The sequence below is a fragment of the Mauremys reevesii genome, linkage group 11 (assembly GCF_016161935.1).
Source record: "Mauremys reevesii isolate NIE-2019 linkage group 11, ASM1616193v1, whole genome shotgun sequence".
Classification (NCBI taxonomy): domain Eukaryota; kingdom Metazoa; phylum Chordata; order Testudines; family Geoemydidae; genus Mauremys; species Mauremys reevesii.
The window spans coordinates 6784041-6853960 of NC_052633.1; the positions used below are offsets into that span (position 1 = coordinate 6784041).

At 55.2% G+C, this 69920-nt stretch overlaps 1 long non-coding RNA gene and 1 other non-coding gene across 2 annotated transcripts; one reads left to right on the forward strand and one right to left on the reverse strand.

Moving 5' to 3' along the window:
- Positions 1–29799: 29799 nt before the first annotated feature.
- On the reverse strand, positions 29800–34179 carry LOC120374455. The gene is made up of 4 exons (XR_005586111.1): positions 34072–34179; positions 33075–33277; positions 30587–30678; positions 29800–29895 (listed from the first exon to the last, which is right to left on the reverse strand). It is a non-coding gene; the product is annotated as an uncharacterized LOC120374455 (long non-coding RNA).
- Positions 34180–39974: 5795 nt separating this feature from the next.
- TRNAL-CAA lies at positions 39975–40056 on the forward strand. Its single transcript has one exon. It is a non-coding gene; the product is annotated as a tRNA-Leu (tRNA).
- Positions 40057–69920: the final 29864 nt, after the last annotated feature.

Consider the following 69920-nt stretch of genomic DNA (forward strand, 5'->3'; position numbering starts at 1 on the left):
CTGGCTGCCATGGGGCACTGAGTTTACACAAATGATGGTAAATGTAGCAATCTGCATAAAACTTGGAGGAAGCAGCCAAGGTTGCAGGAGGGAAGAGTTTGAAGAAGGTCTGTGAGCACATGGCTAGCATGCTAGCTGCAGTTGCAGCATTACGGTAAATCCTTCTCTTCTAATGAGCCAGTTTCATTTTACACACATGGGAGTCCTCTCATGTTAATACCCAGCACACAGTGCATGAAACAATAGGCTACCACCAAAACAGCCATTACCAAGGATGGTACTCCTTGGAGCCTTCCCAAGCCCTACTAATTCTCCTCTGTGCAGGGCTGTCCTCTCACAGGAATTCTTTTCCCAGCATGCCTTATGGAGCTGGCCCTTTAAATTTGGGAGAGCTAAGCACCTGCAGCCTTACTCTTCAGTCTTTCGACTGGGCACAGGTCTGCCCACCTAGAGCCCATTGTGGGATTGGGGCCTTGACATGTCAGTATCTCAGCTGGTCGCTGCCCCTCTCTGCTGGCAAATATAATTACATTTTTCTTCTCTCACTGCTGAGGCGTTGACATGTCCCTGCTAGTCACAGAATAAGTATGTCCTCATGCACGCATACACTGACATGTCTTGGCTTCAGATCCGTGGCAGGTACCTCAGGAGAATCTAAGGATTTCATGAAGGTGGCTATTGTGGGGGTTTTGTCATTTCTCTTTGTTTAGCTTAGCTTGCATTTCTCTGGGTGCTTCACAGTCGCGGTAAATTCACCAAAACAAAGTTAAAACACTGTCAAATAACCTGCCCTACAAATGCACATGTATAACTCAGGCAACGCCAGGCAATGTGGTCTAGTGGATAGGGCACTGGACTGAGCATCATGATGCCTACTTTATATTCACAGCTCTGCCATTAACCTGCTGGGCGACTGGACAAGTCATATCACTGCTCTGTGCCTCAGTTTCCCTCCCCCCCTTTTCTGTCATGTCCATTTAGGTTGTAAGCAGTGTGGGACACGATGTTTTTCATTGCACATATAGTGCCCAGAACACCGGGGCCCTGATCTCAGTAGACACTACCAATATCAGTAATAGTGAATTCAGTTCAGACAGGAGACCTAAGGATTTCCATTTGCTGCCTCCTGTAGAGATCAAAGCTACCCTCAAGTCCTAACCTTTCCCTTCTAAAGGGACATTCTGTGTTTAATCGTGCTAATTCTCCTGATGGTTGGAGCAGCAGAACACTTTCTCACTGTTTGGCCTGTGTTGTACAAATATATCTGGGAGAAAAGCCACTTGGGAGATGGATTTATCCATGTAAACCCTTCCGATTTATCACATTTTGAAGATCTGTTAACTAAGAGCTTAGTATTAACCATAGGGATGGATGAACTTGTTTGGATAAAGCAAGCTCAGGCCTGAAGCTCGACCCCAAGCGCCAAGCTTTCTGGAGATACATAAAGCTCTGTTCACCCATCACCTCACTTCTTGTTTGTTTCTGGAAGTGGAAGTGTCTCAATCCCATGAGTGAGGCTGGTCTGCTGCTATTTCTGGCTGGAACAAGGAAGCACTGAAAATGTCTGAGCCAGGCTGTAGTGGGATTCCAAACAGGAGCATTTCTGATCCATTTGGAGAAGCTCTGATGGGCTCGAGGCTCATCCAACATTAATTACAATAACGCTTCATGAGACAGGGAGAGCTAGTATGTGCAGGTACCTGCCTAACACAGTTATGCCATGGTGCCAATTCTCCTTTCTCTTAGCTACATACTTACATGGGCCCTCCTTACCACAGGATCTGAGCACCTCCCAACACTGCTGTAAGCTAGGGAATGCAGTTATCCCCATTATACAGGTAGGGAACAGCGAGACTAAGTGACGTGCCCAAGATCACACAGTGAGCATATGGTAGAGCAGAGTATGGAGCCTGAGTCTGTCACATCCTAAGCTAGCATCCCAGCCTCTGACCCATCCTTCCTCTCTCCACTTAAACTGTTGAGTATTGGGAGTAACCCCACTGAAAGCAATGGTGTTAACACTAGTTTTACCCTGCTGCAAGGGAGAGGAGGATCAGGCCCTTGGTGCTGTGACTCCGCACAGAGGGGCCCTGGGACCAGGTGTGTGTAGCTGCAGAAGGAACATCAGCAACCTCCTGTGTTTACATTAAGTTGCTGAGCACTTCCCATGAGGAGAATTCTTCTGACCACTTTTCAAAGAAGTCTTGTGTCTCCTGGGCCTGCAGCAGCACCTTACAATCCAGCACGGTGCTAGAGCTGCAGTCAGGAAGGGGCCTTTTGCTGGTACCGTGACAATCCATGCAGGTTTGGTCCAGGCAGGCTGAACATTGCCCTCTCTGGGTTGTGTTAAGTACAGCCTGATCCTGGTGTGGTGGATCCCAAATCCTAAACCATGTGCCTGCGAGAGCCGTAGTGGCCTCCTGCTAGGCCCAGACTCCTTGGTTGTTCTTCGAGAGATGTCCCTGTGGGTGCTCCACTCCAGGTGTTGATGCGTCCCTGCGCCTTTGATTGGAGATTTCTGCAGCAGTACTCGTACCAGCCACGCATGCACAGAGCCTGCCCCCCAACTCTGAGTATATCTATTTAGTGAGCATGCGCGGCCGGTCTCCTCAGTTCCTTCTCTACCGTCCCAGCTTGAGACGGAGCTCAGCAGACTCGTTAAAGAACTTCTTTCCTCATCTTAAAATAACCCTTCTAGTTAGCTCGTTTCTTGTTAGTTAGTTGTTAGTCATTGTTACTTACCCTTTTTCTACTATTTAAAAAAAAAAATTCTGTCAGGCGCAGCCACTTCCGACATGCCTGGCTCCACAGGCTTTAAACGCTGCGCGTCCTGTAAGGAACCTATTCCTCTTTCGGATGGACACTCACAATGTATAAAATGCTTGGGGGAGACCCACATCCCCCAAAGATGTGCCCACTGCAGTAAACTTAGCTCCAGAGCAAGAAAAGACAGGGAGCTTAAATTGAAGCTGATCCTCCTTCAAAAATCCTTAGGGTCAGCCTCAGACCCTGGCGCGGATTCTGGCTCCGCCCCCCGCCACAGCCCCCCTGCCTCAAAAAGGCACAAGAAAACTGCAAAAAGAGGGCACCTTCTGTCAAGCTCAAAGGAAACCCTCAGACACAAGCCTTTTCCGGGCAGATCTACAATTTCTCTACCTGTGCTCCCCCACTTGAGCACTTTTGATGAGCCGGGCTCCTCTGGCACCAGGCCAAACCCTCTTGCGGCTGCGGCAGCGGCGCAAAGCTCCAGTGCCGAGGCTTCAGGCTTTCAGTTGCCTGCCTCTCTCATGGCACCCAGCGGCACCGCGACGAACGCGGTGCCAACATACCAGGACCTGCCTGATTCACGGCAGGGTGATATTAACAACACAGCACCGGCTCCGGCACTGGCATTGACAGCGCTGTCTGGCAGTGAGCCCAGGCTCAGAACACCGGTGCAGACCCAGGTTCCCTCACAGCAGTGCTATCATCTGCAGCCTTCACCTGCAGCTGCCTCAGCGCTGCTGTTTACCCAGTCAAGCGATCTCTTAGAGTCACCCCTGCTTCAGGACTGCTTCTCCCCTATGGATGATTGAGAATCCGAGCAGCCTTCCTCCAGTGATGAAGAACCCGGAACACAGGGTGATTTTTCAATGTATCCAGATTCCCATCCTCAGACCCCTGTCACCCGTGGGCACAGGAAAATTACCTCAGCCTATTCTCGAGATCCTGCCTCCTGGTGTGTGAACCCATGGATGGCACCACCTATGCCCTTCCCACCAGCATGGCAGTATTGGGCCCCATGGGCATCTTTTCCCCGGCAGCACACGCGCTACTCCACTTCTTCCCTTCGACGGTGACAAACCCTTTGCTTCCACCATGAATGACGTGCTTCACTCAATGAAAGATTCAAGGGCAACCCTCCGGTCTTTAGGAATCTAAACCCCTATGACCAGAAGGCGACAGTATAGATATCAACCTTACCACTGTCCACGCTACCCTGTATATATACACAGCACTTCCATAGATCTCAGGAACAACAACAATAACAGCAATGCCATAGATCTAGATATCAGCGTTGTCGCCCCAATTCTTCTGGAGCGCCTCAACTCCCTCCAGCTAATAAGCAGATCTGAACCTTTGGTCAAGGGTCTTGAAAACAGCGTTCCCACTTCAGCGTGAGCTTGTGTGGGTGAATCCCAGGCTCTGCTGCACATCACCATGTCAATCCTGGCACCTGTGCTGGGTCTGGGCTGCTCTCCCAGCCTGGCTGTGCCCCTAGCCTGCTCCCTGGGTTCCTGCTCCTCCCTCCAGAAGCAGCAGCAGGGGCTCGGGCATGAACGGTGCGTGCTCTCTCTACCCCACCCACAGCCGTGACTGGCCAGCACTCCTGCTCCGGGGGAGCATCCCTTCCTTAAACAGGAAAGGGGCTGGCAGTGTGATGTCTGGGGTGGGTCAGGTCCTCTGCCTCCCCACATCTGTCGGGACTCCTGGCAGTAGGGCAGGTCTGTCCACACTGCTGCTGGGCTGTGTGGTGGAGGGCCCACCTTGGCTTGCTGCCAAAACGCCAAAACATCCCACTCCCTCCCTGTCACTGCTCTAGATAAGACACAGACAAAATGGTGGTGGCTTGTGCTTTCCCCCATCCAACACACCCTTGGGGAAGTTGCACTGGGATGGGAGCCAGGAGATTGTGAGTTCTCACTTCTGCTATTGACTGGTGTTAATGATACTGGGCCCTTATTTTCTGTTAGGGTAGACCAGAATCACTGCCACTTACCCAAACTGCCCCTCAGAAAGAGGCTGCTAAATCTCAGTGCTTGGCCATACTGTCCATGAAACAGAGCCAAGGGAACCCACTTGTTCAGTGTATTACACACCCCGCGTCACACTGAATTTCTGATGGTCCACCTGGGTGACTCAGCTACATACCAGCCTTTAGCCCAGCTTCACAGAATCACAGCAATGTCCGGCTCGAAGGGACCGCAAGAAGCCAAGTCCAGCCTTCTGCGCTAAGGTAGGACCAAGTAAACCTAGACTATCCTGGGCAGGTGTTTGTCCCACCTGTTCTTAAAAACTTCCAATGATGGGGATTCCACAATCCCCCTTGGAAGACTAGTCCAGTGCTTAACTACCATTATCATTAGAAAGTTTTCCCCAGTATCCAACCTAGATCTCCCTTGCAGCCCCATTACTTCCTATCCTGCCTTCAGTGGACATGGAGAACAATTGATCACTATCTTCTTTATAACAGCCCTTGACAAGCCCTTAAATCTTGTTTGCTTTGCCCATCCTTTACTCATTGTATGTAGCAACATTTCAGAATTGAAATATTTCAGATTTTTTATTTTTTGCCAAATACTAAACATTTTCCATTAAAAAAATGTGATTAAAAAAACCCTCTAAATTTTCCACAGGAACAAACCCCGTTTTCCCACCAGTTCTAGCTGTATCCTACCCTCAAGTGTACTAAGATTCAACCCCCTTGGGCAAGAGTGTGGTACCTTGAGAAGTGTGGCTAACTTCAGATAGAGTGCACTTGCTCCCAGGTTCGTTTCCACATGAGTATTAAAGCTCTGTCTGTCCTCAGCAGGGCCCGCTCCAGGCACCAGCAAAACAAGCAGGTGCTTGGGGAGGCACATTTCTAGGGGCAGCATTCTGGCACCGGCCATCATAGGTGCCGACTCCGGGACATGGGGAAAAAGGTGCCCCCGCCGCCCCAGCTCACCGCCCCAGCTCACCTCCACTCTGCCTCCGCCTGCTCCCCTGAGTGCGCCACCGCCGCTCCGCTTCTCTCCGCTCCCTCCCAGGCTTGCTGTGTGCAAAACAGCTGTTTCGCACAGCAAGTCTGGGAGGGAGGAGAAGGCGAGTGGTGGGGTGCTTGGGGGAGGTGGCGGTGGTGGAGTGGAGGTGAGCTGGAGCAGGGAATGGTTCCTCTACTCCCCGTTACTTCCTGCGCCCCCCCACCCTAGCTCACCTCCGCTCCGCCTACTCCCCTGAACGTGCTGCTGCTCCGCTTCTCCCCCCTCCCTCACCTGAGAGGGAGGGGGGAGAAGCGGCGCAGCGGCGCACCCGGGGGAGCAGGCGGAGCGGAGGTGAGCTAGGGCAGGAGGTTGCGGGGGGCTCAGGAAGCAATGGGGGGGAAATGCGGCATGCCCGGGGGAGGAGGCGGGGATGGGGATTTGGGGAAGGGGTTCAGAAGGGGTGGAGTTGGGGTGGGGCGGGAGGGCACAAAAAAAAAGAGGGGCGGTCAAAAATTTTTTTGCTTGGAGTGACAAAAATCCTAGAGCCGGCCCTGGTCCTCAGTCAAGGGTTACATACAACAGCAGGGGAAAAGAACAATATGGTTGTATTGGAGAAGAAACACATCCAGTGGAATTTTCCTAAAATAGTTTTTGGAACAATGAGGCACAGAGGGAAGAGGAGATTGCCCTATGACTATTTGGTGATGTCTTTTCTTCTAGTCTTAATATAACACAAATGAAGATACACAAAAGGAGATTACAATGATGTGATAAAAAGTCACCACCTGCCATGTTATTGTTCAGTGACAGATTCCTGGCTGTTGGCTTTTGAATCCACCTCCCAGTGCACAACCTTTTAAGGTGCCAATCAATATATTACACCATTAGGACTAATATTTAAATGGAAGCAGTTCCCAGTTACACATGTCTGCAAAGTAAGGTCTTGGCACAAACTAATGGTGAAAATAAATAACATTATAAAATCTTGGTCATGTTTTCTTCTGGGTCAGCTCATCGTATACAAGGCAGCCTCCCCCCTTCTTCTTGAATTCTCATAGCAATGCCCAGTCATGGTCTTCAGAAACACTATCCAACCCTATTCCACTGAAATGTTCCATGTCACTCTTATAGACAAAAAATGACTGGCAAGATTCACACACACACACAAGCAGACCTTATAAGGGTGCAATTTCCAACCATGCAGGAGGGAAGCATTCACTATTGAATCCTAATGCAGGATTCAGGGGCAAATGGCTTGTAAAACCTACTGTAGAGCATTGGGTCTGTGATGAAGAGCAGGAAAAAATGCACAGTGGCACTAAGGTAAATGTGGGTCCTGTTTTAGCGAGGTGCTGTGCTCTGTTTGCCAGAGGTCTATGAAGATCTAAGCAGAGTAATCTTAATAGATGCTCACTTGCTTCTTAGCAGCCTCTATTTGCTGGCTAATGGCATATCTCAGTGTCAGAAGAGTCTGTGTCAAGGTCCTGTTTGCATAAAACCCTGCATGAACATCTATGAAAAGCCACCTTGCACTCCTCACATCCATGCTTTTGTGACCTAGCTCTGATGGCCGTATTTGCTTCGTCTTTACATTGAAGCTTTTAGAGACTTCTCCTTTGATACCAATCAGCTGGTACCAAGAAGAGAGAGTCCAAGTATTAAGTCAGGCTGTGTCTGAGCAATGTCACACTTTGCAAACGTCCAAGAAATCCTCTTTACAGGTCTCTAGTGCCGACACCTAGGAAGAGATCGTGACTCCAGCTCCTCCTGGGTCTCATCTCAACTGCTTCATGGTCTGACTTGGAGGTTGTGATTTCCCCTCAGACTGCAAGAACCACCAATAGCACAAGAGAAGTCTCAGCTCCAGCACCTGCAAGCCAGACCTTTCTCCACAGCACAGTTACCTGACCTTGGGGGAAGATAGGTTCTTCTTCGAGTGGTTGTTCATGTCCATTCCAAGCAGGTGTGTGCGCGCCGTGTGCACACCAGCTGGAAGATTTTCCCCTAGCAGCGTCCGTAGGGTTGGCCCTGGCACCCCCTGGAGTGGCGCCACTGCGGCGCCCTATAAAGGGGCCCGCAACCCTCCACCCCCTCAGTTCCTTCTTACCGCCGGTGACAGCTAGCTGGAACTTCGCTTGCGGATAGCAAGTTAGCAGTGTCCTATCCTCGTGTGTATAGTCTGTGTATATAGTTAGTCTATTTAGATCATTTGTACATAGTTCTTAGTTGTTGGGGGTACCATCAGTTGCTAGGAGACAGAGTGTCAGGCATTTGCTGCATGGACTTTAGTAAGACCAGTCCCACTTCGTCACAGGGGGTCCCTCCCACACGTTCTCATCGCCCCGCTGGGGCATGCCCGGGTCCCCCGGGTTTAAACTCTGCAAAGACTGCAGGAAGTTCATGCCAAAGAGTGACCCGCACTCCGCCTGTTTGAGGTGCCTCGGAGAAAGCCACCAAAGGGACCAGTGCACTATTTGCAGGGGCTTCCATCCCAGAACTCTTAAAGACAGAGCTCAAAGACTTAGAGTCCTCCTGATGGAGGCTGCCCTGCGGCCACCTTTGGACCTGGAGCCGGCTGATGCGGTGCCCAGCACGTCTTCTTCGGTGCGAAGCGCCCCGGCACCGGCATCAGGACTTAGGGCCCAGCCCAAACCCTCCAAAACCCGGCACTGAAGGGAGTCGGGTCATAGGAAGTCGGCCTCAGTACGGCACCGCTCACCCTCTCTGGTGCCCGCTAAGAAGAAGAGGCTGGTGAGGGAGCATTCACCCCGCCAGGACCTCCAGAGGCTGACGCCGTCCGCCGGTACAAGCGGACAGGCTGGGCTACAGCCCTCGGCTGCTCCGTCGACTCCCACACCGGAGAGAGGGCGGTCGAGTCCGGACCGGCCAAGATCCCCGGACCTCAGCGGAGACATGTATCTCCCCTCGACGCCGGAGGCATTCGAGGCAGCCTCAGACTTGCTGGGACTCCCGGTGCCGACCTCCCCACACCGTAGCAGGGAGTTGCCAACCACAGCCCGTCCCCCAGTACAATCAAGGGGCAAGCCGGCCATGTTGTCGCCTTGCTCCCCGCCCCGCGCCACCGGACCAGAGAGAAAGCTCCCCACTGCCTCAGCACTGCTCTCCCGTGACACTGGGTGCCACTCCCCCCAGGTCCTCTTACTCAGAGACCTCAAACTCAGAGGCGGACTCCTACTGCTCCAGCCAGTCACGGAGCAGGAGGTTGGCTTCGGGGGTGAGTCACCAGCGTTACCCGCAGTGGCAGCAGCAATGGCAACCGCCCTCCCAGTGGCCGTTTTGGACCCCCTGGGCCTACCACCAGTCGGTGGGCCAGGCGTTTGGTCCTCGCTCCAGGACGGCCTCAGTCTCCTTGACATCAGAGGCCCCAGCGCACTTGCCTCCTCCACCGGCACCGGCACCAGGCAGGGGTGTACCACATCGAAGTTCAGCACCCCTAGCCAGGCAGCGGCACTGGCGGCGACTACGGTTTGAGCTCAGCAGGCACCACCCGACACGCCAAGCCACTCACTGGCGACCCCGGTACCGGTCGCGGTGCCTCATTTAGAACCGGCACCGGCCCTGCAACCACAGTACCGTGTGCTGCAGGACCCCAAAGGGCTGGATGCGCCTGAGGAGGGGCCGCTTCAAGTGGTGACCCTTCCCCGTGTGGTGCTGAGCTCTCTACGGTGGTGGCTCGACCCACAGAAGGTGTGCATGGGCGTTCCCTTTGCTGCCCCTCAACCCTCCATCTCCCTGGTGACGGATGCCTCGGATCCGGGATGGGGAGCACAATTGGGGAATCTCAGGACACAAGGCTTGTGGTCGCCAGAGGACCTCAAGTTGCATATCAATGTCAGGGAGCTGAGAGCGGTTCGCCTGTCTTGTCTAATCTTCCAACCTCACCTGGCCGGCAGATGTGTCTCAGTCCTCTCGGACAACACATCGGCGGTCTTCTATATCAACAAACAGGGGGGTGCTCTCCTCTCCCCTGTGCAGGGAAGCCCTCACGTTGTGGGACCTCTGCGTTCAGAATGCCACCCACCTGACAGCGTTCTACCTTCCGGGGGAACAGAACAGCCTGGCAGACGCCCTCATCCGCTCATTCCGGGGTCACGAGTGGTCCCTCCGTTGGGACGTAGTACGCTCAATCTTCCGGCTCTGGGGCTTTCCCCAGTTAGACCTGTTCACCACACGGGAAAACAGGAAGTGCCGGCTGTTCTGCTCCCTCCTGGGCCGTAGCCCAGGGTCTCTGTCAGACGCCTTCCTCCAATCCTGGAGGGAAGGACTGCTCTACGCCTTTCCTCCGATTCCCTTGATACACAGGGTGAGTCTCAAGATCCGTAGGGACCACGCACGTGTAATCCTGAAAGCTCCGGCGTGGCCACGCCAACATTGGTACATGTCGCTCCTGCACATGTCTGCTCGAGTGCCCCTGACGCTGCCCCTGCTTCCGGACCTGATCACGCAGGACCAGGGCTGCCTCCGCCACCCGAACTTGTGATCACTCCACCTCACAGCCTGGATGCTCCAGGGTTGAACCCGGTGGAGATGCTGTGCTCCCAGCAGGTCAGACAAGTGCTGCTCAGTGGTAGGAAGCCATCAACCAGGGCCACCTACCTGGCCAAATGGAAGCGCTTCTCCATCTGGTCAGGTCAGCAAGGTCACGATCCGCTGGGGGCCCCGATCCCCATTATCCTAGACTATTTGCTCCACCTCAGACACCTGGGCCTTCCCCTCTCCTCGGTTCGAGTTCACTTGGCAGCCATCTCGGCATTCCACCCGGGAGAGAGAGGCACCTCAGTGTTCGCGAACCCGCTGGTTGGTCATTTCCTCAAGGTCATGGACAGGCTGTTCCCTCATGTTCGTCAACCAGCTCCTACCTGGGACCTCAACCTGGTCCCCTCCGCCCTCACGGGGCCTCCCTTCGAGCCTCTGGCTTCGTGCTCCCTGCTGTACCTATCATATAAGGTCGCTTTCCTGGTGGCGATTACCTCGGTCAGGAGGGTGTCGGAGCTCAGGGCGTTAACATCCGAGCCCCCATACACTGTCTTCTATAAGGATAAGGTCCAACTTAGACCTCACCCGGCTTTCCTCCCCAAGGTTGTCTCCCAGTTCCACATGGGGCAAGATATCTTCCTCCCGGTGTTTTATCCAAAACCACACTCTTCTGGTATGGAGCGGAGGCTACATTCCCTGGATGTCCGCAGGGCCCTAGCCTTTTATATTGAACGTACCAAGCCGTTCAGACGATCGACTCAGCTCTTCATCGCGATGGCGGATAGGATGAAGGGGCTCCCGGTCTCCTCTCAGCGAATCTCTTCGTGGATCGTGGCCTGCATCTGGGAATGCTACCGCATAGCTAAGACCCCTGTCCCTCCGGTCACGGCCCACTCCACTAGGGCGCAGGCCTCCTCTGAGGCGTTCCTGGCTCAGATCCCGACTCAGGAGATTTGTAGAGCTGCCACGTGGTCCTCCATCCACACGTTCACATCGCACTATGCCATTACACACCAGGCTAGAGAAGATGCAGCCTTCAGTCGTGCAGTACTCCAGTCAGCAGTGAACTTCGACCCCACCACCTAGGTTCAGGTTTGTGAGTCACCAGCTTGGAATGGACATGAACAACCACTCGAAGAAGAAAAGATGGTTACCCACCTTTTAGTAACTGTTGTTCTTCGAGATGTGTTGTTCATGTCCATTCCAATACCCACCCTCCTGCCCCTCTGTCGGAGTGCCAGCAAGAAGGAACTGAGGGGGTGGAGGGTCGGCAGGCCCCTTTATAGGGCGCCGCAGTGGCGCCACTCCAGGGGGCGCCAGGGCCGACCCTACAGACGCCGCTAGGGGAAAATCTTCCGGCTGGCATGCATGCGGCGCGCACACACCTGCTTGGAATGGACATGAACAACACATCTCGAAGAACAACAGTTACTAAAAGGTGGGTAACCGTCTTTCCCTGGCTTCCTTTGAGCAGATTCTGAAGGGACCAAGGCGGCACGCTGTGTCAGATCCTGGCCAGCCTCTCACAAAGTTCTTCCTGCCTCCATTCTAGTGCTACAGCCTTTGGTGGGAAGAACACTCTCCTGTACAGCGGGTTGGGAATTTTCTGTCAAATGATTTTTTGATGGTTGTCACAAAAGTGAAACTTCCTGCAGGAAAACGTTTTCAGCTCCAATTTCTGTACCAAGAAAATCAAGTTGAAACATTTTATTTCGAGTGGGCTCGACATTAAGCTAAGTCCACCCAACCTGCCGCAGCGCTGGGATTAGTAGTTCGGTGCCTCATACCCCCCATTCTGGCCTATAGACCGAGCTCCCTGACTGGACCACATCTCCCATGATGCACCAGAATCAGGGGTCACACTATGGGCCAGGTACCCGATTGATGTAAATCACCACTTCACTGGAGCTGTGTCCGTTTACACAAGCTGAGGATCTGGGCCTTTATATCCCCTGGAGCCTCTACAGGGGTGAGCTGGAGCCGGTTCGCACTGGTTCGCACGAACCGGTTGTTAAATTTAGAAGCGGTTTTAGAACCGCTCGATAACTGGCTTCCCTCGCAGGGAAGCTAGTTGGGCTCTGCCTGGGAAGCCTGTAATTCCTCCTCCCGGCCACGGGGGGCGCTGTGCTGCGCTGCGGGAGCCATGTGAGCTGCCTCCTGGCCCTGTTGCTGCTGCTGCTCCTCGGACCTCTGGCCCTGGGGCTCCTGCTGCTGCTGCCAGGTGAGTCCCCGGCTGCCTCCTGCTGCTCCCAGCCCCCCCCCCCCCGTGTGACTATCTGCGCCCCTCCCCCGCCTTCCCTGCCCCCAGCCACCCCCAGCCAGCTCCTGCCCCAGCCACCCCCTGCCCCCAGCCACCCACCGCCCGCCCCTGCCCCCAGCCAGCCCCTGCCCCCAGCCAGCCCCAGCCAGCCCCTGCCCCCAGCCAGCCCCTGCCAGCTGCAGCCCCCAGCCAGCCCCTGCCCCCAGCCAGCCCCAGCCAGCCCCTGCCCCCAGCCAGCCCCTGCCAGCCGCAGCCCCCAGCCACCCCCTGCCCCCCGCCAGCCCCTGCCAGCCCCCTGCCCCACCCCCTGCCCCCAGCCAGCCCCAGCCCCTGCCAGCCCCTGCCCCCAGCCCCCAGCCAGCACCTGCCCCCAGCCATCCCCTGCCCCCAGCCACCCCCAGCCCCCAGCCAGCCCCATTTGGCCACAAGCCCATTTGGGAAAGGCAGCATGGTTTAGTGGTTAATATGTGGTATTGAAAACTGGGAGACCTGGGTCTGTTCCTGACTCTGTTCCTGGACAAGTTACTTGGTTTCTCTGGGAGAGTTTTCACAAGCACCCAGGGGAGTTAGGAGCACAAGTTCTGGGTTTTTTTTTTCCACTTTGCTATTGAAAACGTGGGTGGAGGGGAGAGAAAAACTGAAAAACTAAAAAATTCTTTTTTCAAAGAAATCAGATAGGAGGGTGTGACAGATTTTCATTACCAATCTGCTTGGGGCGTCAGGCGATTAGGATGAGGCCACAGGATTTTTTGGACGGAAAGATGATGGAACACATTAAGCATCTAAATTTTAAAGCTTTATTAATAAAGTAATAAAATAACAGCAGAGAGTGCTGGGAATGCTCCCACGTTACTCGGAGGAAGAAAGAAAGTGTTAGTGCCCCAAGCCCTAACCCACTTTTATACTCACACACTACCCAAGACTGGCCAGGCCTGGGTGTAATGTCAGAAGAAGAGGAGGGGAGGGATGGACGAGAGTGCTGTCCTGGTCTGCTGTTGCCCTCTCAGGAGGGTTTTAAGTCCTAGGTTCCTTTGGGGGTGTACCTCTGCTCTTAGGGCTCTTTGTGCCAGTCCAAAGTGGCTTCTTGTAGTCTTTTCACCGTTCCTAAAACACTCTGGTTCCAGGGACGTGAGTCATTTCATCTGTGTTTTAAATTTCCACAACCCTGGACTTTGTTTTCTTCTTTGCTGGCCTTGCTGTCTCGCAGGTCCGTGCAGTTGGATTTTTCTTTCTCAAGGCTGCTCGGGAAAGCCTCAAGCCCCCATTTGTCTCGGCTGTGAGCAGTGTCCTTGAGCAGCTGGGGCCAGCATCTTATCTTCCGACTGAGCTAGCTGAAATGATGAGTTAACCTGTTCTTGGCTCTCTTCTTCTTCTCCCCTCCTCAGCCTCTCGTACTTGCAAAGGAAACTTCCATTCCCCACTCACACACCTTTGACCCTCCCCAAAATGTTTTGTGATGCTTGCAACAGCGTTAGCAATATACAGTACTGATCTGCCTTCTCACATGTTCATGGGGAGAGAGGATGTATTTTTGGTCAAACAACATTGCAAAGAAACCATTGGGTGGCTCTGTTTGCACTGAAATAGCCCCTTCTCTCTGAAGATCTGAAAAATATCCATGTCTGTAGGGAGGTGGGGAACTATCATTACCACCATGTGACTAAATGCACCCCTGTATTCACACCCGATTCACTCACTATTGTAGTAATCTTTGTGCAAAATATCATTGTGCGGTATCATTTGAAAACAAATAACTTGCTGGTCAGTAATATCATGGTGAACTGTCAAGTATCAGAGGGGTAGCCGTGTTAGTCTGGTTCTGTAGAAGCAGCAAAGAATCCTGTGGCACCTTATAGACTAACAGACGTTTTGCAGCATGAGCTTTCGTGGGTGAATACCCACTTCTTCGGATGCAAGGCTTCTTCTTGCATCCGAAGAAGTGGGTATTCACCCACGAAAGCTCATGCTGCAAAACGTCTGTTAGTCTATAAGGTGCCACAGGATTCTTTGCTGCTTCATGGTGAACTGTGTGTGGCAACATAACATGTAAAGTGATGAATTCCCCCGTGTGATGTTGGTAGCACGTGCTCAAACTCACACAGCCCTGATCAAGCAGGAGTGGTTAAGCAGGTCTGTCTTAAGCAAAAGATTGTGTGTGTACCTCAGTTTCTGTATAAGTAGTAAACAGGGTCCTTGAGACAGCAAGAGGGAAACAAGGCTCACTCTGTAGCCTGGTGGTTAGAATACTGGACTGGTAGGAGGGAGATGCAGGTTCAAGCCCTCACTTCGGGGAAGGAGGGATACCTCAGTGGTTTGAGCATTAGCCTGCTTAAACCCAGGATTGTGAGTTCAATCCTTGAAGTGGACCATTTAGGGATCTGGGGCAAAAAACTCCCTGGGGATTGGTCCTGCTTTAAGCAGGGGGTTGGACTAGATGACCTCCTAAGGTCCCTTCTAACCCTGATATTCTATAAGACAAATCTGCATTTCAGCATAGAAAGGGCAGAGGGCACTTCATCCCCAGCCTCCATGTCACCTCCTTTATGGTTCGAATAAACTTAGCTTTGAATGCTAATCCTAAAACAAATTCACTTCAAAGTGGGACTGGCCTATAAAAGTGAGGGGCAAAACCATCCCAGGGTAGGTATCTCTCTCAAGCTCTTTCACCTAAGATGACAAAGGAACCAGCCCTTTGGACTTTCGGGGCTGATCTTGACCTGAGAATTTGAGCATGTGCTACGGATTTGACCTTGAACCAAGTCTTGGCTACTAGGAAGTGTTTTATCTTGTAACCATTTCTGACTTTAATGCCTTGTACTTGGACTCACTTAAAATCTCTCTCTTTGTAGTAAAATAAACTTGTTTTATTATTTAATAAAAGCTAATAGAGTGTTGTGTGAACTGAGCAGTTTATGTAACTCCAATTAAAGTAGCAGACTGTTGTATATTGACCCCTTATAGGGCAATGGACCTCTTCTAATATCTGAACAGCACAGGAGAGGGCTGGACAGTGCAGAACACTGGACTGAAAATCCAGGACTGAGAATGTGCTGCAGGTGGTAACCCAGGCTGGGGGAAGCCAGAGTGTGACTGGAGTGTTGCTGGCAGGCTGCAGCTATACACAGACACTCAGGATGTAACCTGCATGCTGTTTGGCTGTTTGTGAGCAGCCCAGGTTGGGACTTATGGCAGCAAAGCATTGTGAGGCACCCCAGGTTAGAGGACAGGCAGTGACACAACCTCCCCTCCCCCCACACTGGTGTATTGCACCCTGGAGTGTCACTCCCTATTTTACAGACAGGGAAACTGAGGCACAAATGGGTTCTGGCCAAAATCTACAGCTCGGAGCTGAAAGTTAAACACTTCAATCCGAACGGAGTCACTGAGCGCCAGGTGCTCTGAAAGAAGGGCCATGCTTGTTTAGAACCCTACGTCTGGCCAGCCAAGCTTGAAAATGTTTAAATATTTTGCCCATGGTCACCCAGCTACTCAGAGGTAGAAATAGAAAGCAGAGCTGCTAATTCCCAGGACTTTGCTTTAACCACTACACCATGCTTCATTTAAATACTATTTCTTGCAATATTTTGCTCCATTCCAAGTGCTGTGTAGATCTTGGCATGTTAGATTTCTACCACTAGATCTCTCTTTTCATCTGCTGCTATGTCCTGTTTATGTCTGCAGCTTAACTGCAGAGGTTATTACTATCAGTGTAAAAGGGCTAAGAGGCCTCCAACAGCAATGCTACCAGAGACATAATTCAGCTCAGGGGAATGGTTCAAAGTAGCAGGTATGGGAAGTGGACAGCTGTTGTGAATGACAAAGAACTCTTGCGAAGCAAGAAACTGCAAGCTAGCGTTTCAGCCGAGGTTACAAAGTGATTTATATATACTCCAGTGAGAAACCAAACAGCTGCTTAGTCCCTCTGTGGTGTTTGCACTACGGGAGGAAAAGCACAGACTCCTGCAGCATCAGAACAATACACTTGTATCCAAAGGGTTTAAAAAATAAAAGGGGCTGTAAAGAATCCCCATCAGGCAGGTTTCACAGCACAGGCTAAGAGGGACTGGCATGGACAGGTTGTGGGAGAAGCCATGTCATTAAGATGCTGTGGGTATTAGGTGCCATATAAAATATCCAGAGACACAGTTAGAAGACTTGGTGGTGAAGACACCTGTGCCTTGTCTACATTATTGATTGTGTGTTGAGTATGTATTCCTTCCTACTCTGAGGCTGGTCTTAGAATAAGATGGCCACAGAGCTAATGTTTGTTTTATGTTTCACAGCATGCACAAAGAAATTAGGTTAAAACATAAATACCCTTGCTGGAAGGTTGCAGCATAACAAGACTTTATTTCTTAGAAATCAGAATGATCACACACAAGAACCCAAAAACAGAGAGAGACAAAGCAGGCTGCTCCCTAAGGCAGAGACACACAACTCACCCACTTGACTGTATCTATTGGGTTTCCGGGAAAACGGGGCAGGCGGAAGCCCCCACTTGACTGTAGACTGGTTCTTTCCTGCCTGAACTGCTACTGCCAGATGCTTCCCTACAGAGTCCCTTAGCCTGCAAGCTGAACCAGGAACCTCCATTCCACTTCACTCTCTTAAAGTGATAGCTTGCAATTCCAGTTTGTTCCCAACTCTGCTGAGTCCTGGGTCAATTGCTAATGGCTTTACGACTCTCATTTCTCTTAGCCGAGACATCTAACATTCACTTTGGGGGAGATTCTCAAACACCACAGGGCTCTTCACTCTTCCTCACAAAATGATTCTGCTGCTTTGATCCTCCAGGATGTGCAATTATAAAGTAATGTGCTCTTATAAAGTAAATGTAGTGAGATGAACTGGAATCCAGGGCCATGACTTCGCAGTGCTCTGGGTGCCTTTCAGATAGAAATGTGAATCCACGATTCCTAGAGCTTAGCCTCCGATTTAAAACCTCCCATTTGGTTTCAGTCACAGCACCAATGAAAAGAAATGAGGTCTCTCTTTTTTTTAAAAGGGGATTGCTGCCTTAAAAATGCATGACATCAGCCAGCAAGTCTGTGCAGCTGAAATGCAGAAGCAATAAAGACAGCGTGGGCGAAGTAGGAAGTAAGGACGTGTTTTCTCACTTCAGGAGAATGGATGCTCGATGCAAAGGCAATCTTGTGAGGTACTGATCTCATCCTCCTTCCAGTCCAGTCAGCGCCAAAGCACCTGTATCACTGGAAGCAGGAGCAAGCTCATTGGCTGAAATTAAAACAATGCAGGTAACTATGTGCCCTCATCACGTATCGCTTAAACAATTACTTGGTGGTATTTAGCTTGTCAAGAAACAAACCATGCAATGAACCATAATAATAAAAAAATAATAAAATAATAATTGGCGATATACCAATCTCCTAGAACTGGAAGGGACCTCGAAAGGTCATCGAGTCCAGCCCCCTGCCTTCACTAGCAGGACCATCACAGCCTGGTTTTAACTGAAGCTGCCCACGAAGAGCCAGACTTCCAGCTGGTGTCAATCAGTGCTGCTCTGTTGACATGGATGGAGCTCTGCCAATTTACATCAGCTCAGGATTTGGCCCAAGGTTTTGATGTGTCTGCTTGTCAATTTCCTAGCATGCAGCAGTACGCGCTTGCTGGGTATTCAGATGGGGAATTACAATCAGGGCCACCCGGGGGAGGGGGGGTCGCAAGTGGGGCAATTTGCCCCAGGCCCTGGGCCCTGCAGGGGCCCCCATGAGAGTTTTTCGGGGCCCTGGAGCGGGGTCCTTCTGCTCCCAGTTTTCGGCTGCAATTCGGCGGCTGGGGGTCCTTCCACCCGTGGACCTGCCACCGAAGTGCCAGATTGCAGTAGTCAGTTAGCCTCAAAGTGGTTTATAGGAATGATAGTAGAGCCACAAGAAAATGTCTGAGAATGAAGACAAAATTGAGGCAGTTCTTTTTCTGCTCAGGAGAAATGCTGGCAGTGAGCAGTTGTCATTCTTGCTCATGCTTTGTGGCCTGTGCTGCAAAGTTAGTGCAGCTCTGGTCAGCAGAAGGTTGTGTGTCTGCTGGAACATCTTGGGTTAGAATAGATGGTGCGGTTTTGTTCCATCAGACAGCCTCCCTGCCCAGCCGGGAGCTGGAATTGTCACTAGAGAAATTAGACTAGCAATTTACGCCAGATGTCCTAACTTGCAGTGGCCCCAGATGGATTTTGTCTCTGCTGCCGTGCTTTTGTCCCCATAAGTATTGTGCTTTTATTATGTATTTCTAGTACAGCAGCTCCAAAAGGCCCACTTGAGATGGGGGCCCTATTGTGGCAGGCACTGTAAGCACTTTGGGGGCAGAGACAATCTCTTATGATCTGAATAGATAAGACAAGGAGTGGGAAGGTAAATTGAGGCACAGAGCAGGGCAGTGACTTGCCCAAGGTCATGCGGCTGGTCAGTGGCAGAATTAGGAATAGATCCCATCTCCCTTGGTTTACCCACCAGTGCACTACCACTGGACTACACTGCCTGTCTAAACGGCATAGGTCAGTTTCCTAGGCACAGGGCTGGTAGATTTCATCTATCTAAGAAATCTCTTTGACCTTTGTACAATGGCTAATTTGCCACAGAACATTGGGTTTGTTCAGCATGGAGTTGCTTGGCACTTTATATATAAACAAGACATCCCTACTTGAGCATTTCAACTACACCTCCTCCATTGAAGGGCACACGGATTCAGAATATACTCCTACTAGGTGGCTAATCCTGCCATATGCTGAGCTCATGACTTGTTACTTCCCAGAAAGTGCTCAGCACCTTGTTGAATCAGGTCCTAAACAGACACAGTGCAACATCTGCCTTTTGTTGCACATTATATAGGTGAAGAACAACGGTTTAACCTTATCACATGGTTTGAGCCAAGCTGTAAGAAAGGAGTCTTGGTAAGAGACCAGCCTCCATAGCTGACCTCAGTCACATGACCAGAGTGATTGCAGCCCGTCACATGATGAGGGTCAGTACAGACTGATGCTGCTTGTTACTGTTACACAGTCCCACATGCAAGGTCAAACCATGTTATAACATGACTGGGCAATGACTGTATTTAAGCCAAGTGCTTAAAGCAGATTTTATAGAGTAGGTGGCAACTAACTCCTGGAGTGGGATTTTAACCACTACCTGAGCCAACAAGAGTGACACGGAGTCACACTGACTCAGTCCATATGACAAATTCACACCCGCGTTTTATTAGCATTTACGTCAATGGGACATAAACACAGGCAGTAGTGCTTTGCTGAATCGGGGCCATTGTTTCTCTCTGCCTGCACTTTTTGACTCACTGATGTTATGCAAACCATACAACTGGACAGAAAACTTTAAATTATTTAGTGGAAGCTAAGTGACAAACGGATGAAGCCCTGTGCATTGAGTGACACAATCTGTAATTGTAACCCCGGTTTACACAATGTGACTCTGTTTCCCTCCAGTGACTAGGCCACACAGGGGTTTGTGAATGCACTACTGTCTTTGAGCTCTCAGCAGCAGGCCTTTGAACAGGCACTAGAAAGTCCTTCTTTTGGCTCCATAGATCCTCCACTTCAGTGGAATCATGTTGCACAACAATGGCCATGAAATGCTCTTGAAGCAGGAAATTGGCCAGGCTGTTTTGACTTTCAGTGGAAAATTGCTCTAAGTCACAGGCACACTTGGTGCTAAGTGAAACGTGACGGTGCCTGGGGACATTTCCTAAGGAGGCCCTGAGCCTGCAATGAGACTCGAGCAAGAAGTCCAGGGGGCTCCCTGTGGGTGCAGGGGTCAGCGCATCTCACTGCAGGACTGGGGCTTGAGTGCAAACAGAGGCTAGGGACACCATTCCTTACCCATCCTGGCTAATAGCCATTTATGGACTTAACCACCATGAATTTATCCAGTTCTCTTTTAAACTCTGTTATAGTCCTAGCCTTCACAACCTCCACAGGCAAGGAGTTCCACAGGTTGACTGTGCGCTACATGAAGAACTTCCTTTTATTTGTTTTAAACCTGCTGCCCATTAATTTCATTTGGTGGCCCCTAGTTCTTATATTATGGGAACAAGTAAATAACTTTCCCTTATTCACTTTCTCCACACCACTCATGATTTTATATATCTCTATCATATCCCCCCCCTTAGCCTCCTCTTTTCTTGAAAAGTCCTAGCATCTTTAATCTCTCCTCATATGGGACCCATTCCAAATCCCTAATCATTTTAGTTGCCCTGTTCTGAACCTTTTTTAGTGCCAGTATATCTTTTTTGAGATGAGGAGACCACATCTGTACGCAGTATTCAAGATGTGGGCGTACCATGGATTTATATAAGGGCAATAAGATATTCTCCGTCTTATTCTCTATCCCTTTTTAATGATTCCTAACATCCTGTTTGCTTTTTTGACCGTCTCTGCACACTGTGTGGACGTCTTCAGAGAACTATCTACGATGACTCCAAGATCTCTTTCCTGATTAGTTGTGGCTAAATTAGCCCCAATCATGTTGTATGTATAGCTGGGGTTATTTTTTCCAATGTGGATTACTTTACATTTATTCACATTACATTTCTTTTGCCATTTTGTTGCCCAATCACTTAATTTTGTGAGATCTTTTTGAAGTTCTTCACAGTCTGCTTTGATCTAAACTATCTCGAGCAGTTTAGTATCAGCTGCAAACTTTGCCACCTCACTGTTTACCCCTTTCCCCAGATCATTTATGAATAAATTGAATAGGATTGGTCCTAGGACTGACCTTGGGGAACACCACTAGTTATCCCTCTCCATTCTGAAAAATTACCATTTATTCCTACCCTTTGCTCCCTGTCTTTTAACCAGTTCTCAATCCATGAAAGAATCTTCCCTCTTATCCTATGACAACTTCATTTATGTAAGAGCCTTTGATGAGGGACCTTGTCAAAGGCTTTCTGGAAATCTAAGTACACTATGTCCACTGCATCCCCCTTGTCCACATGTTTGTTGACCCCTTCAAAGAACTCTAATAGATTAGTAAGACACGATTTCCCTTTACAGAAACCATGTTGACTTTTGCCCAACAATTTATGTTCTTCTATGTGTCTGACAATTTTATTCTTTACTATTGTTTCAACTCATTTGCCCGATACTGACATTAGACTTAATCTGTAATTGCCGGGATCACCTCTAAAGCTCTTTTTAAATATTGGTGTTACATTACGTATCTTCCAGTCACTGGGTACAGAAGCTGATTTAAAGGACAGGTTACTAACCATAGTTAATAGTTCCGCATTTTCACATTTGAGTTCTTCCAGAATCTTGGGTGAATGCCATCTGGTCCCGGTGACTTGTTACTGTTAAGTTTATCAATTAATTCCAAAACCTCCTCTAGTGACACTTCAATCTGTGACAATTCCTCAGATTTGTCACCTACAAAGGATGGCTCAAGTTTGGGAATCTCCTTAACATGGGAGGTTTGGGAATCTCCCTACACCGCTGGGAACATGACCCTTGGGCGCAGGCTCAACAGATGAGATGAGAGTGAGCAGATCAAGCTGCTTCCTGGAATATTCAGGGACTGGAGAATCAGTGAAATGACATCACAGGTCCCAGGCACCAGCTGCCTAGCCATTGTCAAGTGTTCTGTAGCGGCTGAGAGCCCTGGAGAGCAAGGCTGCTGGCTACACCTTTCCAAAGGCACAGATCCCACCAGAAGGGAACGGCATAGCCTCTCCTCTCCCCTTTGGCAAGCCTAGCACCATTTCACCAGGATCCTGACCTTGAGCCTCCATACACCCCCTCTCAGGGCCAGGCCCGCTCCACTCTAGCTCAAACAGAAGCTGTGGGCTTGATGCAGGAATCACGGGGTGAGGTTCTATGGCCTGGCTTACCCAGGAGGTCATGAGTCAGACAAACTCTTGCTTACACAGATAGTTTGTCAAGAGCAACTTTTGTGTTGCAAAAGCGACTTCCACTGTCCTGCGTAAGGAAGATTTCAGTCCACACAAGGGAGCATGGTCCTTTTGGCAGACAGAAGAGATTCCTTGATAACTGCATTGGTGACATCAAGTCAGGTGACAAGCTACCCATTTGTCTGCACTTTCTGTCTATGCAAAGCTCATGTCACAAAATACACCCCACAGCCAAGCAGAATAGAAACCTGCCAAGAAATCCACAAGGAGCAGATATGGGAAGGCTCTGTACAAACAATCAATATATATTTTGTAACAACCTTTATTCAGAACCCTGATTTTACTGCTGTTACAAATGGACTCGACATGATTTGCATGCAGTGAGGAACTCTAGAAGCTTAAAGATCTGGAAAGGTTTCGATGCACTATTCTGTTGCTGTTGCATCCTCCTTTTGCTCTGGTTGGTTGGCAAGATATTTGCTATGCACCCTCCTTTTATACTTACTGTTTCAGTGATAACGCCAGAGAAAACTTTTTGGCTCACCTCAGCCTTTGAGAGTAGCCAGTAACCATGACCTTTAAAGTAAATATTTTATCTTTAATTGTTCTAGCTCTTTTCAGTGGGACAGAAATGCTCACTTTTTTCCCACCAGTAGAAGCTTTCTTGTTTCCCAATGCATCATTTCACCCCATTACGCAGACTACCGGGTTTTGTTGTGTTGTTTATTTATGGCTCAGGAATACTCAAAAGGCAGGTTTGGTCAGAGTGTGCGTGCCAAGTCAAAAGGTCTGCCCGGTGTGAAACTCAGTCTAAAACTTTAAATGGGAAGTGGTCCAGCAGGAGGACAGATCACAAATCCCATGTGGCCCAGATTTTTGATTCTCAGTTCAATTTTATGTTCATTAGTAAAAGGCAAAACTACCATTTTTAGCAATGGCCAGAGCGAACTGACAGTGGATTTCCATTTAATATTAACTTAATTAAAGGTGACCTGTAAAAGATTTTTATGACTTTTGGCCTTTTTTGATTTTCGACAATGTATTAAAAAGGGGAGGTTATTTTCTCTGCTTTTAATTTTAAATGTAAAAACATCAGCAATAACAATTCTGATCTTCCCTGGTTCTGCTGGAGGATTCATTAAAGGTACTAGGGGATATATGTAATCTCTCTCGTCTTAACTGCTGGGGTGCAATGTTGAAACTTTAACTGACTTCTTTTCTCCAAAATGTCTATTCATCATGGAAGTTAATCGGTGTTAACAAGAGTAAATAAAATCCAGGTGTTACACAGTCTGATTAAAAATCCCTTCCCCTCTGACTCGCTCAGCTTTCACTCTCCAGTGTGGCTAACTCTTGTGTGTCTGGGCATATCTGAGGGAGTTTCTTAAAGCCCCTGTTGCTGGAATCAAGAGACTGTCTGAGAATCCCAGCTTTCAGTTTCTAGCCTTCATGACCATAGAAAAAAGTTTGAAAAATTGAAAGTACATCCCGAACATTCTGAAGCCAGAAGGCAATCAAAAGAAGGAATTATTTAAGAATGCTCAGGATGTTAAAGCCAATCTCGATTTTTTGGGGCCCCATCTTGTGCTTCTTGAACACCAGAGGTTAGCAATGATGCTCTCTCGGCAGCTAATTGCACTGATCGTGATCCTCCCACTGGTACCTTGTGCTCCCGCATCTATAACCATCTATTGCATCTCATCACATTAGACTCTCAGCTTGCTGGGGTTGCACTTGTGTACACTGCTTAATACTATGGACCTCAATCCCTAGCTGGGGCCATTAACTGCAGCCCCAACCCAAATAATGAACACTAAATCAGACACTGCGGTCGCAGGGCAGTTCTCTTCCAAGCTGGCCTCGGTAGTAAAACGTGGCTGGAACAGGAGCAGAGTTGGGCCAAAGCAGAGCACAATTGCAAGTCTCACCCCAGGGTGAAAGCACAGCTCTCTGCTCTTCATAAACATGACAAAAATGGTGAATGGGAGAGAGGAGGCTACACTCAAACAGGGGTCCTATCTCGCTGTCTTTTCACACACAGAGCCCTGCTGCCCATCGCCATTGTATCTGAGCACCTTCCACGTAAAATCGATAGCAACAGTGACATCCCTAGTAGGCTCCATGGAATCTACAGCCCTTCTCCCTTTCTGGGGTCTAAACTCCCCCCCACCTCTTGTTGGCTGTAGGGGCTTAGGGCCGTGGTGGGGTGTTCAGTTTGTGAATGTCCCATACGATGGAAAGACTTCCTCAAAGAGGAAGATTTTGCAGTGTTTCCTGAAGCTGGCCTGATTTCTGATGGACGATTGCCCCCCAGACAGGTCCCCTCGACACAGAATGCTTTGTCCCCAGCTTTGTTATGTTTCGTCCTGAGCTTTGAGCTCCGTTTAGTTCCATAGGAGTGCAGCTGGCACGGGAGTTCATCCATCCAAAGAATGAGTGTAATGTAGCTTGAGCCATTCATTGCTTTGAAAATTAGGAAAATGAGGACTGAAGTCTGACTTCTGACAAGGAACGTGTCTGAGGCTGTGGCTACATGGCAGCTGGGGAGGTGAGACTGCACCATGAGCAGACTTACTCCAGTTAGCTTGCTAAAACTAGCAGTGAAGCCACAGCAGCATGGATGGCATATGTAACCAGGTCCTGCTGGACTTGTATTCAGGAGGCTGGGAATTAATTCCCAAGGAATTCAATCATTTCTCTGCTTGGGGCAAGTTGACGGAGTAGCTGGTACAATCAAGGTGTCTGGACCTCATGGGATCTTGTTCACCCTTTGTTAAATGACAGCTCGATCCTGCCTCCCTTAAGCACCCCGATCGGCTTGTCGTCACTGAGGATAGCTGATGCACTGTATTTAGCCACTTGCTGTGGTGGTGTAAATCTGGAGTACCTTGACTTGTGCAATGTAACACAGCAGCATCTGGCCCAGCCAATTGCAATGGCAGGTGGTTCTGAGGTTGCACTGCAGGCTCAGTGCTGCCGCTGGACAGGCATAGACGCTGCTTGAAAGGATTCATTGGCAAATGACTAGTAATTGCAGGGGAAGTACAAATGGACTTCTCGGTGCATCGCGAGAGACGCTCAGATTCAGCTCTCAAAAGATGTGTGCACTGCAGAGTGCTGAAGTGAAGAGTCCCCCAGCTGGTGTGGGGGAGAAGCACAAGGAGCACAATCACTTAAATACAATGTGAAAAACCCCTGGGCTTTCAGACTGGCCTAGTTTTTCAGAGACAAATGAGAACAAGAGGGAGGGAAGGGAGAGTCATGCTGGGCTATTTGATACATAAGGTTGTCATGGAAAGTGCTACATAATGAAAGGCTTCCTCTTGCCTCAGATCATAGAATCATAGAATCATAGAATTCAAGATCAGAAGGGACCATTATGATCATCTAGTCTGACCTCCTGCAAGATGCAGGCCACATAAGCCGATCCACCCACTCCTTAGCAAGCGACCCCTGCCCCATGCTTCGGAGGAAGGCGAAAAACCTCCAGGGCCATTGCCAATCTTCCCTGGAGGAAAATTCCTTCCCGACCCCAAATATGGCGGTCAGCTGAACCCCGAGCATGCGGGCAAGACTCTCCAGCCAAACCCTCTGGAAAAGGTTATATCATACCATTGACCCATTGTACTATTTATGCAGTCATGCTGTAGACAGAGTGTCATAACAAAGCAAGTGGCAGCCCTACATCGGCAGAGCTCCGGTGGCAGGGTTTTCTCCAACAGCACCACGCAAACTGTGCAATCTCCCCCTTCCCACCTCACGCATTGTTCTTATATGATGGCAGCATATGCACTCACCTCTAATCTGTCTCGACATAAACTGATGCAGCGGCCCACTCTCAATGTCAGTGGGGGGGCTAGGGGGAACAGCGCTTTACAGGAGTGCAGCCTTGCTTTGAAGACAAATGGGGAGGGATATTCTACATTGCTAGTTGTATTGCAGTAGCACAGAGAGCCGCCAGCCAAGATCAGGGCCCCATTGTGCTGGGCACTGTGCAAACACAGAGGGTAACACGGTTGCTGGTACGCAGAGCTAAACAGAAAAGGCAAAGGGCGGGAGAAAGGAAGGCTTATTACTCCCACGTTACACATGGGGGAATTAAGAGAGAGGATGATTAATGGCCAGACACCGACACCTCAGTCCTTCAGCAGATTCACTGACTTCAATGGGCTGACTCATGCAGCAAGACACCTCTCAATGCGAGTGGAAGCATCAGCTACTGGGACCAAGCCACGGTTCCACAGGGTACCTGTGCCCAGCTGGAATTGCACTGTGATCTCCTGGGCCCCAGGCTGGTACACGACTCTCAGCTCGCCCTCCCGTCCAGGGACGTGGCTCATTCTAGACCCAACAGTAACCATGTTCCAGACACATCCTGTACCTCATTCTTATCATTCACAATAATTTAGGGCATGTCTGTGCCCAGCCTGGGCTACCCAAGCTGCTGTGACTCCAGCTAGCAGGGGAACAGGAACAGGAACAGTGAAGACTCTGCAATGTGAGCGTCAGCGCAGGTAGGCCAAGCCCGGCCCTGACACTGGGGACATCCCTAGCTTGCTCCGAGGCCCATGCTGCCCTCTCTTCACTCCTTCTGTCCATGCCCAGTTAGATCCAAGTCAGCTTGGGCAGGCTACCTGTGCACCGCTCCTGCTATGTAAACAGCCTGTGAGCAGAAATGTGGAGTCATGAAACTCGGATTACAGAAAGGGCTATTTACACTAAAGGCTGGAAACCCAGGACATTGACGTCTGCTGGATAACTAATATTCATGCATCCCGCAGTGCGTGTCCCCCATTGGGGGCTTGACAGGGGGCCCAGTGTGCCTCAACCTCAAAAGCACTTTTCCTCTCTGTGTCGTACCTGAGCACTGCAGAACCCCACCCCGATCATGACAGTATTTAAGTGCCGTTTGATTTAGAATGAAATCCAAACAGAACGGCAATGAATATTTAAGGGTCTATTTGTCAAGAGCAGAACAGATCTTTCTACCTCTCGATAGCAGGTAATAAGGAGAAGTTCAGTAGGTGCATATGTTTAAGCAGCCAGCACAGCAATACTCTACTAATACATCATAGTCTTATTGGCCCATTGCAAACTGTTGGTGCATTAAACAGCTCTTGTCCCCACCTCGATGATTAAACCTTTCTCAAAGATTTCCCAAAGACCTGTGGAGATCACTGGGTGAGGTTCTCTGGCCTATGTTACCCTGGAGGTCAAAGAAGATAATCAGCATCCTCCCTTCTGGCCTTAAAAATTTGTGCAGCGATAAAGAGGGAAATGCATTACCACTGTTAAATGGTGAGGAGTGTAATGGGTGACTGTCCCTTAAGAGTAGTAAGGACTAATGGTCACTCAATACCTAGTTCAGGTGTGTCCTTCAAGTCCTGGGACTTTTTAGAGTGGCTGAAGACCTTGGGAAGGCAGAGTTAGGTGTTGGGAGATAGGGAGACAGTCTCAGGGGGACAGTTCAGGCTTGGGGAAAAGTCAGGCTACTGTTTCTTTAAGGGCCTGGGACCAAGAGACTTGTAGAATGGCTGGGGCAGGGCTCCCCTCTCTCTCAACCAATCAGGACAAGCTGCGGGAAGACGACTGTATATATTCAGTCTCTTCTGTCAGACCAGGGGCCAGACTGTTACTTGTGGCCCTGTTATAAACATACAGCTAAAGGTAGCATAAAATCCCTCCTTTACATGTAAAGGGTTAAGAAGCTCAGATAACCTGGTTGGCACCTGACCAGAAGGACCAATGGGGAAAGAAAATACTTTCAAATCGGGGGGGGAGTCTTTGTTTTGTGCTCTGTGGATGTTCTCTCAGGAGACAAAGGGAGAGACCAAGCAAGTAATCCAGCTCCTACTGAAATGATACATCTAATATTACAGAAATAGTAAGTAATAGCAAGGAAATGCATTAGAGTATCTTTTGTTTTAGCTTGTAAATTTTCCCTGTGCTAAGAGGGAGGTTTATTCCTGGCTTTTTGTGACTTTAAAGTTTAGCCTAGAGGAAAATCCTCTGTGTTTTAACTCTTATTACCCTGTAAACTTACCTTCCATCCTGATTTTACAGAGGTGTTTCTTTTACTTTTTTTCCTTATAATAACAGTTCTGTTTTTAAGAATCTGATTGGGTTTTTAGTGTCCCAAAAACCCAAGGGTCTGGTCTGGGCTCACCTTGGTTACTCTCAAGCCTCCCCAGGAAAGGGGGTGAAGGGGCTTGAGGGGATATTTGGGGGAAACAGGAACTCCAAGTGGTCCTTTTCCTGAATTTTTGTCTAACTCACTTGGTGGTGGAAGCATACTGTCCAAGGACAAGGAAGAATTTGTGCCTTGGGGAAGTTTTTAACCTAAGCTGGTAAAAATAAGCTTAGGGGGTCTTTCATGCGGGTTCCTACATCTGTACCCCAGAGTGGGGAGGGAACCCTGACAGGCCCTCTCTCAGCTAGGGAGGTAAGGGAGAGAACTCCAGAGAGCTGCTGGAAGGTGCCAGAAGGAAGCAGCTTGGGAAGCCACTGAGAGCCCAGAGGCACAGAGCCAAAGGAGGAGCTGTGCAACCCTGGACGTGAAGGAGAAACTACAAGCCAGGGAGACGTTAGCTGGGGTAGGAGACTTTATTTCAAATTTGTGTGGACTCAATAAAGTTGAACCCCAGACAGGGAATTTTGTCTTATGCCTTTGGACTGTGTTGAGTTTTGAAAGGGCCCTGACAGAAGGGGGAACTGAGGCAGAGTGTTTCAGAGCCGTGCTTGGCTAGATGGACAGGCAAGCTCCTTTACAGATAGGCAAATTGGTTAGTGGGCTGGCAATGGGCCATAGCTCTTTGCACGCATGCGCACATCTCCCCACCTTCTGTGGGCTGCCAGTCCAAGCCAGGTTCAGGTTGCTAGTGGCTGAAAGTTTATTCATTCAAATGTATGTTAGACTAGAACAAACAAGAGCATTCATGCCCAAACTCTTGGGCCCCTTCACCAAACCCTTAAAAACATAATCATACAGGCAGAGACTGTGCAATTATCTCCAGGTAACACTGCCCCGGCAGCAACAACATAACCTCCTCCCACACCTAACGCCCTATAGGCCAGGAGACAAGCTGGGCCTTGCGGATTGTTAACCAATATGAGTTGTTATGGACAAAGAGGGGAAGGTTGGTTCCAGAACCATGGGGGCCTAGTGGAAAACAACCTTCCACTCCCTGATCCCTTTACACTAATGGGATTTCAGATCAGGCACCTCCAGTGACGGCAGCTGAGAGAGATGTTCTCCTAGCCTAGGTGGTATCTGACTGATGAAGTTTCAGTGGCTTTTACAAAATAATTGTGAAACTCCTGCAGCAACACCTGGCAGCCCTGTTATGAATCTGTTCCTTTAAATGTGCTAATTGCATCTGTTCCAAAAGACCACATCACCTTCCACATAAATCACTGGTTCCATACTGACTCAGAATAAAGTACAACACTTACTGAATCACCAGAAGCTCTTCCTCCTGAAGTACCTTGCAGGTCTTCCATGCAAATATGGTCACCAGAACGCTCCTTAGAACAGGATATGTGGTAGGGCTGCAGAGAAGTTTATATGAATTCAGGCGGTTTTGTGCAATATGGTGCAATCTTTCTTTACCCAACCTCTGCATGTTTTGTATATGATCCTTTTTGTGCTTCCACAGGAATGGACATACCGGATCAGTTTATCTAGCCCAGTATCCTTTCTGAAAATTACCAGTACCAGGTGATTCAGAGGCTGATTTAAAGCCAATACAATAGATATCTGTGCAATGATATGCTCAGAGTTTCTTCCTAACCTCAAGCAATTCATGGTTTAGTTATTCCTTGAAACATGAGTTCAGATCCCATGAAACCTTGTTATCTAACATAACTGTAGATATTCTTGTTATACAGAGAAATGTGTAGAGCAAGATCCTAGTGATTTTGGGGGCCCAACCTGGGACACCTCAAAAAGGCTTGATTCTCAGCACTTCTTGAATACTGGGCCCCTCTAAGGCACCCAAACCCACTTGGAAAAGTATTGGCCTTAATCTTTTTTCTGAGTTCTATTAAACTCAATATTTTGTGGCAGTGAGTCCCACAAGTTAACTAGGCAACTGTATGTAAAATAAGCATTTCAGTTTTAAATATGTTGTCTTTTAGGCTGTCCCCTTGTTTTAGTATTATACCTCATTGACTTTCTCTCTAGCAGTCATTGTTTTAATTACCTCTTATTCATTTCCTCTCTAGACAAAGCATTCCTAACCTTTTAAGTCTCTGCTCAGATGGAAGTCTTTCCCAACTCTGACCATACTTGTAGCCTTCCTCCAGACATTTTTCATTTCTGCAATATTCTTTCTGTGATGAGGGGGTCAAGAATTAATTAGTATAGTTCCAGTATCAGTCTCTCTACTTGGCTTAATCCAACCTAACATCTTGTTTATTTTCGTGATTGCTACTGCATGTTAAATAAATGTTTTCAATGACCCATCCACAATGACTTATTTCCCTTTCACCTATTAATATTCCACTATTATAATTAGCCCATTTGTCCACCCAGAAGAAAGTCATTTCATATTACAGTCAGGTCACTTAGTTTTGATTTGACACCTTGCAGCACACTAATCAACATGTGAGCTGAATGTCCAACATTAGATCTCAGATTTATGGCCAGTGGAATGGAAAGAAGAGCTACAGAAAAATGAGCTGTTGGAAACTAATTGTGTATTAGCTGAGTTGATTGTACATCTTCATTGATAAAGTGATTTCTATTGACAAGGTGGCTCACTTTTTCTCCCCAGACAGGAACTGCAGGCTGAATTCAAACACACACCCAGGGCCGGCTCCAGACCCCAGCGCGCCAAGTGCGCGCTTGGGGCGACGTCCCACGGGAGGGCGGCAGGCGGCTCCGGTGGACCTCCCGCAGACGTGCCTGCAGAAGGTCCGCTGGTCCCGCGGCTCCGGTGGAGCATCCGCAGGCATACCTGCGGGAGGCCCACCGGAGCCACGGGACCAGTGGACCCTCTGCAGGCACGTCTGCAGGAGGTCCGCGGGACCGGCGACCGCCAGAGTGCCCCCCACGGCGTGCCGCCCTGCTTGGGGCGGCGCAAATCCTAGAGCCGCCCCTGAACACACAACAAATGATTTGTCACCAAGAAAGATTGTGAGATAGTGATTAAAACTGAGAGTATTGAATAGATATGCTGGTCCACATTCTCAGCCACCTAATGAAACTGTGTGACAGACGTTCTGAGTTTTGACAAGCTCTAGTCTGGGGTATTGTAGTACTTCCTGTGGAATCACAGAAATGTACTGGAACGCTGCGAGTAACAACTCCAACACACACACACAGGGCTTGACTTTGTACTAGGGTCCCAGATCAGATACAACAATATAGTAACATATGAGACAACAATTTAACAGTAAGATAAAGATACAAGACTATCTGTTGGTAAGGAGTTTGTCTACAGTGATCATCACATTACATAAATTCACTGCCTACAACCCCGTCCCACCCTGTGTAGTGGTTGTGTATAGGATGTGGCCTTTAACCCCATGTAGGGCTAGAATAAGTGATACTGGAAGATTTCAGAGGTGCCTTATCCATGGTTTGGAAGGGAATCGTTCCCCAAAGACTGATTAAAAAGTCTTGGCATGAGATGGTTTTGATGAAGGGGTTGGGCTTAATTTAATCTTGGGAGAAAAGCTCTTCCATAGCATCTTTATTTCTGATTTTTTAAATTATTATTACTATTATTAAGGTGGACTTCAAAGAGAACTTGGTAAGTGTTTCCCTCCTCCTCCTCTTTTCATAGAATCACAGGGTTGGAAGGGACCTCAGGAGGTATCTAATCCAACCCCCTGCTCAAAGCAGGACTAATTCCCAGGCAGATTTTTACCCCAGTTCCCTAAATGGCCCCCTCAAGGATTGAACTCACAACCCTGGGTTTAGCAGGCCAATGCTCAAACCACTGAGCTATCCCTCCCCCCAATGCATCTTTTTTTAATCCTGTAATGCATCCTTTTTTATTAATCAGATCTGTATTGCTGGGGAATCTTCCTTTGGGAACACAGAGAGAAGTGAATTAATATTTTTCTGGATAATACATGCTCAGGTAGTACTTGAATGGGATGCTGTCCTGATGTTATTCTGTGCACATTCATAGGGGAAGGACAGCCCAGTGGCTAGCGTGTTAGCCTAGAATTCTGAAAGCTTCAGTTCAGATCCCTTCTCTTGTGTGACATTGGGCAAATCACTTAGTTTCTTTTTTGCCAGAAGCTGGGAATGGGTGACAGAGAATGGGTCACTTGATGATTGCCCGTTCTGTTCATTCCCTCTGGGGCACCTGGTGTTGTCAGAAAACAGGATACTGGGTCAAACAATACATGCCATTCAACCTAAAACAACCCAAAACAAACACATTTTAAGATTATTATTATTTTTTTATTTATTTTTGGTGTAAACCTAAAAATCAGTTATTTGCACAGTTCTGGGAGAAGAAGCCAAAGATGCACAAAACTTCCCACACCGGTTTCACCTGCTGCTCTATGGGTCTGCTCTTATATACATCCAGTGCTTAATGTGTAATGAAAGAGGTTCCGGGGCTCAAGCGTTTTTCCTACATTCATAATTGATGAAGCAAGCCCAGAGGTACCAGGTCTACAAACTGCCAAGCCTAGAGATGCCGGGGTGCAATGCTGGCGTGCCCTGGCACAAATTTAAGCAGTGAACACATCCCCTTCCCCACACAGACCTCCTTATTCCTGATGTACGATTTGATAGGAATTTTTATTGTCAGCTATCCTAGTGATCAGGCTGTACTGGGAGTTTTGTCTTCAGGGGGAAAGACGACTTTGTCAGTTTTTGTTAAAGTTTGATTCTATAGCAGTTTCCTCTCCTCTGCTGAAAACAGAAGATGATCTTCTCCTTCCTCCTTAGATAATGTCGTGAGGAGACCTGGGTGAAAAATGGATATTTCAGTTCATTGGCAATTTCAAAAAAATGAAGACAAATTTGTTTTGGGTCAGGCCAGAAACGAAAATTTTTAGAAAGTTAAAAATATGATTTAAACAAAATGTTTTATTTTGAGCATTATAAACTTTTTTTTGCTTTTTTAAAAATAAAATTAATTGAAATTTTGAAATGAAAAATTGTTCCCAACCAAAAAAATCAAAATATTTCATTTTTAAAATGTCAAAACAAAATATTCTGGTTTTTTTTGAATATTTTTATTTGTCTTAAACAAATAATTTGGCAAAATTGACATGGATTTGGAAAATGTTTGTGTTGTTGAATCTGCATTTTTCACCACCAAAAGTTTTGGCCTAACAATGTCACCAACTCTAGTTGTGAGAGCGACCCATTGTGTTTTATTCCACTTTAACCACTGTTTGTGCTAAAATCTCTCTCTGCTTCTTCAGACTGTCCTAATGTCCTTTTCTGGTGGCTCGCCTCACTCTAGAGAGATGGCCTCTTGGCTGGTAGCCCTTTCTACCTGGCCTTCATTATTCCCCATGGAACTGAAATTAGGGGTATATCAAACCATGCTATGGTGTGACCTGACTTTAAATATTAGGAAGGAGGAGCACAGCAGGGGTTCTGTTCATGAAAAAGAAATGGGAATAAAATCTGCTGGGGCTCCTCAGCGTTCCTGGGTCTCTGATCCCCTCTCTGGGGAGAGGCATCTGCAGGAGAGGAAAGATTCTGCATCTCAGACCTGGCTCAGATGGCCTTTCGCTTGTGTTACTGACCTGTTCCTGCTCGGGTTTGTGACTCTGTCCTGCACTCTGCTGAGGGGAGATATGATTGCTCTTTATAAATAGATCTGGAAAATGAAAGGGAAATAAACAAGGAAACACTTTGATATGCTTTATTTACATAAAGATCCTCTGCCCCAGCCAGAGCCCTCATCCCCCCTGCACCCTAATCCTCTGCCCCAGCCCTGAGCCCCCCTACATCATGAACCCCTCATCCTAAGCCCCACAGCCCTCACCCCTGTACTCCCTTCTATCCCCAAACTCTCTCCCAGAGGGTGCACACCCTCCCCCTTCCCACAAACCCCTTCCCAACCCCAAACTCCCTCCCAAACCCTGCATCCTTCACCCCCTCCTGCACACCCACCCCCTACCCCAGCCCAGAGCCTGCACCCAGCACCCAAACTCCATCCCAAAGCCTGCACCCTGCACCCCTCCTGCACCCTAATCCCCAGCCCAGGATCTGCACCCGACCTCCCCCCCCGAACCCCCTCCCAGAGCCCTAGGCAGGTGGGGGCAGAGTTTGGGGGGGTGGAGTTGGGGTGCGGGTTCTGGGCACCACCAAAATTTCTACAAAGTTGCCACCCATGGCCCTAGGAGCACAAGCAGTGACAGTGGTGGGGGTGAGTGTGCTGCTGGGGGGAGCAGGAAAGGGGGGCTCCTCCCCCAGAGCTTGCTGCTGCCGGCAGGGAAAGGGCCGAGGGGAGTCGTCCTCTCTGGCCCCTGTCCCAGAGCAACACCCTGCACCCCAAACTGATCCCCAGCCCTGCCCCACCCCAGAGCCCACATCCCCAGCCAGAGCTTTCACCCCCCATTGCACCCTCTGCCCCCACCACAAACCCTTCCAACCACAGCCCTCATCCCCCTGCACGCTGACCCTCTCCCCCAGCCCTGAGCCCCTCCCATTCCCAGCCCCAGCCAGAGCCCTCACCCTGAGCCCCTCCCACACTCCAAACCCCTCAGCTTCAGCCACAGTCCTCGCCCCTGCACCCCGTCCCTCTGCACCCCTCCCTCCGTACCCCTTCCCACCCCCAAACTCTCTCCCAGAGCCTGCACCCCATTCCCCTGCTCCAGCCTAGGGCCTGCACCCCAGACCTCCTCCCTCACCCAAACTCCCTCCCAGAGCCATTGGCAGAGTTTGGGCGGAGCGGGTTCTGGGCACCACCAAAGTTTCTACAAACCTGCCCCCCCTGCCCCCCCTGAGGGTTATGACTGATCCAGTGTCAAATCGCTCAGGATTGTCGGGCAGATCCTGCCGGGCGTGTCCCCATCTCACGTCTCCGATCCTCAGACAGGGCGAGCTGGGGATGAGCCGTGTCTGGATCCAGAGTCACCGTCACTGGGGACAGAGAGAATCAGTGCGTTAGGGGCAGAGCTCAGCCCTGGGGAAGGCGGGGACCATTTCTCACACTCCCCAGAAGCCCTGGTCTGGCTGGGACAGGCCTGGATCCCAGGGAGCTGCCTCTGTCCTGGGCGCCTGACACTGAGCAGAGACGTCACTGCAGTTCTCAGCCTGGGCAATGGGACCCACTTCTGTACATTGCCATTTGGTTACAGAGGCTGCAGCTCCCTGTTCCCCAGCTGGCTGTAGCTCAGATGGCAGAGTCTGGAGCATAGGTGCCGACTCCGTGGGTGCTCCGAAAAATTGGGCAGCTCCCCACCCCCCCCAGCTCACCTCCACCTCCGCTCCGGCTCCTCCCCTGAGCGCACCGCGTGCCCGCTTCCCCCCCCAGCTCCCAGCACTTGCACCTGTTTCGCTCGGCCAGGAGGGAGGGGGCAGGAGGGGGAAGGCAGCACGCTCGGGGAAGAGGTGGGGCCGGGACGGGGATTTGCAGAAGGGGTCCAATAGGGGCAGGGAGGGGGCTGAGACTTTGGGGAAGGGGTTGGAATGGGGGTGGGGTGAGGGTGGGGAAAGGGTGGAGTCGGGGTGGGGCCCGGGGGCGCGAGCACCCACCGGCACTGGGGAAGTTGGCGCCTATGGGCTGGAGAGGAAAAGGGTCACAGAGATGAGAGCACCTGGTCTCTGATTTACAACGCCAGCCTGGGGAGCTGCTTCTCTGCCCTGAGTGCCTGGGACCCAGCAGAGATGCCCTGGCAGCTCCTCTCCCCCTGCTGGGACCTGCTGTGAGGGCTGCAGAAACTGCCTCTCTCCCCCCTTCCCTGCTGGGGCTGCTCCTCGGAGGGTGAGCGAGGAGGAACCTGACGTTGTGCAGAGGGGAGTGAGAGGAGGGAGGCACCAGATATAAACCCAGGGGGAAGCTGCACGCTGAGCCCATCAGTGCAGGTTCTCAGCATTTAGTGTTTGTGTTTCTATTTCTTGGGCGGGTGGGGGGTGTCACAGTCGGTGTTGGGTTGGTTTGTGTCTTTACCTACTTGTTTATAAAACTGTCTTCATGCATTTTTTTTCTCTGAAGTGAAAAGCTTAATCCTTTCTCAATAAGCTGGCCAAATGCTTCACTGATACAACTCAGAAGCAAACAGTGAAATACAAGTACAGAGCCAATATTCATAACTTCAAATACAAGAATGATACACACAGCATAAGCATAACCAGCAAATGACAACCTGTTCATAGACACCTCACTTCACCATCTTTGTACAAGATTTGTTGCAACTATATGACAGTGGTTGCAATAATGGTCTATATGGTCATAGTTCAATTAGATAAGGTCACACCCCTATCTGCTCTCAATGGACTTGCCTGGGAACGTTCCATCTGGAGTCTAGGTCGTGGCTTCTGCTGTGACTAAGCGAAATCAGGCATGGACGTGGGACGTGCCCATGTGACTCTAAACACCATCTCGTTACCTGTCATTTTCCACTCTCTCCGCTGAGGGCTTTGTTTGAAACAATGGGGGTTTCCATCCACAAGCTATAAAAGGCCCTGGACACATCTCCATTTGGCCTCTTTCCTGCTCAGACCTCTTGATGATGACCTTATACTAATGGGAGCGTTCTAACCAAAGGACTGAGGACCTTCCAATGATTCAGAAGCAACCAGAGACTTAAAAAGCCAACAGTTTATTCCATCACTGCTACAAGCGTGATCCAAGAACGTTGCAATTCTTGTATGTATTTGATTCCTTCAACCAATTTTAACTCTCACCTTCCTTCCTTTCCAGAAATAAACCTTTATATTTTAGATACTAAAGGGCTGGCAACAGCATGATTACTGGGCTCAGATCTGAGTTGTATATTATTGACCTGGGTATGTGGCTGGTCCTTTAAGATCAGAAGAACCCTTTCGGTTGATGAAATTGGGTTCCAATAACCACTCATCAGTAATTTCAGTGGTTTTGGTGGCGATATAAAGCCTGGAATGACTAAGGAGGCTGCTTTTCTGACTTCTCGTTAGCCAGTGTGGTGAAACAGAAGTTAACTTTTCTTGCTGGTTTGATTTATCTTATGGGAGCAAAATCACCATTTTGGGGGTATGTCTGCCCCATTTCTCAGCACTTTGGCCTGAATTTGGTATTCTCAGTTGTGACCCACTAAGGCACAGTGAGAGATGGCTTTTGCTCCTCTGCCTACTGCTAATGACAGTGAAGCTGCAAGACAAAGTCAACAGCAGAGCCAGAGCCAGAAGCTACATCTTCTATCTTTGCTGTTCTCTTCTTTCCCCGTTTGTGTGCGTTTGCCTTATCTTGCCACCTAGGAAATGGGATTGGACTTTAACAAGAGACACCACAACAGTGACAGCTCCAGCCCATCTCAGCTAATCTCTCTGATTTCCCCAGGACAGCTGTTACCTTCTTCAAAACCACCCAAGAGACTGTCACATAAGGAACTTTCCTTCTAAAAACTCTCCCAGCTGAAGAGAAAGGGCACAGAGGATGCTGTTAAAGACAAGCCTTACTGACTCCTTTACATTTCCATTGTTTTAACTCTGTCTCTGTTTCTCTCTGTGTTTCAGTAACACACTAGCAGGGATGTGAGAGGTGTGTTTGCCATGGGACTAAGCGGGCTGAAGTCTCTCTCTACCAAACCGCCAGCCTTGTTTCCCCCGTTCAGTGTTGGACGGTGACAGGGGCACGTTAACACCTTTCACTCTTTCGGGGACCTTGAGCCTGTTTAAATAACCACAGAAGTTCCCGCCCCCTGTGTGAGTGGCATGGGGGACTGAGCGTCTTTTCTCCTTTCTCCCCTCTAGGATGTCAGAAGCCCCATAGACGGGGCATGGCTCCTCCCCCTGCACACGCCATTAGTCTGGCCACAGGCTGAGACAACACAACTGTCCCAGGGCACAACTGCAACGTGGTGAAGGTGACACGTGGGTCGGAATCTCCTTTGGTTTATTACAAACCCGGGTTTCTGCATTTCCTACAAAACTAAATCTGTTTTCTAAATCGCTTCTCTGCTCAGGCTGCAGCTACGCCCCCTTGTGTCGGTAGAACGTATGTCGCTCAGGGGTGCGAATGAGCCACCCCCCGAGTGACACAGTTACACTGACCCAAGCGCCGGTGTGGGCAGGGCTATGTCGCTGGGAGAGCTTCTCCTGCCAACATGGCTACGGCGCTCGCTGGGGGTGGGGAGTCTCAGCGGCTACACTCAAGAGCTAACGGCGGGGCCGCTGCACCGGTGCCAGCGTGAGCTCCCCAGAGCAGCCACCACCTCAGGGCAGGGACGATGGCCCTGACTGGGGACACAGTACGGGCCTGTCACCTCCAGAGCACTGGGTTCTCTTCTGCCCCCGGCAGGAGTGAACAAACGTCTGTATGACGTGGTGACCATTCACAGACCGGTGAGGAATGAGCTGGTGTGAGGGGAGCTGATCTCGGTCCAGTGGCAGGTGGGCAGATGGCCACAGAACAATGACCAGCAGGAACACTGGAATCTATTGGCCATCAAAGCATGGAGGCCGAGGAGTGAATTGCCCACGGGACCGAACTCATCTTGTCCCCGGAGCTGGTCTCCAGAAATCGGAGTGAAGCACATTGACGGGACACCTCGGGGAAGCTTGCACAGCCATTGCTGGGGCTGCAGCTATTCTGTGGCTGGATACACAGAGACTCATTCTCCAGTCCCTCAATTCAGCATTTCTCACGGGCAAGAAATTCAGAGTAAAATACGACAATAAAATATGATAATGATTAATGGGGAAAAACCTGTTTCTTTCTAGGTGTGAAACAGGGAAGTTCCAGCAGCTGGAGGACACGTCTCCTGATCTGGAAATCAGTCTTGGTTATTGGTGCCAAGAAAGCCAGTGCTCTGAAGGAGACTGAGGAAAATCAAAGGTACCGAGAAGGGAGCTAGGGGGGAAACGTTTCGGACTTCCGGAAGTGACGGGCTCTGACCAATTAGTGGCAATAGCTGCTAACATAAAACTGAAACAAATCAGAGTGAACCAATAAATTATCATTCCTGACTCAGGGGAAAGGCTGGGTGGGGCCAAGTTCCAAGGCAACAGCAAACGGATCATAATCTGCAGTCATTTGAATGTGATTCATTTTTCCACTAACAAGTTTCTCTGAAGTGGTGAGAAATCCAGGGTCCGGGGAAGGGAGCCGTGGCCCATTCTCCTGTCGGACAGTCCAGTCGTGGCTTAGTCCTGTTTATAGATGGAGAAAAGAGTCCAGTACAAACAGTTTAATCCAGCGAGAAAGTCAGTCCATTGGCGGATAGAGCCGGGAGCTGGTGGGGGGCAGAGCTGGATTCTACCTCACTGTCTGACCTTGGTCAGGTCAGGTCACCTCTCCCTGTCTCGATCGTTACAGTGTGGAGAGGAACAATGACAGACCCCACAGGAGGGTGCTGGTTTGGTGCTTAACCACACGGCGAAGGAACGAGAGCCCCAAATTCCCCCTGGTGCTTTGGGAGCCAGGTTTGCTGTTTGAATTCTGCAGTTCAGATGACGTCAGGCCTGGGCATTTCTCTGGCCTTAGGGGCCTGCTTTGCTCACAGCTGTGATGGCCAAGTGGCTAAGGTGTTGGACTCAAAATCCAAGAGGGTTTCCCAGCGCAGGTTCAAATCCTGCTCACGGCAAGGCCAGTGTTTTAGCCACAGCCCGTCTAAGAGGCCAGGGGCAGCTGAGTCTCCCCAAAACGGCTGCCCATGCAGGGGGGAACACTGGGGATGTGGCGCGGGTCACCCCTCCGTGGGCCCATTGTCATCTTTCGAGTGCTGGAAGCGAAGCTCCAGAGAAGTGGGGGCCCAACCTGCACCCGGCTCCGCTCTGCCTCTTAACCCGATGCCCTGCTCTGCCTCCTCCCATCCCCCCTCCGCCTCTTCCCCCAAGGCCTGCGCCCCACCCCCGCTGGGCCTTGTCCGCCGAGCCCCCTCCCTCTCTCTGCCTCTTCCTGCCCCTGCTCCACCTCCTTCCCCAAGGACCCTCCCCACCCCCCGCTCACCTAAGGCAGGAAAAAGTAATGGGGGCCTGGCCCCATGGCAGCCCCCCTTAGGGGAAAGGGGCAGAGAGGAGAAAGCAGCAGGTGAGTGGCGTCTTAGATCATAGAATTGGAAGGGACCTCAGGAGCTCAGCTAATCCAACCCCCTGCTCAGAGCAGGACCAATCCCCAGACAGATTTTTACCCCAGTTCCCAAAACGACCTCCTCAAGGATTGAATTCCCAACCGTGGGTTTAGCAGGCCAATGCTCAAACCACTGAGCTGTCCTCTTGGGGGAAGTGAGGGGCAGGTAGGGGGTCTGGGGGAGGGGGCGGAGGGCAGTGAACAGCAAGTGGGCGGGGCCTCGGGGGAAGAGGATGAGCAGGGGCGGGGCCTCTGTGGCCGGGCCATGGTCTAGGCACCGGTGGCCCCCCAACTTCTAGGGGTCACTCAGTCTTGTTGGGGCTGAGGCTACATCACACCTTTACCTTCGGGGCTCTACCGGGGCATGAAGCCCCCAGACACGGCCAGAGACAGGGCAAGGGGCCTCAGCACGGGAGAGAGTCAGGCCCAGAGTTAGACGAGGGGGGCAGAGAATATTCTTCATTCTGGTTAGTTACACGGCGCCCTTGCTAGAAATCCTTCCTGTATTTTCTCCAGTTCACTCCCTGACACTGTAGTGCTGCCCCGTTCCCCCGTTTGTGCCATTGAATTGTCAGGTTCTGTCAAATAATAGCAGCAATCCAGCCATAAACACGACAGCCTGAAATCTCAGCTCCCCCTCCCCTCGCGCTAAAGAGAGAGAGGAGACCCAGGCAGCCAGTTTCTCTGGGACAGAAGACAAAGGACAGAGGCTTGTGGGAAGATGAGATCGGATGCTTGGCTGGAAAGAGGGGGTGTCTGGACTGGGGAGAGAAAACAGCCAGAGCCCACATGGATGCAGGAGAGACCTAGCTGGACTGTGCAGAGGGAGGTTAGGCCTGAGGCCCGGAGAGTTTCCTGTGCTATGTTCAGATGCTCAATAAACCCCTCTCTTACACTGGCTGAGCATCACTGCAGTCTAGACATCGGGGTTGCATTCTTCCTCTGGGAGTAGAGGCCCCAGGGTCCAGAGGGAGGGGACTCCCTGAGGGGCCCATGGCAGACAGGCATGCTCAGGTCTCAGAGAAGTGCCTTTCACGGAGGCAGAGGGGCCTTTACCCTCGAGAGAGAGTGAATCTCCAAGAAGGGCTGTCACACTGAAGGGGGTTCCTTCCAAGGACTGTACGGGGCTGAGAGACTGCACAAGTCCTGGGAGGCAGTGACACCATCCATGGCTAGATAAACAGAGGCTGGAAAGGGAGGTGATTCAGCTGTAGTGAGACTGATACTGGAACACTGCATCCCGTTCTGGTGTCCACGTTTCAAAAATAACGTTTTAAAAACTGGAGAGGGTGCAGAAAAGAGCCATATTTGAGGGATGGAGAAGATGTCTTATAAGGAGGCACTGAAAAGCTCAATCTGTTTAGAGGTGAGCTGATTGCAGTGTGCAAGTGCCTTCGCGAGAGAAAACACCAAGTATTTAAAGGGCTCTTTAGTCTTGCAAAGAAAGGCATAACAAGAACCGATGGCTGGAAGCAGAAATCAGAAAAATTCTCATTGGAGCAAGGCAAGATTTGTAAGAGGGAGCGTGATTCATCGCTGGAACAAGCTGCCAAGAGAAGTGATGGATTCTGCATCTCTTGATGTCTTCCAATGAAGACTAGAGGCCTTTCAGGAAGGTGCTTTAATCCAAAAGAAGCTATTGTGATACACAGATGGGCTGGGATATGCAGGGAGTCAGATTAGATGCTCTAATGGTGCCTTCTGGCCTTAAGGCTACTAATTTATGAAAAACTGATGTTTTATTGTGTAGCGGCTCCATCCACAGACTGAACAGTCATTGAGTGCGGTGATCCAGGGGAAAGAACTCAAACACCCAGCGAGGCTGGCCAGGGGCAGGACATCAGCTTTGAGGGGAGGGGTGGGTGTGGCAGTGACATCACAAAGGCCTTTTGCAGGAACTCGGCCTATTGGGCAAAGGTGGTGGGGAGGGGGTGACCTCACAGAGAGACCCCGACATCAGCCGAGCAGAACTGAGGTGCAGGGCCAGGCCAGTCTCTGAGACCCCCGGCTTTGCTGCTGCAAGTCTCCTTCGCAAGGTCTCTCCTCGAGGGCTGAGAGAGAATTAGGATTCACGGCTGTGAGTATGAGGAGGAACCTCTGTGGAGTTTTCTCCTTTCCTGCCACTGACTGTGCCGAAAACAAACTTCCCTTTGACAAGGTAAGAGGCTGAGAGAGGTTTGGAACCTGTTCAGTCTGATCCACCTGGCGCAGGCAGCATTCTAGGCCCAGGAAACACTGGCTTCAGGTGGCAGAATTTGATTTCCTACCTAGGATTTGATGGTTGGAATCCCTGGGGACATTGGGGTTTGTCCTTTTTGGTTTCCCTTTTCCTCTTTCCTCCCTCCTTTATCCTCTTCTCTTGCTTCTTTTCCCGCTTTCCCCTGCTTCCCTCCCTCTACCAAGGAGGGGTGTGTAGAGTGTGGGCGGGGGAGGGAGGTTGCTCTCATTGCAGAGGTCCTCACCAAGAGGTGGGGATGGATCTGAGAGTGATCTCCTCTGATGGTGACCTGGGCTGTCCTTTGGGACATCTGGTGAGACCCCTCAGCCTCCCGCCCCTCAGAGTCTCAGTGCTGATTGGCCGAGCAGGGGGCTATCGACAGCGAGGAGACTCAGGTCCTTTTGGTCTTTTTTCAGATCAGGCAAAGAAGTCACAACCAATCCAATGTACGGGATTAATCTTGCTGCTTCTCTCCATTAATTGTCTCTTGGCAGTTCATGATTTCCTCTAATGTTCTAAGTTTTCTAAAATACTTGCTCAATAATTACTATGAACCACTGTTGGTCTGTAGCTCACTTGAGAGCACTTTATTCTGATCAGTCAATGTATGAAATTCAAGATGTGACAGGTAGGTTGAAAGTCAGGAGCAGTGTTTCCTCTAATTTGTTATGTCCCCATGTGCAGAAGGAATTGTGTTGTGCGCACCAATATGGAGGTGAGGTGTGACACTCTCCTGTATATTGGTGCACGTTACAAAATTCATTCTGCACATGGACGGTGTGTGGCAACGCTGCTGCTGGCTCCAGGCCCCAGCACAGGACCATGGTGGCGCAGCCCAGGACAGCGGCAGCACTACCAGCCCTGCTCTGCGGACTCCTGACATCGCTCAGGGGTGGGGCACGGGCAGAAGGAAGCAGGACCTTGGGGGAAGGGGGGTGGGATAGGACCTGGGCCGCACCCCACTAGGGATGGCCCTGGTGGCAATATCAGGCCCACCCCCGTGGCAGGGCCAGGCTAGAACCAGCTAAGGCCGGAGATGGGGGGAAAAACTGCACTGGCAGGAGCCCCTCCCTGGCCACTGCCTGCGTGGTGCTAAAGATGGAGCTATGCAGCTTACAGAAATCTTTTTTTTTGGGAGGGAGTGGGGGTGGCAAAGGGGGATTTGAACCCTGGTCTCCCACATCCTGGTCAAATACTTTAAATGCTGTAAGAGAGCCAGCAGCACCGTGACCTCTTCCTGCTCTGGTGGATTGTTTTGTACCGAATGGCCTAAGCACCTAACCCCAGGTGAGGGGCTCCCAAGCAGACCAAGGTCCCTCTCTCCAAGCCAGACCTGGGTGCCTAAGCTCCAGAGAGGGGTGGGACTCAGGACACACCCCTCATCAGCATTTCCCATTGGGGTGGAGATGCCCAGCATGCTGGGTTTTGTGGGTCCTACTTTCAGGCACCTCCTTCTTCCCATTGATTGTACAGGAGCCTGGGTGCCTAACTCAGGCTTTGTGGATTCTAGTGACTTTTAGCTGCCTAAAAGTTTGGTGCTGTGAGGTTCCTTTGTGGATCCAGGCCTTAGTTCTTTTACTCCGTAGCTGGGGTGGGTGAGTTTCACCCCAGCTGCCAGGAGCTGCATCACTGCCTAGGACAGGGGTCGGCAACCTTTCAGCAGTGGTGTGCTGAGTCTTCGTGTATACACTCTAATGTAAGGCTTCGCGTGCCGGTAATACGTTTTAGAAGGTCTCTCTGTAAGTCTGTAATATAGAACCAAACTACTGTTATATGTAAAGTAAACAAAGTTTTCAAAATGTTTCAGAAGCTTTATTTAAAATTAAATTAAAATGCAGATCTTATTAGTTTAGTGTGACTCTTGCCCTTGCTTTTCCTTGCTGAGTTTTCCAATGTCTGGCACGGATTTGGATACTTTAAGCTGCGCACAGGCTTCTGAGTGATCACTTGTTAACCGGCTCTGAGGGGGACAGAGGACAGATTTCATGTGTGAAAATACCTGTTCACACAGGTACGTGGATCCAAATGCTGAAAGCATTGCAAACGCAATTTTCTTCAAACAGTTAAATTTCACAGGCAGTGACGTCCAGCAGGTCAGAATAGAGGCCCCATGATCTCTCTCGGTAGCTTCAAGTGCACTCCCCAGATCCACAAACTTTGATGTCCACAATTCTGAGCTTTTTAACTGAATGAGCTGCATTTTGAAATCTTCAGCACCCATCCACTGAAATACAGACAAATCCAAGTCGCTTTCGTTGAACTTTTCAGATTTAATTAGAAAAGAAAGCATTGGGCCAAATCGCTTGAAATCGGTCAGAAAATTCTGATTCCAATTCTTGCATGTACTTTCCAATCTCATTGACACTGACAGTGCAACGTGTCAATAGCTCTTTTATGAGTTGGAAGTAGCGGAAAGTAGAAGTTTGAATATCCTTGGAAAAAACTGCTAGTTTCACAACAAATGCTTTCCAAGCTTCATAAAGATCCAGAATTGTTTGCCCTCCACCCTGGAGACAGAGGTTGGCTTCGTTTAGGTGAGCGGTGATATCAGTTAGAAACATGAGCTTACGCAGCCATTTGTCATCCAGTTCGGGGTAGTTTTGTTCTTTTTCTGACAAAAAGGCCTTGATTGCATCAAAACAGTTTACACAGCCCACCAAAACCTTGCCAAGACTTAGCCACCGAATGTTGCTGTGAAGTGGGAATTCGTTATAAGCACTGTCCATCTCTTCTAGCAGTGCTTGAAATTGTGAGTCAAAGCAGATTGAGCAACAAGAAATTCACAATTTGCACCACTGTATCCGTCACATTATTAAGTTCTGAATTAGAAATTTTAGCACACAGATTTTCTTGATGGATGATACAGTGAAATTTGACTGTCCGACGGCCAATTTGATCTTCAAGTAACTTTACAAATCCCTTCTGTTTTCCGACCATGGCAGGAGCACCATCTGTTGTCACACAGAATATTTTTCTGATGTCAACTCCTCGTTCTTTCAAAACTTTCCAGTATATCTTCCCCCTTTGTTGTGCCACTCCACACAGGGGTTTTAGGCAACAAAGTTCCTCTTGGATTTCATCGGAAGCACAACTGCCAAACGTGGAACGTCGTTTATATCCACGCTCTCATCAACTGCCACACTAAACACTGCTGTGTCTTTCAATGCAGTCGTCTGCTTTTCCTTAATGTTTTCTGCGATTTCACTTCTGCATCTCTCAACCGTTAAGAACATAAGAACATAAGAAAGGCCGTACCGGGTCAAACCAAAGGTCCATCTAGCCCAGTATCTGTCTACCAACAGTGGCCAATGCCAGGTGCCCCTGAGGGAGTGAACCTAACAGGCTAGGGACACCATTCTTACCCATCCTGGCTAATAGCCATTTATGGACTTAGCCACCATGAATTTATCCAGTCCCCTTTTAAACATTGTTATAGTCCTAGCCTTCACAACCTCCTCAGGTAAGGAGTTCCACAAGTTGACTGTGCGCTGCGTGAAGAAGAACTTCCTTTTATTTGTTTTAAACCTGCTGCCTATTAATTTCATTTGGTGACCCCTAGTTCTTGTATTATGGGAATAAGTAAATAACTTTTCCTTATCCACTTTCTCAACATCACTCATGATTTTATATACCTCTATCATGTCCCCTCTTAGTCTCCTCTTTTCCAAACTGAAGAGTCCTAGCCTCTTTAATCTTTCCTCATATGGGACCCTCTCTAAACCCCTAATCATTTTAGTTGCTCTTTTCTGAACCTTTTCTAGTGCTAGAATATCTTTTTTGAGGTGAGGAGACCACATCTGTACACAGAGATGTACACATCTGTACTCTGCCGTTCTGGCAGAGATGGGCTCAGCTCGCCCCCGCTCTGGGGTTTCAGCCGCTGGCTCCTGCCAGCTGGAGTCTCAGCCCCTTGCCAGCCTGAGGTTCCTTCCCCCAGGCCAGCAGCGGGTGCTGAGTGGGGCTGCGGCAGGGGCCAGAAGCGGGAACCCCAGAGTGGCGGCAAGGGGCCATCAAAAATTGGCTCGCGTGCCGTAGGTTGCTGACCCCTGGCCTAGAGTCTCGCTCCAGTTCAACAAGTGCTGGGGCCAGGATGGAAAGTGACTCTGCAGCAATGGCTCCTGCTCTGCCCCTGAGTGTCTGCGCGGCGCAGAGCTGCTGCCCCAGCGCCCCCAGGCTCCCCCCGTTAGCAGTGGCTGTAGCTACTGGGGAGGAAACGCCCCCGGGAATGCAGGACAGTGAGCGGCTCCTCATGCAGGAGGGAGAGGGGGGAGCCTGGAAGGGGCAGCTGGAGCAATCAGTGGGGAGGGAGGGGTCGGGCACCCAGCCTTGCCCTGCAGCCCCCCGGGGCAGACTGACTTGCCTGGGAGAGGGGAGGGGCAGGGAGAGTGTAGTGAGTGGGGGTGGCTCCCCTCCTGCCCAGCAGAGGGAGCGCCCTCGCAGGCACCCAAGTGGGCGGAGCCACCACCACCAGTCCCCGCCCCCCGGAAGTCAAGGGGCGGGACAGGAAGTAGAAAAGCCGGCCGCCAGCGCTCAGTCAGGGCCCAGCCGCCGCCGGGAGCAGACGTGCCGGCGGGAGCTCCTGACTGGGAACCCTCCAGGGCCCGAGGCAGCTGCCCGGACTGGCCGGAGCTTCCCCGCGCCCGCTACGAGGAGGAGCCGCCGGAGCCTCCCCGCCCCTGCTGTTACCCGGAGGAGCCGCCCGAGCCCGCCTGGCCGGACTTCCCCGAGGAGCTGCCGGACCTGCCACCAAGCCCTGGTCCCGAGGAGCCCGTGCTGGTGGACTGGCCTGGGACCGATGCCACGGACGAGGTAGGCCCTGAGGGGGGAGGTGGGAGTAGCCCGGGGGTAGCCGACCCCTGTCAGGCTGCAGACGCGGACGAGCCCATGTCCGTGAGTTGCGGTCTGGACCCCACTGACCAGCGGCAGTGATAGCTGCTGCCTAGGGCCCCGGGCTGGGACACAGTGGAGTGGGTGGGCTCAGGTCCCCTGCCACCCCACGCACGGGTGGCAGTTTTCCCCCTCACCCAACGCTCCGGTCTAGGGACCTGGGCCTATAGAGCTACAGTTTGTTTGCCGCTCAGCCCCTGCCACAAAGGGCCTGGGCTCTCTGACCTGTTTATTTGCCGCTCAGCCCCTGCCACAAAGGGCCTGAGCTCCGCGTACTGTATTTCCGCTCAGCCCCTGCACCAGAGGGCCTGAGCTTCCTAAACACTGTTTACTGTTGTTCAGCTGAGTCACAAGGCGTGTCTGCCTTCTCTCCATGGGTCAGTTGTGTAGCTGATGGTCCTTAATGGGCCATCAAGCAGGCTAAGCAGATCTAACACCAGCTTGTCTGGGATATCACCCAGAAGCACATCACCAACTTGAAATACAGACAGTATAGAGCCAATATACATAACTTCAACTAAAAGTGATACATGCACACAGACAGCATAATCACAACCAGCAACCCATAACCTGGTCTTAGACGCCTTATATGACCCCCTTTACCTAAGATTTGGTGCCACTACAGGACCTTGGTTGCAACCCATGTTCTATATGGTCCCAATTTATATCAATAACGTCACAGAGGGACAAGGAGCTCTCCCCTTCTCTCTGTTCCCTGCAGTCTGCTGGCCGGGGTGGGATTCTGCTCCTCTGGCCCTCCCAGACCCATCCTACTGTGCTTCTTCCCCCATGAATGGTGGGGCTGTGGCTGGGGCAGCAGGCACTGAGTGGGGGGCACCTGTTATTTCAGGGGCCGGTGAGCTTCGAGGAGGTGGCTGTGTATTTCTCCACGGGGCAGGGGGCTCTGCTGGACCCCGCTCACAGAGCCCTCTACAGGGACGTCCTGCAGGAGAACTATGGGACTGTACTTGGCATTGTATGATGGAGGGGCTCGCCCTAAACTAAGTAGCACTCGATAGGCAAGGGACATGGGTTCCAACCCCGCTTCCCCCAGCCAATGAATTGAGAGAGGCTGAGGATAGATATTTGTGTCTGGTATCATGGGCCCCTTCTGAGAGCCCTAAACACGACTTTTACTCCTCTTCTCTCCAGCATGCCATAGTAGAGTGAATTGTGACTACTGAGCTAAAGTGACTGATACTTGCTTTCAGCCTTAGACCTACTTTGCGCTAGTGCTGCACTAGTGCTGAGGCTCCCTCGCTAACAGCTAAACTCACTGAGAGCTGAAGTCACTAAAGAGCTGAGATCACTGAGAACTGTGTTAAGTGGGGGGAGGCTGGAAGACAAGTTGGTGAGTGGCTTGCACAGAGGGTTGGAGAGCAGTGAGGCATGGCGAATAGAGTAGATAGTGGAGAGGCTTGGCGAGTGGCGCGGATAGCAGGGTGGCTGGCGGAGAGGAGCGGATAGCAGGGTGGCTGGCGGAGAGGAGCGGATAGCAGGGTGGCTGGCGGAGAGGAGCGGATAGCAGGGTGGCTGGCGGAGAGGAGAGGATAGCAGGGTGGCTGGCGGAGAGGAGAGGATAGCAGGGTGGCTGGCGGAGAGGAGAGGACAGCAGGGTGGCTGGCGGAGAGGAGCGGACAGCAGGGTGGCTGGCGGAGAGGAAAGGATATCAAGGTGGCTGGCGGAGAGGAACGGATATCAAGGTGGCTGGCTGAGAGGAGCGGATAGCAGGGTGGCTGGCTGAGAGGAGCGGATAGCAGGGTGGCTGGCGGAGAGGAGCGGATAGCAGGGTGGCTGGCGGAGAGGAGCGGATAGCAGGGTGGCTGGCGGAGAGGAGCGGATAGCAGGGTGGCAGGCAGAGAGGAGCGGATATACGGTGGAGAGGAGCGGATAGCAGGGTGGCTGGCGGAGAGGAGCGGATAGCAGGGTGGCTGGCGGAGAGGAGCGGATAGCAGGTGGCTGGCGGAGAGGAGCGGATAGCAGGTGGCTGGCGGAGAGGAGCGGATAGCAGGGTGGCTGGCGGAGAGGAGCGGATAGCAGGGTGGCTGGCGGAGAGGAGCGGATAGCAGGGTGGCTGGCGGAGAGGAGCGGATAGCAGGGTGGTTAACTGAGAGGAGCGGATAGCAGGGTGGCTGGCGGAGAGGAGCGGATAGCAGGGTGGCTGGCGGAGAGGAGCGGATAGCAGGGTGGCTGGCGGAGAGGAGCGGATAGCAGGGTGGCTGGCGGAGAGGAGCGGATAGCAGGGTGGCTGGCGGAGAGGAGCGGATAGCAGGGTGGCTGCGGAGAGGAGCGGATAGCAGGGTGGCTGGCGGAGAGGAGCGGATAGCAGGGTGGCTGGCGGAGAGGAGCGGATAGCAGGGTGGCTGGCGGAGAGGAGCGGATAGCAGGGTGGCTGGACGAGAGGAGCGGATAGCAGGGTGGCTGTGGAGAGGAGCCGATAGCAGGGTGGCTGGCGGAGAGGAGGATAGCAGGTGGCTGGCGGAGAGGAGCGGATAGCAGGGTGGCTGGCGGAGAGGAGCGGATAGCAGGGTGGCTGGCGGAGAGGAGCGGATAGCAGGGTGGCTGGCGGAGAGGAGCGGATAGCAGGGTGGCTGGCGGAGAGGAGCGGATAGCAGAGTGGCTGGCGGAGAGGAGAGGATAGCAGGGTGGCTGGCGGAGAGGAGAGGATAGCAGGGTGGCTGGCGGAGAGGAGCGGATAGCAGGGTGGCTGGCGGAGAGGAGCGGATAGCAGGGTGGCTGGCGGAGAGGAGCGGATAGCAGGGTGGCTGGCGGAGAGGAGCGGATAGCAGGGTGGCTGGCTGAGAGGAGCGGATAGCAGGGTGGCTGGCTGAGAGGAGCGGATAGCAGGGTGGCTGGCGGAGAGGAGCGGATAGCAGGGTGGCTGGAGGAGAGGAGCGGATAGCAGGGTGGCTGGCGGAGAGGAGCGGATAGCAGGGTGGCTGGCGGAGAGGAGCGGATATCAAGGTGGCTGGCGGAGAGGAGCAGATAGCAGGGTGGCTGGCGGAGAGGAGCGGATAGCAGGGTGGCTGGCGGAGAGGAGCGGATAGCAGGGTGGCTGGCTGAGAGGAGCGGATAGCAGGGTGGCTGGCGGAGAGGAGCGGATAGCAGGGTGGCTGGCGGAGAGGAGAAGATAGCAGGGTGGCTGGCGGAGAGGAGAAGATAGCAGGGTGGCTGGCGGAGAGGAGCGGATAGCAGGGTGGCTGGCGGAGAGGAGCGGAGAGTGGGCGGAGAGGAGCGATAGCAGGGTGGCTATGGGAGAGGAGCGGATAGCAGGTGGCTGGCGGAGAGGAGCGGATAGCAGGGTGGCTGGCGGAGAGGAGCGGATAGCAGGGTGGCTGGCGGAATTGAGCGGATAGCAGGGTGGCTATGGAGCGGATAGCAGGGGTGGCTGGAGAGGAGCGGATAGCAGGTTGGGTGGCGGATAGGAGCGGATAGAAGGGTGGGTGGCGGAGGAGCGGATAGCAGGTGGTGTGGCGGAGAGGAGCGGATAGCAGGGTGGCTATGGAGAGGAGCGGATAGCAGGGTGGCTGGCGGAGAGAGCGGATAGCAGGGTGGCTGGATGGAGCGGATAGCAGGGTGGCTGAGGAGCGGTTAGCAGGTGGCTGGCGGAGAGGAGCGGATAGCAGGGTGGCTGGCGGAGAGAGCGGATAGCAGGGTGGCTGGAGAGGAGCGGATAGCAGGCTGGAGAGGAGCGGATAGCAGGGTGGCTGGCGGAGAGGAGAGGATAGCAGGGTGGCTGGCGGAGAGGAGCGGATAGCAGGTGGCTGGCGGAGAGGAGCGGATAGCAGGTGGCTGGCGGAGAGGAGCGGATAGCAGGGTGGCTGGCGGAGAGGAGCGGATAGCAGGTGGCTGGCGGAGAGGAGCGGATAGCAGGTGGCTGGCGGAGAGGAGCGATAGCAGGGTGGCTGGAGCGGATAGCAGGGAGGAGAGGGATAGCAGGGGAGAGGAGCGGATAGCAGGGTGGTGGGCGGAGAGGAGCGGATAGCAGGGTGGCTGGCGGAGAGGAGCGGATAGCAGGGTGGCTGGCGGAGAGGAGCGGATAGCAGGTGGCTGGCGGAGAGGAGCGGATAGCAGGTGGCTGGCGGAGAGGAGCGGATAGCAGGGTGGCTGGCGGAGAGGAGCGGATAGCAGGGTGGCTGGCGGAGAGGAGCGGATAGCAGGGTGGCTGGAGAGGAGCGATAGCAGGGTGGCTGGCGGAGAGGAGCGGATAGCAGGGAGTGGCAGGAGGTGAGCGGAGAGCGGATAGCAGGTGGCTGGCGGAGAGGAGCGGATAGCAGGGTGGCTGGCGAGAGGAGCGGATAGCAGGGTGGCTGGCGAGAGAGCGGATAGATAGCAGGTGGCTGTGAGAGGAGCGGATAGCAGGGTGGCTGGTGGAGAGGAGCCGATAGCAGGGTGGCTGTCGGAGAGGAGCGGAGAGCAGGGTGGGTGACAGAGGAGCGGATAGCAGGGTGGCTGGCGGAAAGGAGCGGATAGCAGGGTGGCTGGCGGAGAGGAGCGGATAGCAGGGTGGCTAATGGAGAGGAGCGGATAGCAGGGTGGCTGGTGGAGAGGAGCGGATAGCAGGGTGGCTGGCGGAGAGGAGCGGATAGCAGGGTGGGTGACGGAGAGGAGCGGATAGCAGGGTGGCTGGCGGAGAGGAGCGATAGCAGGGTTGCTGGCTGAGAGGAGCGGATGATAGCAGGGTGGCTGGTGAGAGGAGCGGATAGCAGGGTGGCTGGCGGAGAGGAGCTGATAGCAGGGTGGCTGACGGAGAGGAGCTGATAGCAGGGTGGCTGGTGGAGAGCAAGGGGATAGCAGGGTGGCTGGCGGAGGAGAGCGGATAGCAGGGTGGCTGGCGGAGAGGAGCGGATAGCAGGGTGGCTGGCGGAGAGGAGCGGATAGCAGGGTGGCTGGCGGAGAGGAGCGGATAGCAGGGTGGCTGGCTGGAGAGAGGAGCGGATAGCAGGTGGCTGGCGGAGAGGAGCGGATAGCAGGGTGGCTGGCGGAGAGGAGCGATAGCAGGGTGGCTGAGAGGAGCGGATAGCATGGTGGCTGGCGGAGAGGAGCGGATAGCAGGGTGGCTGGCGGAGAGGAGCGGATAGCAGGGTGGGTGGCAGAGGAGAGGTGGCTGGCGGAGAGGTGATAGCAGGGTGGCTGGCGGAGAGGAGCGGATAGCAGGGTGGCTGAGCAGAGGAGCGATAGCAGGGTGGCTGGAGAGGATAGCAGGGTGGCTGGCGAGAGGAGCGGATAGCAGGGTGGCTGGCGGAGAGGATAGCAGGGTGGCTGAGAGAGGAGCGGATAGCAGGGTGGCTGGCGGAGAGCGGATAGCAGGGTGGCTGGCGAGAGGAGCAGATAGCAGGGTGCTTGTGGAGAGGAGCGGATAGCAGGGTGGCTGGCGGAGAGGAGCGGATAGCAGGGTGGCTGGCGGAGAGGAGCGGATAGCAGGGTGGCTGGAGAGGAGCGGATAGCACGGTGGCTGGCGGAGAGGAGCGGATAGCAGGTTGGCTGGCTGAGAGGACCGGATAGCAGGTGGCTGGCGGAGAGGAGCGGATAGCAGGTGGCTGATGGAGAGGAGCGGATAGCAGGGTGGCTGGCGGAGAGGGAGAGGAGCGGATAGCAGGGGCTGGATGAGAGAGCGGATAGCAGGGTGGCTGGCGGAGAGGAGCGGATAGCAGGGTGGCTGGCGGAGAGGAGCGGATAGCAGGGTGGCTGGCGGAGAGGAGCGATAGCAGGGTGGCTGGAGAGGAGCGGAGGAGCGGATAGCAGGGTGGCTGGCGGAGAGGAGCGGATAGCAGGGTGGCTGGCGGAGAGGAGCGGATAGCAGGGTGGCTGGCGGAGAGGAGCGGATAGCAGGGTGGCTGGCGGAGAGGAGCGGATAGCAGGGTGGCTGGCGAGAGGATGGATAGCAGGTGGGCGGAGAGGAGCGGATAGCAGGGGTGGCTGGCTGGAGAGGAGCGGATAGCAGGTGGCTGGCGGAGAGGAGCGGATAGCAGGTGGCTGGAGAGCGGATAGCAGGGTGGCTGGCGGAGAGGAGCGGATAGCAGGGTGGCTATGGAGAGGAGCGGATAGCAGGTGGCTGGGCGGAGAGGAGCGGATAGCAGGGTGGCTGAGAGGAGCGGATAGCAGGTGGCTGAGAGGAGCGGATAGCAGGGTGGCTGGCGGAGAGGAGCGGATAGCAGGGTGGCTGGCGGAGAGGAGCGGATAGCAGGGTGGCTGGAGGAATGGAGCGGATAGCAGGGTGGCTGATACAGAGGAGCGGATAGCAGGGTGGCTGGAGAGGAGCGGATAGCAGCGGATAGCAGGTGGCTGGCGGATGGAGAGGAGCGGATAGCAGGGTGGCTGGAGGAGGAGCGGATAGCAGGGTGGCTGGCGGAGAGGAGCGGATAGCAGGGTGGCTGCGGAGAGGAGGATAGCAGGGTGGCTGGCGAGAGAGCGGATAGGATAGCAGGGTGGCTGGCGGAGAGGAGCGGATAGCAGGTGGCTGGGGAGAGGAGCGGATAGCAGGTGGCTGGAGAGGAGCGGATAGCAGGGTGGCTGGCGGAGAGGAGCGGATAGCAGGGTGGCTGGCGGAGAGGAGCGGATAGCAGGGTGGCTGATGGAGAGGAGCGGATAGCAGGGTGGCTGGCGGAGAGGAGCGGATAGAAAAGTGGCTGGCGGAGAGGAGCGGATAGCAGGGTGGCTGGCGGAGAGATGGGCATAGCAGGGGGGCTGGCGGAGAGGAGCGGATAGCAGGGTGGCTGGCGGAGAGGAGTGGATAGCAGGGTGGCTGGCGGAGAGGAGCGGATAGCAGGGTGGCTGGCGGAGAGGAGCGGATAGCAGGGTGTAATGCGGAGAGGAGCGGATAGCAGAGTGGCTGGCGGAGAGGAGCGGATAGCAGGGTGGCTGGCGGAGAGGAGCGGATAGCAGGGTGGTTGGCGGAGAGGAGCGGATAGCAGGGTGGCTGGCGGAGAGGAGCGGATAGCTAGGTGGCTGGCGGAGAGGAGCGGATAGAACGGAGGCTGGGGGAGAGGGGCGGATAGCAGGGTGGGCGGAGAGGAGCGGATAGCAGGTGGCTGTCGGAGAGGAGCGGATAGCAGAGTGGCTGGCGGAGAGGAGCGGATAGCAGGTGGCTGGCGGAGAGGAGCGGATAGCAGGTGGCTGGCGGAGAGGAGCGGATAGCAGGTGGCTGGGCGGAGAGGAGCGATAGCAGTGGCTGGCGGAGAGGAGCGATAGCAGGGTGGCTGGCGGAGAGGAGCGGATAGCAGGGTGGCTGTGGAGAGGAGCGGATAGCAGGGTGGCTGGCGGAGAGGAGCGGATAGCAGGGTGGCTGGCGGAGAGGAGGGGATAGCAGGGTGGCTGGAGAGGAGGATAGCAGAGTGGCTGGCGGAGAGGAGCGGATAGCAGGGTGGCTGGCGGAGAGGAGCGGATAGCAGGGTGGCGGAGAGGAGCGGATAGCAGGGTGGCTGGCGGAGAGGAGCGGATAGCAGGGTGGCTGGCGGAGAGGAGCGGATAGCAGGGTGGCTGGCGGAGAGGAGCGGATAGCAGGGTGGCGGGCGGAGAGGAGCGGATAGCAGGGTGGCGGGCGGAGAGGAGCGGATAGCAGCGTGGCTGGCGGAGAGGAGCGGATAGCAGGGTGGCTGGCGGAGAGGAGCGGATAGCAGGGTGGCTGGCGGAGAGGAGCGGATAGCAGGGTGGCTGGCGGAGAGGAGCGGATAGCAGGGTGGCTGGCGGAGAGGAGCGGATAGCAAGGTGGCTGGCGGAGAGGAGCGGATAGCAGGGTGGCTGGCGGAGAGGAGCGGATAGCAGGGTGGCTGGCGGAGAGGAGCGGATAGCAGGGTGGCGGGCTGACAGGAGCCGATAGCAGGGTGGCAGGAGAGGAGCGGATAGCAGGGTGGCTGGCGGAGAGGAGCGGATAGCAGGTGGCTGGCGGAGAGGAGCGGATAGCAGGGTGGCGGAGAGGAGCGGATAGCAGGTTCGCTGGCGGAGAGGAGCGGATAGCAGGGTGGCTGGCGGAGAGGAGCGGATAGCAGGGTGGCTGGCGGAGAGGAGCGGATAGCAGCGTGGGTGGCGGAGAGGAGCGGATAGCAGTGTGGCCGGCGGAGAGGAGCGGATAGCAGGGTGGCCGGCGGAGAGGAGCGGATAGCAGGGTGGCCGGCGGAGAGGAGCGGATAGCAGGGTGGCCGGCGGAGAGGAGCGGATAGCAGGGTGGCGGAGAGGAGCGGATAGCAGGGTGGCTGGCGGAGAGGAGCGGATAGCAGGTGGATGGCGGAGAGGAGCGGATAGCAGGGTGGCTGGCGGAGAGGAGCGGATAGCAGGGTGGCTGGCGGAGAGGAGCGGATAGCAGGGTGGCTGGCGGAGAGGAGCGGATAGCAGGTCGGCTGGCAGACAGGAGCGGATCGCAGGGTGGCTGATGGAGAGGAGCGGATAGCAGGGTGGCTGGCGGAGAGGAGCGGATAGCAGGGTGGCTGGCGGAGAGGAGCGGATAGCAGGGTGGCTGGCGGAGAGGAGCGGATAGCAGGGTGGCTGAAGGAGAGGAGCGGATAGCAGGGTGGCTGGCGGAGAGGAGCGGATAGCAGGGTGGCTGGCGGAGAGGAGCGGATAGCAGGGTGGCTGGCGGAGAGGAGCGGATAGCAGGGTGGCTGGCGGAGAGGAGCGGATAGCAGGGTGGCTGGCGGAGAGGAGCGGATAGCAGGGTGGCTGGCGGAGAGGAGCGGATAGCAGGGTGGCTGGCGGAGAGGAGCGGATAGCAGGGTGGCTGGCGGAGAGGACAGCAGGGTGGCTGGCGGACAGGAGCGGATAGCAGGGTGGCTGGCGGAGAGGAGCGGATAGCAGGGTGGCTGGCGGAGAGGAGCGGATAGCAGGGTGGCTGGCGGTGAGGAGCGGCTAGCAGGGTGGCTGGCGGAGAGGAGCGGATAGCAGGGTGGCTGGCGGAGAGAAGCGGATAGCAGAGCGGCTGGAGGAGAGGAGCGGATAACAGGGAGGCTGGCGGAGAGGAGCGGATAGCAGATTGGCTGGCGGAGAGGAGCGGATAGCTTAGTGGCTGGCGGAGAGGAGCAGATAGCAGGTTGGCTGGCGGAGAGGAGCGGATAGCAGGGTGGCTGGCGGAGAGGAGCGGATAGCAGGGTGGCTGGCGGAGAGGAGCGGATAGCAGGGTGGCTGGCGGAGAGGAGCGGATAGCAGGGTGGCTGATGGAGAGGAGCGGATAGCAGGGTGGCTGGCGGAGAGGAGCGGATAGCAGGGTGGCTGGCGGAGAGGAGCGGATAGCAGGGTGGCTGGCGGAGAGGAGCGGATAGCAGGGTGGCTGGCGGAGAGGAGCGGATAGCAGGGTGGCTTGCCTAGAGGAGCGGATAGCAGGGTGGCTGGCGGAGAGGAGCGGATAGCAGGGTGGCTGGCGGAGAGGAGCGGATATCAGATTGGCTGAAGGAGAGGAGCGAATAGCAGGCAGGCTGGCGGAGTGGAGCGGATAGCAGGGTGGCTGGCGGAGAGGAGCGGATAGCTTCGTGGCTGGCGGAGAGGAGCGGATAGCAGGGTGGCTGGCGGAGAGGAGCGGATAGCAGGGTGGCTGGCGGAGAGGAGCGGATAGCAGGGTGGCTGGCGGAGAGGAGCGGATAGCAGGGTGGCTGGCGGAGAGGAGCGGATAGCAGGGTGGCTGTGCGAGAGGAGCGGATAGCAGGGTGGCTGGCGGAGAGGAGCGGATAGCAGGGTGGCTGGCGGAGAGGAGCGGATAGCAGGGTGGCTGGCGGAGAGGAGCGGATAGCAGGGTGGCTGGCGGAGAGGAGCGGATAGCAGGGTGGCTGGAGAGGAGCGATAGCAGGTGGCTGGCGGAGAGGAGCGGATAGCAGGTGGCTGGCGGAGACGAGGGGCTTGCTGGGTGGCTGGAGAGGAGCGGATAGCAGGGTGGCTGGCGGAGAGGAGCGGATAGCAGGGTGGCTGGCGGAGAGGAGCGGATAGCAGGTTGGCTGGCGGAGAGGAGCGGATAGCAGGGTGGCTGGCGGAGAGGAGCGGATAGCAGGGTGGCTGGCGGAGAGGAGCGGATAGCAGGGAGCCTGGCGGAGAGGAGCGGATAGCAGGGAGGCAGGCGGAGACGAGCGGATAGCAGGGTGGCTGGCGGAGAGGAGCGGATAGCAGGGTGGCTGGCGGAGAGGAGCGGATAGCAGGGTGGCTGGCGGAGAGGAGCGGATAGCAGGGTGGCTGGCGGAGAGGAGCGGATAGCAGGGTGGCTGGCGGAGAGGAGCGGATAGCAGGTGGCTGGCGGAGAGGAGCGGATAGCAGGGTGGCTGGCGGAGAGGAGCGGATAGCAGGGTGGCTGGCGGAGAGGAGCGGATAGCAGGGTGGCTATCGGAGAGGAGCGGATAGCAGGGTGGCTGGCGGAGAGGAGCGGATAGCAGGGTGGCTGGCGGAGAGGAGCGGATAGCAGGTGGCTGGCGGAGAGGAGAGGATAGCAGTGTGGCTGGCGGAGAGGAGCGTATAGCAGTGTGGCTGCCTCAGAGGAGCGGATAGTAGGGTGGCTGGCGGAGAGGAGCGGATAGCAGGGTGGCTGGCGGAGAGGAGCGGATAGCAGGGTGGCTGGCGGAGAGGAGCGGATAGCAGGGTGGCTGGCGGAGAGGAGCGGATAGCAGGGTGGCTGGCGGAGAGGAGCGGATAGCAGGGTGGCTGGCGGAGAGGAGCGGATAGCAGGTGGCTGGCGGAGAGGAGCGGATAGCAGGGTGGCTGGCGGAGAGGAGCGGATAGCAGGGTGGCTGGCGGAGAGGAGCGGATAGCAGGGTGGCTGGCGGAGAGGAGCGGATAGCAGGTGGCTGGCGGAGAGGAGCGGATAGCAGGTGGCTGGCGGAGAGGAGCGGATAGCAGGTGGCTGGCGGAGAGGAGCGGATAGCAGGGTGGCTGGCGGAGAGGAGCGGATAGCAGGGTGGCTGGCGGAGAGGAGCGGATAGCAGGGTGGCTGGCGGAGAGGAGCGGATAGCAGGGTGGCTGGCGGAGAGGAGCGGATAGCAGGGAGGCTGGAGAGGAGCGATAGCAGGGTGGCTGGAGGAGGAGCGGATAGCAGGGTGGCTGGCGGAGAGGAGCGGATAGCAGGGTGGCTGGCGGAGAGGAGCGGATAGCAGGGTGGCTGCTGGAGAGGAGCGGATAGCAGGGTGGCTGGCGGAGAGGAGCGGATAGCAGGTGGCTGGCGGAGAGGAGCGGATAGCAGGGTGGCTGGCGGAGAGGAGCGGATAGCAGGGTGGCTGGCGGAGAGGAGCGGATAGCAGGGGGGCTGGCGGAGAGGAGCGGATAGCAGGTGGCTGGCGGAGAGGAGCGGATAGCAGGGTGGCTGGCGGAGAGGAGCGGATAGCAGGTGGCTGGCGGAGAGGAGCGGATAGCAGGTGGCTGGCGGAGAGGAGCGGATTGCAGAGTGGCTGGCGCATAGGAGCGGATAGCAGGGGTCTGGCGGAGAGGAGCGGATAGCAGGGTGGCTGGCGGAGAGGAGCGGATAGCAGGGTGGCTGGCGGAGAGGAGCGGATAGCAGGGTGGCTGGCGGAGAGGAGCGGATAGCAGGTGGCTGGCGGAGAGAGCGATAGCAGGTGGCTGGCGGAGAGGAGCGGAGAGGAGCGGATAGCAGGTGGCTGGCGGAGAGGAGCGGATAGCAGGGTGGCTGGCGGAGAGGAGCGGATAGCAGGGTGGCTGGCGGAGAGGAGCGGATAGCAGGGTGGCTGGCGGAGAGGAGCGGATAGCAGGGTGGCTGGAGCAGAGGAGCGGATAGCAGGGTGGCTGGAGCAGAGGAGCGGATAGCAGGGTGGCTGGCGGAGAGGAGCGGATAGCAGGGTGGCTGGCTGAGAGGAGCGGATAGCAGGTGGCTGGCGGAGAGGAGCGGATAGCAGGGTGGCTGGCGGAGAGGAGCGGATAGCAGGTGGCTGGCGGAGAGGAGCGGATAGCAGGTGGCTGGTGAGAGGAGCGGATAGCAGGGTGGCTGGCGGAGGAGCGGATAGCAGGTGGCTGGCGGAGAGGAGCGGATAGCAGGGTGGCTGGCGGAGAGGAGCGGATAGCAGGGTGGCTGGCGGAGAGGAGCGGATAGCAGGGTGGCTGGAGAGGAGCGGATAGCAGGGTGGCTGGCGGAGAGGAGCGGATAGCAGGTGGCAGGCGGAGAGGAGCGGATAGCAGGGTGGCTGGAGAGGAGCGGATAGCAGGTGGCTGGCGGAGAGGAGCGGATAGCAGGGTGGCTGGCGGAGAGGAGCGGATAGCAGGGTGGCTGGCGGAGAGGAGCGGAAAGCAGGGAGGCTGGCGGGGAGGAGCGGATAGCAGGTCGGCTGGCGGAGAGGAGCGGATAGCAGGGAGGCTGGCGGAGAGTATCGGATAGCAGGGGGGCTGGAAGAGAGGAGCGGATAGCAGGGAGGGTGACACAGAGGAGCGGATAGCAGGGTGGCTGGCGGAGAGGAGCGGATAGCAGGGTGGCTGGCGGAGAGGAGCGGATAGCAGGTGGCTGGCGGAGAGGAGCGAATAGCAGGGTGGCTGGCGGAGAGGAGCGGATAGACGGTGGCTGGCGGAGAGGAGGGGATAGCAGGGTGGCTGGCGGAGAGGAGGGGATATCAGGGTGGCTGGCGAGAGGAGCGGATAGCAGAGTGCCTGGCGAGAGGAGCGGATAGCAGGGTGGCTGGCGGAGAGGAGCGGATAGCAGGGTGGCTGGCGGAGAGGAGCGGATAGCAGGGTGGCTGGCGGAGAGGAGCGGATAGCAGGGTGTCTGAGAGGAGCGGATAGCAGGGTGGCTGGCGGAGAGGAGCGGATAGCAGGTGGCTGGAGAGGAGCGGAGAGCAGGGTGGCTGGCGGAGAGGAGCGGATAGCAGGGTGGCTGGCGGAGAGGAGCGGATAGCAGGTGGCTGGCGGAGAGGAGCGGATTGCAGGGTGGCTGGAGAGGAGCGGATAGCAGGGTGGCTGGCGGAGAGGAGCGGATAGCAGGATAGCAGGGTGGCTGGCGGAGGAGCGGATAGCAGGGTGGCTATGGAGAGGAGCGGATAGCAGGGTGGCTGGCGGAGAGGAGCGGATAGCAGGGTGGCTGGCGGAGAGGAGCGGATAGCAGGGTGGCTGGAGGAGAGCAGGGTGGCTGGCGGAGAGGAGCGGATAGCAGCGTGGCTGGCGGAGAGGAGCGGATAGCAGGGTGGCTGGCGGACAGTAGCCGATAGCAGGCTGGCTGGGCGGAGAGGAGCGGATAGCAGGGTGGCTATGGAGAGGAGCGGATAGCAGGGTGGCTGGCGGAGAGGAGCGGATAGCAGGGTGGCTGGCGGAGAGGAGCGGATAGCAGGGTGGCTGGCGGAGAGGAGCGGATAGCAGGGTGGCTGGCGGAGAGGAGCGGATAGCAGGGTGGCTGGTGGAATGGAGCGGATAGCAGGGTGGCTGGAGGCATGGGGCGGATAGCAGGGTGGCTGGAGAGGAGCGGATAGCAGGGTGGCTGGCGGAGAGGAGCGGATAGCAGGTGGCTGGAGAGGAGCGGATAGCAGGGTGGCTGGCGGAGAGGAGCGGATAGGCACGTGGGTGGCGCAGGGGAGCAGATACCAGGGTGGGTGGCGGAGGAGCGGATAGCAGGGTGGCTGGCGGAGAGGAGCGGATAGCAGGGTGGCTGGCGGAGAGGAGCGGATAGCAGGGTGGCTGACGGAGAGGAGCGGATAGCAGGGTGGCTGACGGAGAGGAGCGGATAGCAGGGTGGCTGGCGGAGAGGAGCGGATAGCAGGGTGGCTGGAGGAGAGGAGCGGATAGCAGGGTGGCTGACGCAGAGGAGCGGATAGCAGGGTGGCTGGCGGAGAGGAGCGGATAGCAGGGTGGCTGGCGGAGAGGAGCGGATAGCAGGATGGCTGGCGGAGAGGAGCGGATAGCAGGGTGGCTGGCGGAGAGGAGCGGATAGCAGAGTGGCTGGCGGAGAGGAGCGGATAGCAGGGTGGCTGGCGGAGAGGAGCGGATAGCAGGGTGGCTGGCGGAGAGGAGCGGATAGTAGGGTGGCTGGCGGAGAGGAGCGGATAGCAGAGTGGTTGACACACAGGAGCGGATTGCTGGGTAGCTGGAGGAGAGGATCTGATAGCAGGGTGGCTGGCGGAGGGGAGCGGATATCAGGGTGGCTGGCGGAGAGGAGCGGATAGCAGGGTGGCTGGCGGAGGGGAGCGGATATCAGTGTGGCTGACGGAGAGGAGCGGATAGCAGGGTGGCTGGCGGAGAGGAGCGGATAGCAGGGTGGCTGGCGGAGAGGAGCGGATAGCAGGGTGGCTGGCGGAGAGGAGCGGATAGCAGGTGGCTGGCGGAGAGGAGCGATAGCAGGGTGGCTATGAGAGGAGCGGATAGCAGGGTGGCTGGCGGAGAGGAGCGGATAGCAGGGTGGCTGACGGAGAGGAGCGGATAGCTGGGTGGCTGGAGAGGAGTGGATAGCAGGTGGCTATGGAGGAGCGGATAGCAGGGTGGCTGGCGGAGGAGCGGATAGCAGGGTGGCTGGTGGAGAGGAGCGGATAGCAGGGTGGCTGGCGGAGAGGAGCGGATACCAGAGTGGCTGGCGGAGAGGAGCGGATAGCAGAGTGGGTGACACAGAGGAGCGGGTAGCAGGGTGGCTGGCGGAGAGGAGCGGATAGCAGGGTGGCTGGCGGAGAGGAGCGGATAGCAGGGTGGCTGGCGGAGAGGAGCGGATAGCAGGGTGGCTGGCGGAGAGGAGCGGATAGCAGGGTGGCTGGCGGAGAGGAGCGGATAGCAGGGTGGCTGGCGGAGAGGAGCGGATAGCAGGTGGCTGGCAGAGGAGCGGATAGCAGGGTGGCTGGCGGAGAGGAGCAGATAGCAGGGTGGCTGGCGGAGAGGAGCGGATAGCAGGGTGGCTGGCGGAGAGGAGCGGATAGCAGGGTGGCTGGCGGAGAGGAGCGGATAGCAGGGTGGCTGACTCAGAGGAGCGGATAGCAGGTGGCTGGGCGGAGAGGAGCGGATAGCAGGTGGCTGGCGGAAGGAGCGGATAGCAGGGTGGCTGGCGGAGAGGAGCGGACAGCAGGTGGCTGGCGGAGGAGCGGATAGCAGGGAGGCTGGCGGAGAGGAGCGGATAGCAGGGTGGCTGAAGGTGAGAGGCGGCTAGCAGAGAGGCTGGCCGCGAGGAGCGGATAGCAGGGAGGCTGGCGGAGAGGAGCGGATAGCAGGTGGCTAGCGGAGAGGAGCGGTTAGCAGGGTGGCTGGCGGAGCCGAGCTGTTAGCAGGGTGGGTTTCTCAGAGGAGCGGATAGCAGGGTGGCTGGCGGAGAGGAGCGGATAGCAGGGTGGCTGGCGGAGAGGAGCGGATAGCAGGGTGGCTGGCGGAGAGGAGCGGATAGCAAGGTGGGTGACACAGAGGAGCGGATAGCAGGGTGGCTGGCGGAGAGGAGCGGATAGCAGGGTGGCTGACAGAGAGGAGCGGATAGCAGGGTGGCTGGCGGAGAGGAGCGGATAGCAGGGTGGCTGGCGGAGGAGCGGATAGCAGGGTGGCATACAGAGGAGCGGATAGCAGGTGGGTGACACAGAGGAGCTGACAGCAGGGTGGCTGCCGGAGAGGAGCGGATAGAGAAGTGGCTGGCGGAGAGGAGCGGATAGCAGAGTGGCTGGCGGAGAGGAGGGGATAGCAGGGTGGCTGGAGAGGAGCGGATAGCAGGTGGCTGGCGGAGAGGAGCGGATAGCAGGGTGGCTGGCGGAGAGGAGCGGATAGCAGGGTGGCTGGCGGAGAGGAGCGGATAGCAGGTGGTCTGACGAGAGGAGCGGATAGCAGGGTGGCTGACGGAGAGGAGCGGATAGCAGGGTGGCTGGCGGAGAGGAGCGGATAGCAGAGTGGCTGGCGGAGAGGAGCGGATAGCAGGGTGGCTGGCGGAGAGGAGCGGATAGCAGGGTGGGTGGCAGAGAGGAGCGGATAGCAGGGTGGGTGGCGGAGAGGAGCGGATAGCAGGGTGGCTGGCGGAGAGGAGCGGATAGCAGAGTGGCTGGCGGAGAGGAGCGGATAGCAGGGTGGCTGGGGGAGAGGAGCGGATAGCAGGGTGGCTGGCGGAGAGGAGCGGATAGCAGGGTGGCTGGATGAGAGGAGCGGATAGCAGAGTGGTTGACACAGAGGAGCGGATAGCAGGGTGGCTGGCGGAGAGGAGCGGATAGCAGGGTGGCTGGCGGAGAGGAGCGGATAGCAGGGTGGCTGGCGGAGAGGAGCGGATAGCAGGGTGGCTGGCGGAGAGGAGAGGATAGCAGGGTGGCTGGCGGAGAGGAGAGGATAGCAGAGTGGCTGGCGGAGAGGAGCGGATAGCAGGGTGGCTGGCGGAGAGGAGCGGATAGCAGAGTGGGTGGCAGAGAGGAGCGGATAGCAGGGTGGCTGGCGGAGAGGAGCGGATAGCAGGGTGGCTGGCGGAGAGGAGCGGATAGCAGGGTGGCTGGCGGAGAGGAGCGGATAGCAGGGTGGCTGGCGGAGAGGAGCGGATAGCAGAGAGGCTGGCAGAAGCGGAGCGGATTGCAGGGTGGCTGGCGGAGAGGAGCGGATAGCAGGGTGGCTGGCGGAGAGGAGCGGATAGCAGAGTGGCTGGCGGAGAGGAGCGGATAGCAGGGTGGCTGACGGAGAGGAGCGGATAGCAGGGTGGATGGCGGAGAGGAGCGGATAGCAGGGTGGCTGGCGGAGAGGAGCGGATAGCAGGGTGGCTGGCGGAGAGGAGCGGATAGCAGGGTGGCTGACGCAGAGGAGCGGATAGCAGGGTGGCTGACGCAGAGGAGCGGATAGCAGGGTGGCTGACGGAGAGGAGCGGATAGCAGGGTGGCTGGAGTGGAGCGGATAGAAGTGTTGCTTGAGGAGAGGAGCGGATAGCAGAGTGGCTGGCGGAGAGGAGCGGATAGCAGGGTGGCTGGCGGAGAGGAGCGGATAGCAGGGTGGCTGGCGGAGAGGAGGGATAGCAGGGTGGCTGGCGGAGAGGAGCGGATAGCAGGGTGGCTGGCGGAGAGGAGCGGATAGCAGGGTGGCTGGCGGAGAGGAGCGGATAGCAGGGTGGCTGGCGGAGAGGAGCGGATAGCAGAGTGGGTGACGCAGAGGAGCGGATAGCAGGGTGGCTGGCGGAGAGGAGCGGATAGCAGGGTGGCTGGCGGATTGGAGCGGATAGCAGGGTGGCTGGCGGAGAGGAGCGGATAGCAGGGTGGCTGGCGGAGAGGAGCGGATAGCAGGGTGGCTGGCGGAGAGGAGCGGACAGCAGGGTGGGTGACACAGAGGAGCTGATAGCAGGGTGGGTGACACAGAGGAGCGGATAGCAGGGTGGCTGGCGGAGAGGAGCGGATAGCAGGGTGGCTGGCGGAGAGGAGCGGATAGCAGAGAGGCTGGCGGAGAGGAGCGGATAGCAGGGTGGCTGGCGGAGAGGAGCGGATAGCAGGGTGGCTGGCGGAGAGGAGCGGATAGCAGGGTGGCTGGCGGAGAGGAGCGGATAGCAGGGTGGCTGACGCAGAGGAGCAGATAGCAAGGTGGCAGACGCAGAGGAGCGGATAGCAGGGTGGCTGACGCAGAGGAGTGGATAGCAGGGTGGCTGGCGGAGAGGAGCGGATAGCAGAGTGGCTGGCGGAGAGGAGCGGATAGCAGGGTGGCTGACGCAGAGGAGCGGATAGCAGGGTGGCTGGCGGAGAGGAGCGGATAGCAGGGTGGCTGGCAGAGAGGAGCGGACAGCAGGGTGGCTGGCGGAGAGGAGCGGATAGCAGGGTGGCAGACGCAGAGGAGCGGATAGCAGGGTGGCTGACGCAGAGGAGCGGATAGCAGGGTGGCTGACGCAGAGGAGCGGATAGCAGGGTGGCTGGCGGAGAGGAGCGGATAGCAGGGTGGCTGGCGGAGAGGAGCGGATAGCAGGGTGGCTGGCGGAGAGGAGCGGATAGCAGGATGGCTGGCGGAGTGGAGCGGACAGCAGAGAGGCTGGCGGAAAGGAGGGGACAGCAGGGTGGCTGGCGGAGAGGAGCGGATAGCAGGGTGGCTGGCGGAGAGGAGCGGACAGCAGGGTGGCTGGCGGAGAGGAGCGGATAGCAGGGTGGCTGGCGGAGAGGAGCGGAGAGCAGGGTGGCTGGCGGAGAGGAGCGGATAGCAGGGTGGCTGGCGGAGAGGAGCGGATAGCAGAGTGGGTGACGGAGAGGAGCTGATAGCAGGGTGGCTGGCGGAGAGGAGCGGATAGCAGGGTGGCTGGCGGATTGGAGCGGATAGCAGGGTGGCTGGCGGAGAGGAGCGGATAGCAGGGTGCCTGGCGGAAAGCATCGGATAGCAGGGTGGCTGGCGGAGACGAGCGGACAGCAGGGTGGGTGACATAAAGGAGCTGATAGCAGGGTGGGTGACACAGAGGAGCGGATAGCAGGGTGGCTGGCGGAGAGGAGCGGATAGCAGGGTGGCTGGCGGAGAGGAGAGGATAGCAGAGAGGCTGGCGAAAACGACTGGATAGCAGGGTGCCTGGCGGAAAGGAGCGGACAGCAGGGTGACTGGCGGAGAGGAGCGGATAGCAGGGTGGCTGACGCAGAGGAGCGGATAGCAGGGTGGCAGACGCAGAGGAGCGGATAGCAGGGTGGCTGGCGGAGAGGAGCGGATAGCAGGGTGGCTGACGCAGAGGAGTGGATAGCAGGGTGGCTGGCAGAGAGGAGCGGATAGCAGAGTGGCTGGCGGAGAGGAGCGGATAGCAGAGTGGCTGGCGGAGAGGAGCGGATAGCAGGGTGGCTGACGGAGAGGAGCGGATAGCAGGGTGGCTGGCAGAGAGGAGCGGATAGCAGAGTGGCTGGCGGAGAGGAGCGGATAGCAGAGAGGCTGGCGAAAAGGATTGGATAGCAGGGTGCCTGGCGGAAAGCATCGGATAGCAGGGTGGCTGGCGGAGAGGTGCGGATAGCAGGGTGCCTGGTGAAGAGGAGCGGATAGCAGAGTGGGTGACACAGAGGAGCGGATACCAGGGTGGTTTGCGGAGAGGAGCGGATAGCAGGGTGGCTGGCGGAGCGGAGCGGATACCAGGGTGGTTTGCGGAGAGGAGCGGATAGCAGGGTGGCTGGCGGAGAGGAGAGGATAGCAGGGTGGCTGGCGGAGAGGAGCGGATAGCAGGGTGGCTGGCGGAGTGGAGCGGACAGCAGAGAGGCTGGCGGAGTGGAGCGGACAGCAGAGAGGCTGGCGGAAAGGAGGGAACAGCAGGGTGGCTGGCGGAAAGGAGGGGACAGCAGAGTGGCTGGCGGAAAGGAGGGGACAGCAGAGTGGCTGGCGGAAAGGAGCGGACAGCCGGGTGGGTGGCGGAGAGGAGCGGAGATCAGGGTGGCTGGCGGAGAGGAGCGGAGATCAGGGTGGCTGGCGGAGAGGAGCGGATAGCAGAGTGGGTGACGGAGAGGAGCGGACAGCAGTGTGGCTGGCGGATTGGAGCGGATAGCAGGGTGGCTGGCGGAGAGGAGCGGATAGCAGAGAGGCTGGCGAAAAGGATTGGATAGCAGGGTGCCTGGCGGAAATCATCGGATAGCAGGGTGGCTGGCGGAGAGGTGCGGATAGCAGGGTGCCTGGTGAAGAGTAGCGGATAGCAGAGTGGGTGACACAGAGGAGCGGATAGCAGGGTGGCTGACGCAGAGGAGCGGATAGCAGGGTGGCTGGCGGAGAGGAGCGGATAGCAGGGTGGCTGGCGGAGAGGAGCGGATAGCAGGGTGGCTGGCGGAGTGGAGCGGACAGCAGAGAGGCTGGCGGAAAGGAGGGGACAGCAGGGTGGCTGGCGGAAAGGAGGGGACAGCAGGGTGGCTGGCGGAAAGGAGGGGACAGCAGGGTGGCTGGCGGAGAGGAGCGGACAGCAGGGTGGCTGGCGGAGAGGAGCGGAGAGCAGGGTGGCTGGCGGAGAGGAGCGGATAGCAGGGTGGCTGGCGGAGAGGAGCGGATAGCAGAGTGGGGGACGGAGAGGAGCTGATAGCAGGGTGGCTGGCGGATTGGAGCGGATAGCAGGGTGGCTGGCGGAGAGGAGCGAATAACAGGGTGCCTGGCGGAAAGCATCGGATAGCAGGGTGGCTGGCGGAGGCGAGCGGACAGCAGGGTGGGTGACATAAAGGAGATGATAGCAGGGTGGGTGACACAGAGGAGCGGATAGCAGGGTGGCTGCCGGAGAGGAGCGGATAGAGAAGTGGCTGGCGGAGTTGAGCGGATAGCAGAGAGGCTGGCGGAAAGGATTGGAAAGCAGGGTGCCTGGCGGAAAGGATCGGCTAGCAGGATGGCTGGCGGAGAGGAGAGGATAACAGGGTGGCAGACGCAGAGGAGCGGATAGCAGGGTGGCTGACGCAGAGGAGCGGATAGCAGGGTGGCTGACGCAGAGGAGCGGATAGCAGAGTGGCTGGCAGAGAGGAGCGGATAGCAGGGTGGCTGGCGGAGCGGAGCGGATAGCAGGGTGGCTGGCGGAGAGGAGCGGATAGCAGGGTGGCTGGCGGAGAGGAGAGGATAGCAGGGTGGCAGACGCAGAGGAGCGGATAGCAGGGTGGCTGACGCAGAGGAGCGGATAGCAGGGTGGCTGGCGGAGCGGAGCGGATAGCAGGGTGGCTGGCGGAGAGGAGCGGATAGCAGAGAGGCTGGCGGAGAGGAGCGGATAGCAGAGAGGCTGGCGGAGCGGAGCGGATTGCAGGGTGGCTGGCGGAGAGGAGTAGATAGCAGGGTGCCTGGCGGAGAGGAGCCGATAGCAGGGTGGCTGGCGGAGAGGAGCGGATAGCAGAGAGGCTGGCGGAGAGGAGCGGATAGCAGGGTGGCTGACTCAGAGGAGCGGACAGCAGGGTGGCTGGCGGAGAGGAGCGGACAGCAGGGTGGCTGGCGGAGAGGAGCGGATAGCAGGGTGGCTGGCGGAGAGGAGCGGATAGCAGGGTGGCTGACGCAGAGGAGCGGATAGCAGGGTGGCTGGCGGAGAGGAGCGGATAGCAGGGTGGCTGGCGGAGAGGAGCGGATAGCAGGGTGGCTGGCGGAGAGGAGCGGATAGCAGGGTGGCTGGCGGAAAGGAGCGGACAGCAGGGTGGCTGGCGGAAAGGAGGGGACAGCAGGGTGGCTGGCGGAGAGGAGCGGATAGCACGGTGGCTGGCGGAAAGGAGGGGACAGCAGGGTGGCTGGCGGAGAGGAGCGGACAGCAGGGTGGGTGGCGGAGAGGAGCGGAGAGCAGGGTGGCTGGCGGAGAGGAGCGGATAGCAGGGTGGCTGGCGGAGAGGAGCGGACAGCAGGGTGGCTGGCGGATTGGAGCGGATAGCAGGGTGGCTGGCGGAGAGGAGCGGATAGCAGGGTGCCTGGCGGAAAGCATCGGATAGCAGGGTGGCTGGCGGAGACGAGCGGACAGCAGGGTGGGTGACATAAAGGAGCTGATAGCAGGGTGGGTGACACAGAGGAGCGGATAGCAGGGTGGCTGCCGGAGAGGAGCGGATAGAGAAGTGGCTGGCGGAGTTGAGCGGATAGCAGAGAGGCTGGCGGAAAGGATTGGAAAGCAGGGTGGGTGGCGGAGACGAGCGGACAGCAGGGCGGCTGGCGGAGACGAGCGGATAGCAGGGTGGCAGACGCAGAGGAGCGGATAGCAAGGTGGCAGACGCAGAGGAGCGGATAGCAGGGTGGCTGACGCAGAGGAGTGGATAGCAGGGTGGCTGGCAGAGAGGAGCGGATAGCAGAGTGGCTGGCAGAGAGGAGCGGATAGCAGAGTGGCTGGCGGAGAGGAGCGGATAGCAGGGTGGCTGACGGAGAGGAGCGGATAGCAGGGTGGGTGGCGGAGAGGAGCGGATAGCAGGGTGGGTGGCGGAGAGCAGCGGATAGCAGAGAGGCTGGCGAAAAGGATTGGATAGCAGGGTGCCTGGCGGAAAGCATTGGATAGCAGGGTGGCTGGCGGAGAGGTGCGGATAGCAGGGTGCCTGGTGAAGAGGAGCGGATAGCAGAGTGGGTGACACAGAGGAGCGGATACCAGGGTGGTTTGCGGAGAGGAGCGGATAGCAGGGTGGCTGGTGGAGAGGAGCGGATAGCAGGGTGGCTGGTGGAGAGGAGCGGATAGCAGGGTGGCTGGCGGAGAGGAGCGGATAGCAGGGTGGCTGGCGGAGAGGAGCGGATAGCAGGGTGGCTGACGCAGAGGAGCGGATAGCAGGGTGGCTGAGAGGAGCGGATAGCAGGGTGGCTGGCGGAGAGGAGCGGATAGCAGAGAAGCTGGCGGAGCGGAGCGGATAGCAGGGTGGCTGGCGGAGAGGAGCCGATAGCAGGGTGGCTGGCGGAGAGGAGCGGATAGCAGGGTGGCTGGCGGAGCGGAGCCAACAGCAGGGTGGCTGGCGGAGCGGAGCCGATAGCAGGGTGGCTGGCGGAGAGGAGCGGATAGCAGGGTGGCTGGCGGAGAGAAGCGGAAAGCAGGGTGGCTGGCGGAGAGG